Source organism: Pongo pygmaeus, chromosome 8 (assembly GCF_028885625.2).
Source record: "Pongo pygmaeus isolate AG05252 chromosome 8, NHGRI_mPonPyg2-v2.0_pri, whole genome shotgun sequence".
Taxonomy (NCBI): Eukaryota; Metazoa; Chordata; class Mammalia; order Primates; family Hominidae; genus Pongo; species Pongo pygmaeus.
The window spans coordinates 119,422,690-119,483,637 of record NC_072381.2 but is presented as its reverse complement, the minus strand read 5'-3'; the positions used below and the strand labels follow the sequence as shown (position 1 = coordinate 119,483,637).

General features: G+C 42.7%; 1 protein-coding gene and 1 long non-coding RNA gene across 2 annotated transcripts; both read right to left on the bottom strand.

Annotated features, from left to right (window-relative positions):
* Window positions 1–4,917: 4,917 nt before the first annotated feature.
* LOC129045281 (uncharacterized) lies at window positions 4,918–28,267 on the bottom strand. The gene is made up of 3 exons (XR_008504925.1): window positions 28,108–28,267; window positions 9,663–9,743; window positions 4,918–6,151 (listed from the first exon to the last, which is right to left on the bottom strand). It is a non-coding gene; the product is annotated as an uncharacterized LOC129045281 (long non-coding RNA).
* A 14,475-nt stretch (window positions 28,268–42,742) lies between these two features.
* On the bottom strand, window positions 42,743–46,784 carry ADRB1 (adrenoceptor beta 1). Its single transcript, XM_054503838.2, has one exon. The coding sequence runs from the start codon at window positions 46,498–46,500 to the stop codon at window positions 45,073–45,075; it is 1,428 nt and encodes a 475-aa protein (XP_054359813.1). The 5' UTR covers window positions 46,501–46,784; the 3' UTR covers window positions 42,743–45,072.
* Between the last annotated feature and the right edge of the window lie 14,164 nt (window positions 46,785–60,948).

Here is a 60,948-nt window from a genome sequence, read left to right as displayed (position 1 = left end):
ACAACCTTTTTTTGAAAGTGTACTTCTTCCATAAATATGTGCTAATCGTGACAAAAAACACAAAACTGTAGCCTGTGCCTTCTTTTATGCCATTTTATAATAGCGTAGAGAGAAAAAAAGCATTTGCTGTCAGCTTGCTGAGTCATTAACACAGTGTTTACAGGCAAGTTACTTAGCCTTTCTGAATCTTGGTTTCTTTTCTTATTTTATTTTATTTTATTTTATTTTTGAGACGGAGTCTCGCCGCTGCGTCTCCCAGGCCGGAGTACAGTAGCACGATCTCGGCTCACTGCATCCTCCGCCTCCCAGGTTCAAGCGATTCTCCTGCCTCAGCCTCCTGAGTAGCTGTGATTACAGGTGTGCACCACCATGTCTGACTAATTTTTGCGTTTTTAGTAGAGACAGGGTTTCACCATGTTGATCAGGCTGGTCTCAAACTCCTGACTTCAAATGATCTGCCTGCCTTGGCCTCCCAAAGTGCTGGGATTACAGGTGTGAGCCACTGCACCCAGTCTTGGTTACTTAATTTTCGAAATGTTTATTTGCCTTTTTATGTAGTTTATTCAGCTACATAAATCTTATTCTTTTTCATAATAATTTATTCTATTGATGTGACACCTAGAAAATGCTCAATTTCAACATTTTCTTCCACTTTTAAAAGGCTTTGTGTTTTACTTTTATGCTAATCTTCCTGTAATTTTTTTTTTTTTTTTTTTTTTTTTTTTGAGACAGAGTCTTGCTCTGTGGCTCAGGCTGGAGTGCAGTGGCATGATCATGGCTCACTGCAGCCTCCAACTCCCTGGGTTCAAACGAGCCTCTTATCTTAGCCTCCCAAATAGCTGGGACTACAGGGATATGCTACCGTCCCTGGCTAATTTTTTGTGTTTTTTTTTGTAGAGACGAGGTCTCCCTGTGTCACCCAGGCTGGTCTCAAATTCCTAGGCTCAAACACTTCTCCCTCCTTGGCCTCCCAAAGGGCTGGGATTTCAGGTGTGAGCTACTGCACCCAAACTATAATGTGTTTTAATATATCAAGTGAAACTGTAATTTTATTCTTTTATAAATAACCAGTTTTTCCCATTACTTTTTAAATAATTCAAATCTTCCCTCATTGGTTCTTTCATTGTCTATTAAGCACTTACATGCTGTTAGATTAATTCTTTTTTTTTTTTAAGATGGAGTCTCACTCTGTCACCCAGGCTGGAGTGCAGTGCCGTGATCTCGGCTCACTGCAACATCTGCCTCCCGGGTTCATGCCATTCTCCTGCCTCAGCCTCCCGAGTAGCTGGGACTACAGGTGCCCGCCACCACGCCCGGCTAATTTTTTTGTATTTTTAGTAGAGACAAGTTTTCCCTGTGTTAGCCAGGATGGTCTCGATCTCCTGATCTCGTGATCCGCCCACCTTGGCCTCCCAAAGTGCTGGGATTACAAGTGTAATCCCAGCAAGGGGAGGCAAGGGAGGGAGAAAAACCCTGAGATTCCACCAGCACTGTGCCAGGTAGAGTCGGGGAACTGGGGGGTAGCTGCTTAATTATTTAAAGTATTGGCGGGCACACAAAAGTTGCTCGAGAGACGATAGAGTCACCCACGCCCTCATCATTCCATTCTAGCCCCTCCACATGTATGTGCTGATTCGATTTCAATTAATATGGACACATGCTCCCAACACTTCAAACCATAATGGCTTTAGGAATCTGGTGGAGAGTAGAAATCTGGCAGAAAAGGAGTTAAGGAAGTGATTTTGGAAAATTCTACAAATCCTGATGCTGCTGAAAAAAAAAATAGGTGGGTGCCATGCAGAGCAAACTAGTCCCGATGTTCACGTGAGAGAACGGAGCAGAAGATGATAGGAAATGGACAGAAGGTCTGGACTCCTAGGAGTTCAGCATTGACCAACCTAGACCAAAACACAAACACAAAAATGGCCAGGCGCAGTGGCTCACACCTGTAATCCCAGCACTTTGGGAGGCTGAGGCGGGTGGATCACTTGAGGTCAGGAGTTTGAGACCAGCCTGGCCAACATGGTGAAAGCCCTTCCTACTAAAAATACAAAAATTAGCTGGGCGTGGTGGCGCATGCTTGTGGTCCCAGCTACTTGGGAGGCTGAGGCAGGAGAATCACTTGAACCCAGGAGGCAGAGGTTGCGGTGAGCTGAGATCATGCCATTGCACTCCAGCCTGCGTGACAGAGGGAGACTCCACCTCAAAACAAACAAACAAACAAACAAACAAACAAAAAAACCCCACAAAACAAAAACAAAGTAGGCAGTTGGCCCTGGAAGTTTTCAAGACTCATCTGTCTTGAAGGAGGCCACCCAAAGTATTGCTCCACTTGAACCTGAAAAGACAGTCCTGAGGTCCTGCCATGTGCCCATCTTTCCACAATAGACGCTCCTCATTTGTGTCACCATAAATGCCCACTGGTGTCTCTGCCATTGTTATTAGTAGGAGGCTCAAACTAGCATGGAGATGTTGGCTCACAGGAGAGCCACTGGGTGGGGCAACTTCTAGCTCCTTCCCAGAGTCCCACTGAAAAAGTGGGCACAGCCTATCTTACAGCTGAAAACCGGAGAAGACAGACCACCTCGTGCCAGGAACACGGAGGAGTGTCTATCGTCTATAGCACAGACCCCAGATTAAAGAAAGGGACTGACTCTGTAATGCACACATCAGACAAGCTCCCTGCCCCCAGAGACCACAGCCTGAAAAACAGCAAAGCCCTCCCCACCATATCTGTGAATTCCTGGAGCGTGTATTCTCACAATCCCTTCTGTCTCTGGCCCCTCTGTCCCTCCGGCTGCCTCTGCGTGGCCCCATATCAGTCTGGCCAGAAACACAAGCCCTTCAATGCTTTTCACAAAGAATTCCCCCATATCAGGCACTTCATGAGTTTAGTTGCCGTAACTCCATGCTTCTCCACTGGGGCAATTTTGCCTCCTAGGGGTCATTTGGCAAAGTCTGGAGATATTTTTGGACGTCAAAATGGAAGGGGAAGGCTACTGATATCTGGTGGGTAGAAACCAGAAATGCTACAATGCATAGGACAGCCCCCTGACAAGAAAGAATCACCTGACCCCAAGCATCAATAGTGTTGACATTGACAAATTTTGCCTGATCCGAAGAGGTGAAGGTCATGGGGCTGGTGACCTTGCACGGGGCATGGGTTTCTTCAACTCCGTGACTTCACTTTCTTTTTTTTCCTGCCTCTGTTACTTCTCAGGAACAAAACAAATTCCTCACCCTGTGTCACGGCCTACGGTGAAGCAGCCATCTTTAGTAACAAGAGTGTGGCTTTGATGTTTCTTCCATTCAACCAAGCAGATTATCAAATTATTTCTTCCACATACAGTGCACTCCCCAAGCTAAATTCTGGTGAATATAATATTCCCCCAATCTTACTACACACACATGTAAAGGAGCCACTTATCTGGGAAGTGGAAGAGGCTTAGATCCTTACCAATATCCACCCCATTCGAGGGTCAGGGCTGGGGAGATGCATGCATGTAGCTGGGGGAGGCAAGGGAGGGAAAGAAATCCTGAGATCCCACCAGCACTCTGCCAGGCAGAGTCAGGGAACTGGGGGGCTGCTTGCTTGGAGAACAACTGTATCAGGCAAAGAATGTTTGCTGCTGTAAACATGAACAGGGCCCCCGGTATGTAGGGAATCCTCTACCAAGGGCTTATGGTGTTGCTTTTCTCCCTTCTCTTCCCTCCTACCACCATGCTCTCTGCAGAAGCTGCCAGACCTCTGACCCAGGGGAGGGAAGCTGGTGTCAATCTCTTGACTTGTGTAAAAGAAATTCAAACAGGTGGCCCCATCATTCTGAAAGACTGTGCTTCAACTTCCAATAGTGCATGGAGGCTACTCATCCATCTCTCTCTTGAAGACTCAGCTCGGACAGAACGCAGTGGACACGGAAGGCGCCGCAGTTCGCCTATCTGAGGAATGGAGCAAATAGCTCCCTGTGAAACAGACTCCCAGCAGCAAGGTCCTAATTTGTGTTCTCAGTAAGATCCAAGAGGTCATTGCCGCTGGGAAAACGGTCCAGACAGTCTCGAGGAGTCCACATCTGTGAGCAGGAAAGACAGCATGGAGATGAAAACTGTGATTGCCAAACTGCAAGCCCCCACGGAGGCCCTGGATACCACAGAAATGTAAATCAATGGAGAAAATGCCATGGGGAAAAGGAGTAAAATGCCATGGGGAAAAGACACTCACAACCGCTAGAGGTTGAATAAAAGGTGGCAAAGCAGGGGAAGGAATGGGCCTTTTCCTGTAATAGAAAGGGTAAGTTCAGACTTTGCTTGGAAGTATGATGTGTCCGAAGAACAGGCAAACATACATCATCTTTTTTTTTTTTTTTTTTTTTGAGTTGGAGTCTCGCTCTGTTGCCCAGGATGGAGTGCAGTGGCATGATCTTGGCTCATTGCAACCTCCCTCTCTGGGGTTCAAGTGGCTCTCATGCTTCAGCCTCCTGAGTAGCTGGGATTACAGGTGTGCGCCACCACGCCTGGCTAATTTTTGTATTTTTAATAGAGATAGAGTTTCATCATGTTGGCCAGGCTGGTCTTGAACTCCTGACCTCAAGTGATCCACCCACCTCGGCCTCCCAAAGTGCTGGGATTACAGGCTTGAGCCACTGTGCTGGGCCAAGACTTCTTAATGTGAGATTCAGCCGAGTGACGATGGCTGGGCCTTGCCATTCTGGCCATCTGCATCTTGACAGCAGTATCTGGAAAGTCTCTGCCTAGCCCACACGTTTCCTTCTAACAATACTACAAAAGTCTGCAATCTGGGACTTTAGAAAGACAGTAAAAAGGATCTGATAAGAATGACTGAAAGCACCACTATTAAATGAGAATTGCAGTTTACTGCAATTAATTGAAGAATAATTTATATCATGCATGTGCATTTCATGCACCTATGTGACCTGTACTTCGGATGTAGGTGATTATGATATTGATTTCCTGAGCATTGGGAGTTGGTGAAAACCCTCTGATGGGTGTGGCTGAGGATGAGCTTGTTTGTTCCGCTGTGCTCTGGGTTTGTCTTCTGCCTGCGTCCGGGTGTGGCCACTCCCCTTCTGCAGGTGCCACGCTGGTCTGAGAAGCCAGGGTGGTCATTATTCTTCTCCACTTTGCTGGTGACCTTGTTCACAGACCATTGGAAGCGCAGTCTTCACACCAAAGCTGCTGCAGCGTCCGCCTGCATGTTCCCACTGCCTGCCACCTGTGTGTGCCCTTAGTGCCCTGCCCCTGTCTGCTTGCTCTAGGATGCGATATGCTCTTTAGAGGGTGTGTGTACTATGCCAATATAATGTGTTAATTCTACTTTATTTGATGTGGAAAAACATTTCTAATTGGAATATGAGATAAAAATGTATCCCAAGGTAGCAGAAACCTGGACTGAATAATACTCCCCATATACACCTTAAAACAGGGATCCCCAACCCCTGGACTGGTACTGATCTGTGGCCTGTTAGGAACCAGGCCGCACAGCAGGAGGTGAGTGGCTGGCGAGCATTACTGCCTGAGCTCCACCTCCTGTCAGATCATCAGTGGCATCGGATTCTCATAGGAGCCGATCCTATTGTGAACTATGCATGTAAGGGATCTAGGTTGTGTGCTCCTTATGAGAATCTAATGCCTGATGTTCTGAAGTGGAACAGTTTCATCCCCAAACCACCCCCTACCCTAGTCTTTGGAAAAATTGTCTTCTAATGAAACCGTCCCTGGTGGCAAATAGTTTGGGGACAGCTGCCTTAAAACACCCTCCTGGCTGCCACAGCTCAAGGGTTGCCCGCTAAGGAACTTCAAGCTGTGCTCGTGTGGGCACAGAAGCATCATGCAGGGCTGCACTGTCACCAGCCCCAGCAGCCACAGGGCAGTTTGTCACCAGCTCCCTGAGAATCAACTCCAGTGTGATAGAGGTGACCCCTTGCTCCAGAAGTCTGAAGTTAACAAAGATAAACTTAGTCAGTTAGAAAGGATTAAGCAGGAGACAGTGGAATAGCTACAGCAGCCGAACAACCCACTCAATTCTTGCCCACTTTTGCAGATCCAAAGAATTGCTGCAGCTTTGAAGTCCAGAGTGAGAAATGAGAAGGACCCAGAAGACCAGATAATGCTGGAAAGTCTTCAGAAGAAAAACCTAGAAGAGTAGATTATAAAGATGGAGTTAATGAACTTTCATTTTTAATTGTTTACTCTATTACCATTTAGCTTTTTTTAAAGCCAGGTAAACATTTTATTATAAATATATATGTAATATATATAATATATGTTATATATGTAATATATATAATATATGTTATATATATTATTATATTATATTATATTTATATTATATTTTATTTATATATAATATATAATATATTTGTAAATAATATATAATATATTGTAAATAATATATTTATCTAATATATAATATATATTTATATTTATATTGTATTATATATAATATATATTTATATTTATAATATAATAAATATATACTATATTATAAATATAATTTATAAATTATTATATTATATTATATTATTATATATAATATATATTACATATATATTTATAATTTATAGATTTTTTACATATATATTTTTGAGATGGAGTCTTGCTTTGTTGCCCAGGCTGGAGTGCAGTGGCGTGGTCTCAGCTCACTGCAACCTCCACCTCCCGGGTTCAAGCAATTCTCCTTTCTTAGCCTCCTGAGTAGCTGGGACTACAGGCGCACACCACCACGCCTGGCCAATTTTTGTATTTTTAGTAGAGAGGAAGTTTCACCATATTGGTCAGACTGGTCTCAAACTCCTGACCTAAGGTGATCCACCTGCCTTGGCCTCCCAAAGTGCTAGGATTACAGGCATGAGCCACCAGGCCCAGCCTTATTTTATTGTATTTTTAAACTAGTTTAAACAGAAATAAATAAACAAACAACCTAGGATTGCTGGCCAGGAACAAAGGGAGTGCTAGGCTCAGAGACAAGGGATGAAGTCTCTATGTCTCACAGATGCCTGTGTGGACCAAGGTCTGATGTGAATGGCACACTAACCAGAAAATCAGAACGGGACTGATGAGGACAGAGAGGAGGTGGGGTGGAAGAAAGAGCCCTGGCTTGGAGCCTTGAGAAGCCACATAAGCCTTGGACTGTGGCTTTGATTTTAATGCAGATAGCCTGTCTCCTTATAAGACTCTGTGTTGTAGGTTATCACAGTTATTGTTCCCAGTGAATTCAACCTCCACTGCCTTGGTGGTCTCCTCCCATGGGGACTTTGAATTTGGCCATGTGACTTGCTTTGGCCAATGGGATGTCAGAAAACTTGATATAAGACGCAGCTTGAAGAACGCTTGTGTTTTGGGGCTTGCCCTTTCAGAATGCTACCTCCAGGTGATGAAACATGACCAGCTGACAGCCAACACCAACTTCTAGACATATGTGTGAGGCCACATTAGACCCCACCCCTCCGCCCAGGCTCAGCTGAACTGCCAGATAGATGGCTTCGGCAGCATGAACCATCAGGCACAACCAGCAGAAGAACCACTAGGTAAGCCCAGCCCACACTCCTAACCCATTGCAATCCTGAGCAGATCTGTTGTCGTTCTAAGCCACTACATTTTGGTATGGTTCAAGAATGAAAAATAGTACAGAGTAGCTAAATGTAGATCTCACGCTATGATTCAGGTTAGGCATTTAATCTCCCTTTGAATCTAGTTTCATCTGTAGATTGGAGATCTTGTCCAGGTAAAAATGGAAGCTGTTGATGAGTTCCTTTTCCCTCTAATTGCATCAGGAAGCCAGATACGTGTTTTGCAACATTCACAGGAGAGAAGTTTACTAATTATCCACCAGTATTCTCTCCAGTGAGAAAGTTTGAGGGCTTTAGGGAGAAACCTGGGTACCAGCTGAACCACTAAAGGGTTCACGTCACTGTAGCCCCCGCCAGCTACTGGAGTGAGCTCTTTCCTCAGGAATCATTCCAGCCGAGCAGCCCAACCCCCGAGGCAGTGCCGGTATAAGGCCCATGACAAAGCACATTTCGAGATGCCACCAATGACCTTGCACACGTTTTCTTTTCTTCTCATAGAGAGTAAAGGGGGACAATCAGCCTTAATGTATGGAACCGCATCCGCATTTCTTTGTAATTTCAAGGTATTGTGTTTGGTAACTCAAAAGCTAGTTTGCCTTTTGGCCCTGGGTTTGCATTTTACAACCAATTATGTAAATAATCTGTTAATGATTATATTTGTAATGACTGATAAATGTAATTTAAAAGTAAATAGACTCTGTATTCACTAGGGTCCTTTTACTCAGAGTTATTTGTTTAATGAGTCATATCTTTTTTATTTCTTCTCCACTGAGAGGCCAACCTGGCTGCAGTTTTGTTGCCAGGTTTCTCAAAAATAGGTGCCCTATTTGCACCCAAGAAATGCAGTGTATACACAGATACATCTTAACTTCTAAGGAAGGTTAACCTTTTCTTCTTTTCTGTCGCCTTGCCCACAGCAGAAGGAGCAGCAGTCATTTCAGACATTTATTGTGCGGGTGCTGCTTCTAAAAATCTTTCAACAGCTACTACTCCATCAAGGACAAAGCCCCAGGACAGATTTCTCCAGGGTACCATTGAATGGCATCCCAGATGGAGGACCTTTCCTTTGGGGGATACTAGGGCTGCCATCTGGGTACACACCCTTGAATAGCTTGAGGCTCTTTGGACACATCAGACTTTTTCATGATTGGACATCAAAGGCATGAGCTTATAGGACCTTGATGTAAGATCCTCTCAATAACAGGCATCTCTGTTACATACAATTTTCAACTGTCTATTCAATAATCAGTCAATCAAAAAATAACTGCCATAACATATTATGAATGCTCCAGATGGTAGTAAGCTACCAAAGATGCACAAAATAAAGCCTCTGGTCAAGCACATGAATGTTCTACATATTCAAAAAAATAAAGTTAAATCAAGAAAGATGAAGGAGGAAAATGCAAACAAAATGCAAATAGAAACAAATGAACCCAACTGTATTTCAAGTGAATAATAGGCTGAATAAAGGTGCAGGAGGGAGAGAACTAATCCATGTAATTAATTTTTTTTTTTTTTTTTAAGAAATTGGATCTGGCTCTGTTACCGGGGCTGGAGTGTGGTGGTATGATCATAGCTCACTGCAGCCTTGAACTTCTGGGCTCAGGTGATCCTCCCACCTCAGCCTCCCAACTAGCTGGGACTACAGGCATAAGCCATCGTACTCAGCTCCCCAGGTAATTTTTGAACAAAGTACTTTAACCATTAGACTCCAGTCTAGGAAAAATAAGGAAGTGCAAACCAATCTTGCACTCTTTTTAGTAGGTTTGTTTTGTGCAGTGATGTGAAGGTGGCAATGGGTGTTGCAGAATTGAGCACATGAGTAAATATGTCAATGTTTTGGAAATAAGTCCTCACCATGGAAGAAGGGATGTACAAATTTGGAAGGGAGGAAAGTAAGGAAGAACCCGGTGAGACTGGCCTGGAATCAGAGACAGCAGTGAAACTTGTGCTTTCCCTCCTCACCTCTCTGAACTTTAGCTCCTATTCTTTGATTTCTGACCTCTGTAGCTCTGCTCATCCTGTTCTAGTCACAGAGAATTTCTTTCCCGTAACTTTTGTATATTAAAATCTTACCTCTTCTCCATGAGGCCTTCTATTCTCCCTCTCTCCTGATCACAGCAATCTCATTTCCTCTGAATTTCCATGGTACTGTAACTAAAATTCATTAAAAACACATTAATGTTTATGTTAGAATAAAATTCTTTATGGAAGTCTTACCTTACCTATAATGAGCACGTTTTAATAAAAACCAGCATCTGATTCTTACTTGTTTTTTTACCAGGTTCCAATGCATTCGATAATGCCTCATTGAATGAAAGAAAGCAGAGATTATTTGAAGAGAATAAATAAGCATCCTGAAAAAAAAATCTGAAAATATAACCACACACATCCTAAAAAGGGAAGATGTACCCTGAGGATAAATTTTGGTTGAATAAGCCTACTGTAAATCCTCAGTGTGATATGCCCTCCAGAGATCTAGTGAGTTTGCAGGATACATTAGTAGAGATACAGTACTTAGAACAAGGGAGGTGAATGAGCCACTCTCTTCAGCCTTCAGGGGACTATTGTCCTATGTTCAAATTTTTGGTATTTGGCCAACATCTTTTGGCCATAGTTTTGGAGTACCGTGTGCAGCATGCAAAACCATGTCGTGGGCAAAATGGGAGGACCAGGATTATTTGGACTGGAAGAGAGACTCCTGGGAAAGAGAAAGGGCTAAGAGAATGGAGGACACACACAAATTGTCTTTAAATGTGTGCAGAGGGATTTAAATATGGAAGAGGGATTTGATTTATTCTATATCCATCTGGAGAGCAGAAACAGGGTCAGTCTGGGTGAAGATGGGTGGGAAGGAGATTTTTGTCTCAACACAAGGAAGTGCTGTCTGAAAAGGAAAGTTGTCTAACTTGGAATGGGCAGTTTGGGGTCAGATCTTCATTTTCACCTTCTTGGTATCAGCAAGGTGGTACAGGACAATTGTGTATGTAAGAGGTATGGGGTGAAACTGGATGACTTCTAGATACCTTCCACTCTAATGTCCCATAAATCTATGATGTTAAGAAGAAAAGACCCAAAAACACTTAGCGAACTAACCAGCGTGTGAGTGAATGCCGGCAGTGAAGTACAGACAATGAGTACAAAAAGTGCCAGGAAGAGGTCACTGGAGTTCTTGGGCTGGGCCTCATGGAGGAGTGGTTGGAATAGAAACAAATGAACCCAGCTGTATTTCAGGTCACAGGGCAGTAGGGCGGGGAACCTTTGGGTTGAAGCTCCAGCAGAAACCCAGGGCTGGAGGAAGGGCTGGGGAAGGTCCGTGCATAGCAGAGATGGGGAGCTGGGAGTTCAGGTAGAGAAACAATGTTCTGTAGAAATGTGGGGGTCAAATTGTGCTTTGAAAGCTTATTAGAGGAATTAAGGCAGAAAAAATAATCATGCCCTGAATTTGAAGTTCTAGGCCAGGCACAGTGACTCATGCCTGTAATCCCAGCACTTTGGGAGGCCGAGGCGGGCGGATCACTTGAGATCAGGAGTTCGAGACCAGCCTAGCCAACATAGTGAAACCCCTTCTCTACAAAAAATACAGAAATTAGCAGAGCATGTGGTGAGCCCCTGTAGTCCCAGCTACTCAGGAGGCTGAGGCAGGAGAATCGCTCAAACCTGGGAGGCGGAGGTTGCAGTGAGCTGAGATTGTGCCACTGCACTCCAGCCTGGGCGACAAAGCGACAAAGCAAGACTCCGTCTCAAAAAAAAAAAAAGAAAAAAGGGAAAAAAGAGATAAAAAATTGAAGTTCTAGTTCTTATTTCTGTCAATTACTAGCTCAATGACAGTGAGGAAACCACTTTTTCTGGGTCTTCACTTCCCCAATTTGCAAGTAAGGAGCCTGGAGAGCATGGCTAAGTTTCCTTCTGCTCTACAAGATGCTGACTCTATTGGCTGTCATTGTAGATTCAGGAGCAAGAGAGGGACAGAGAGGAGTATTTTAGGAAGATTAATTTAATATGCAGGGTAGATGGAAGTCAGAAGAGAGCAGAAGTAGGAAGAACAGCTGAGAGGCAATTCCAGTAACTGTTTCTCAAAATAATGTCATTCAACTTTAATATTGTTTAGTCAGAGTTTATGTCAAAGTGTTAAGAAGTACGAAGTTTGGTGCCTCTATATGACAACTTTCTTTCTAGGTCAAATTAATTTCCTGTTTCCTTGAGTAATGAAGAAAACGCAATGCTGATACTATCACTAAAAGCACTACACCCATGACCTAAGTCTGGTGAATATTTGTTTGTCATATTCTTTCATGAGAACAGTTTAAATAATGGCTCACTTAGCAGAGGATTTCTCTGTTACCATGTCCTGCAAAAAATTCAGCACCATCTGCAAAAAGATTTTGAGACATACAGAGGAACTTTCACGTGTCGATTTTTCTCAGCGCATCTGGCTTGATCATGGAGTTGACAATGCTGACCTCTTCTTCCTGTCCTCTTTCAGCAGGCACTTTGTTTTGTGACGAACTTTCATCCCAAGTTGTAGAAGAGGTCTTACAATGACAGTTTGCTCTGTTTCTTAAAATAAAATGCTTTCCGCAAAAAGCTGAGTGCCAGAGCTGTTCGTGGGAGGCGGTGACACCTCTCTAGGTCACTGGTTTGCAGCTGGCTACAGACTGAGAGGGAAAGAAAGTCATGGCCACCTTGTGGTGACTGGGGCTGGCAGGGGCAGGAGGTAAGATGGAAGGGGAGTGGGGGAATCTTTGATTGCCGAGCACTGGCTGCTTCAGTGAGCTAGAAACACAAATTAGAGAACCACGAGGCTGTAGGTCAGTGTCTGGAATCCCTTCCGAGAGTGGCCTGACTGTGATGTGATGTGACAGGTACTGCCCCATGACTAAGCAGGGAGGCGTGAGAACTGCAGCCTAAAACTCTCAGCTCCTAGAGGTGTGATCTGCGTCCATGGATACATAAGTGCAAGGTGCTCTGAAGGAACTGGAGTGAGGGAGAGCCACCGTGGGTCACTGGCAACACCCCTTTGACATCTCTCTGCATGGGGATCGGCCACCCCAGGGTCCCACACCTGCCTTTCTTCTTTCTTCCTTTTCTGCCTTTATTTCTACCTCATCCAATGCCTGAACAGAAAACAGATCTGAGAGGAAGAGCATTTGGGAGAAGCAAAATTACATCTGGATGGCGTTTGAGGCCTGGGAGTCGTTCTGATTGTTTCAGTTCCTTACTTGCATAAGACCTCAGACTTAGTGGGTGCAGGACATGTGAATTGTGAGTTCACACATCCTTGATTACTTCAGGCAGAATGTGCCCTCTTTTCTCTTACTGCTGAAGCCTCGTCTGTGACCAGTACTGGGCTGTGAGATTTTTTTTTTAAGTCTACAATGAAATAACCACAGAAACTGAGAAAGCACTGAAAACCTTGCATAACAATTTGGCATTGCTGGGACATCCAAGCACATTTTTACTGTGTTTTACCTAGGCACTAGTCTCCATGGATTAGAAATACTGAAAATGATCCTCTGCCACAGGTAGTTTGAGAAGCACTGCTTGGCATCTGATATGGTTTGGCTGTGTCCCCACCCAAATCTCATCTTGAATTCCCACATGCTGTGGGAGGGACCCAGAGGGAGGTAATTGAATGATGGGGGCAGCTCTTTCCCATGCTGTTCTCGTGATAGTGAATAAGTCTCATGAGATCCTATGGTTTTAAACAGGGGAGTTTCCCTGCACAAGCTCTCTTCTGTCCGCTGCCATGTGAGACATGCCTTTTACTTTCCACCATGATGGTGAGGCCTCCCCAGCCATGTGGAACTGTACATCTATTAAACCTCTTTCTTTTGTAAACTGCCCAGTCTCAGGTATGTCTTTATGGGCAGTGTGAAAACGAATTAATACAGCATCCATCATTTCATCAATGAAACATTTACCCAGGGCCTCCTGTGTGTAGACGTCTGCTCTAGGGACACAAACCTCTGAAGAGCAGGCTTTGTAAATCATTAGCTAATGGTCTAAGGATTCAGGGTGATGGTGTTTCCCTATGTCAAGACAGACTCTGGAAGGCCATAGTTGGTCTTCTTTGGCATCTACCAAAGTCTCTGCCACAACACTGAGAACAGAGTAGATACATGGTAAGTATTTGTTGAATGAAGTTATTACTTTGCATTAACGGCAAGTAGAATAAGACATATATTGTAAAGCAGTATTTAGCTAGAGGAAGTAGGTGGTTACTTGTCTTTCTGCTTTGCTGCTCTTTCTATACCCATTTGGGGCTCCCCAGCATGGCCTGGAAATGGCTCTATTTCTGAACTTAAGCAAAAACTGAAATCTAAAAATTACTGGAATCTATAAGGAGTGTTAGAAGCAAACCAAATTTGTCCTAGGCAAATCATGCCTTCTTGTTTACCTCGTAAAATTTATTTTTTGGGTGTTTGGAGGCAAGGGTTTTCAAATCAATGTAGACCTTTGGTGCCAACAAATGGCACATGAACCATTTCATCATGTTGTTGGATGGCGGAGTGGCACTCAATGATCTTGGTAGAATCAAAGCACGTGAGAGTGAGTTCCACGTGGCCTCAAAGATCAGCTGCCCTTCTGAGACCCACTTCACAAGTAGAGGAACTGAGATGCAGAGAGAGAAAGTGAGTTGCCTTTTTGGTAGTAAATTGTAACCATTTTCAAGGATTTATGATGCAAACATAACTTACTTTGGGCCAAAGTTTGATAACATAAAATCTCACCATTAAAATGAACTCTGTCGCAAAGGAAAACCTCAACCCGCAATGATGTGACATGTCTTCACATCAGGGGAGGACCAAATACCTAAGTTAGCAAGCGCATGTGTCTAAACTTGGTAGAGAGATTGTGGCGGCAAGGAACAAGCCAAGGGCTATGAATCTATCAACCTGTGAGAGTCCCTGGCAGTTAAAAAGAAGGCTTAAGATCGGCTGGGCATGGTGGCTCATGCTTGTAATCCCTGCACTTTGGGAGGCCGAGGCGGGCTGATCACTTGAGACCAGGGGTTCGAGACCAGCCTGGCCAACATGGTGAAACCCTGTCTCTACTAAAAATACAAAAATTAGCCAGGTGTGGTGGCGGTTGCCTGTAATCCCAGTTATTCAGGAGGCTGAGGCAGGAAAATCACTTGAACCCAGGAGACAGAGATTGCAGTGAGCTGAGATTATGTCGCTGCACTTCAGCCTTGGCAATAGAGCGAGACTCCATCTCAGAAAAAAAAAAAAAAAGGCCTGAGATCAATTGGAAAATTGTTTTCTAAGTCAGTTTTTATTTAGTATAAATGACTATAACATGAGGAGCTCCCACAGTTTTCAGGGTGGCCCATGTCTGAATCTTTCTGACAACACTCTAGTGCAGGACTTCTCAGTCTGGGCACTACTGACATTTTGGGATGGGTGACACTTTGTTGTTGAGGCTGTCTTGGGCATTGTAGGATGGCTAGCAGCACCCCTGGCCTCTACCCGCTCGATGCCAATAGCCTGCCCCCGATGGTGGCAGCTAAAAATGCCTCCAGACATTGCTAAATGTCCGGGAAGGGGAGCAGAACTGGTGCCAGTGAGAACCACTGCTGTAGTGGAATGCTTAATTACATTTGTGGTGGAATTATTATTACGTGGTAGAATTACTAAGAAAAACTTACCAGTTTGATGAAAAGATGCTCACCATCATGCAAACTAAAATGTAAACTAAAGCAACACTTATTAGAATAGCTAAAAGGTATTTAAATGACCAAGTGCTAGCAAGGACGCAGAGAAACTAGAGGTCTTCTACACTGCTGGGGGAATGAATAACAGCACGGTCACTTTAGAAAACAGTTGGGCAGTTTCTTGTCTTCTTTTTTTGAGACAGACTCTCCCTCTGTTGCCCAGGCTGGAGTGCAGTGGTGTCCATATGGCTCGCTGAAGCCTCAGCCTCCTGAGTAGCTGGGACTCCAGGCATGTGCCACCATGGCTGGCTAATTTTTAAATTTTTTGTAGAAACAACATCTTGCCATGTTTCTTGGCTGGTTTTGAACTCTTAGGCACAAGAAATCCTGCTTCAGCTTCCCAAAGTGCAGGGATTCTAGGCATGGGCAGTTTCTTATAAAACTAAACATATACTTAGATGACCCGGAAGCCACACACTTAATTCACTCCCTAAGTATGTACACGAGTGAAATGAAAACTTAGGTTCACATAAAAACCTGCCTGTGGCCGGGCGTGGTGGCTCATGCCTGTAATCCCAGCACTTTGGGAGGCTGAGGCAGGCAGATCACCTGAGGTCAGGAGTTCAAGACTAGCCTGGCCAACATGGAGAAACCCTGTCTCTACTAAAAATACAAAAATTAGCTGGCCGTGGTGGCTCATGCCTGTAATCCCAGCTACTTGGGAGGCCGAGGCAGGAGAATCACTTGAACCCGAAAGGTGGAGGTTGCAGTGAGCCAAGGTCACGCCGTTACACTCCAGTCTGAGCAACAGAGGGAGACTCTGTCTCAAAAACAAACAAACAAATAAACAGACAAACAAAAAACCTGCATGTGAATGCTTTCAGCAGCTTTATTTGTAAATGCAAAAAATGTAGAGACAAACTTAATGTCCTTCAACTTGTGTATAGATAAACACACTTTGGTACATCTGTACAATGGAACACTACTCAGCAACAAAAAGTAATGAGCTACTGAGACATGCAACGATGTGGACGAATCTCAAGTGCATTATGCTAAGTGAAGAAAGCCAGACTCAAGGGCTGTGAGCAGCAGCAGTTGCTGGTGCCTTGTGGGAATGTGGGGCGGGGAGGAGGACGCCTGCCACTTCTGCCCCCAGTCACTTCCTGCTCAACCTGACTCTTCATGTGTGGCTGCTTAATTCCTGCCTTTCTCTCCCCAGCTGCTTCTCCTTTACTAACACATCTGCTACATTTTACACATGTGTTGGTAAGTGAGAAACAAAAACGAAAAATAAATTAAAATGAAGAAATACAAAAAAAGAAAAAAAGAAAGGGAAAAAAAAAAGCGAGACTCAAAAGTCACAGGGTGTGTGATTTCATTTATATGACATCTTGGGAAAGGCAAAATTGTAGGGACAGAAAATAGATCCATCGCTGCCCGAGCCTGGAGGTGAGGAAAAGGGTTGCCTGCAAAGGACACAGGGGAATTTTTTGCATGATGGAACTGCTCGATATTTTGATTGTGGTCATGGTTACGTGACTGTATGCATTTGTCAAAACTCGCAAGAAGGCATATGCTAAAAAGAGTGAATTTTCCTGTGTGTAATACACGCATACCACTGAATGTATTAATTTTAAAACATGAAAAAATGCATCAGTGTTACCAGGATAAGTGAGAATAAGTAAGCTAAAAGAAACACAGTTCTCAATCTTTTCCAAGCTAAAAACATACTGCTCTTTGCAACTCAGGCAGAAGACAAAGGTAACTTTTGTTTCTTTGTCAAAGCCCCAGACACTGTTATTTAACACTCCCAGGTACACCAAATAGCCTGGACATTATACAGCATCTAGAGAAAGGAGGCGGTCCTTGCCCTTCGGGAAAAACACACCTGCAGTGTCAAACTCTGGCCCGTTAACCAGCCTCAGGTGCACCAGTGCCCCTCTGCCTCTATGCCTTTTTTCACACAATACTCTTTGGAAGAACAGATACTCTGTCGCCCAGGCTGGAGTGCAGTGGTGCGATCTCGGCTCACTGCAGCCTCTGCCTCCTGGGTTCAAGTGATTCTCCTGCCTCAGCCTCCCAAGTAGCTGGGACTACAGGTGTGTGCCACCACACTCAGCTAATTTTTGTATTTTTAGTAGATACGGGGTTTTGTCATGTTGGCCAGGCCAACGAACTCCTGACCTCAAGTGATCCATCAGCCTTGGCCTCCCAAAGTGCTGCAATGACAGGCCTTAGTCTCAAGCCTGCCATTTCCCAAAACCCATCTCACTGATGAGATCACTTTTGTCTATCCCCAGCTGCAGTCTTTTCTCCCTTCCCTGAACTCCTGCAATATTTATTGCCCACATAATTCTCCTTAAAGCTATTTTTTCATTTTATGCTAATAGATGCGTGTCCTGTGGTCACATGTCGTTAGAGACACCTTTGGGGCAGGAATTGCCCCTCGTACTTCTTTGTATTGTAGGAGTCCAGGTGCTTAATAAAGGTTTCATGATGAGGATGACGATGGTATCAAGGGGCTGGATGTTTAAGGATATACTTTTGCCTACCTTGAGCTTTCCAAAGGCCAGATTTGAATGGAAGGAGAAGAGGGGAAAGTGGATCTGGAGGGATAGAGGGACACTATCCAGAATTCCCCACAGTCACCTCAGTGTGAGAAACTTATGCATATGAGAAATCAAGAATTTTAATTCGCAAGCTTAATCATCTGAAGATAAGAGTGTTATAGGCCCCACTAAGCCATCTTTGGGGCTGGGGTTGCAGCTCCCCAGGGGGAATATTTCAGCCTCTTTCCCCACCGAACTGCCAAGAATAATAATTTTAGGTGTAAGACTAAGAGCTTTTCCCAGAGGGCTGTCTTCAAGGTCAAGGGGACCATCTGAAACTGAAATGAGAGATCCCCTGACAGGCAGGGAAGAACTCAGTGGGGCAGAGCTCACTGCGGGGAAAATGGCCTTGGGCCTCCCTTGTTTGAAATTCTTCCCCTTATTCTTACTCTTCTCTATTTAATTCTTTTAAAGATGAAAATGCAGAGAAAACACTAGTCAGATGCATTCCAATAAGAGAAGCTATAATAAAAGGTAATGTACAAAAGAAATTCAATATGGTAAAAAATGAAAATGCTCTGAGGGTCAAGAGAAGACCCTTCTGTTGAATTGGAGAGCCTAGGAGATACCAGCAATTGACCTAGATTGTTGAAGCAAAAAATAAAAAAGGATTTTCATTAGGAGAAACTAAGAGAGGGCCAAGTAAAATGTCCTGTGAAGGCGTCACAGAGGACTTGACCAAAGGGTCTCTGGTACCCTTGTTCTTTGGTTTCAGCCACAGATGGGAATCTGGAAATACCCAGAGAGGTCTCCTTTGGGTGCCCTGCCTTCCAACCAGCCAAAGTTAAGCAAAATTCAAACTGTTGGCAGCCCTGTCCCCGCCTCTAAACTCCTCCCATCCTCTCTAAGCTCCTCAGCCTCAAGCAGGGGTGGAAGAAGCCCACTGAAAACCACTCAAATTTAGAAAATACCCTCCATTTTTCCAATGACCTATGTGCCACCTTTATTGACTTCCACTAACATACCCACAGCCTTCATCAGAAGTTAGGGGACAAAATAAAAAGTGCATCATAGAAAGAATTGCAAATGTTACCTTAGAAGGACAAGCTTAAATTAGTTCAGTGCCTACAGACACCCATTCCCTCTGCTCAGTTTGAGCAGTTCCCTCTCTAGTATAATCCCACAAAGGTCAAGTTTATCAAAACTGGGGTGTCTTGTTCCCTCCAAAGTGGATGACACCCTTCAGATGTTTTCTTGAAGCGAGATGGGGAAGTCTGCCCACTAAGTTCCAGCGCTCACAAAATTTGAAAATGACAAAGTGACGTGTTGGAATTCAAGCTTGCAAATCCACATCTACATGTGACTCCTTATTAATAGATAACGCTGGAAGGACTGCGGCTGCAAAGTACATGTTTTGAAAATTATGTAAATATGTGTATTTATACAATGGAGTATGAAAACCTTTGAAAAACAAATTAGGGTATTTACATCACAGACCTTGAGACTCCAAAAAAGTTGTTATGTTCTTGCATGTCAACTTCTATTCACCAGCATGAGGTCTTTTAAAAAATATTGCCTAGGCAATGAAATAATGAGAGGAAACCACAAGAAAAAAATAAAAAAGGTTAATGAGCCCTCCCTTCCGACCATTACTTTGCATGCTTTAAGGGGTGGAAAAAGAGTATCTTTCAGTGCAGGGAAGTTACAAATTGTGGTCAGAAATGAAAAGAGAAAGCAAGCAAGCCTTAATATAAGTCAGCTGAAACTCCATAAGAAAAGAACTACCAAGGCTGGAGGATCACTTGAGGTCAGGAGTTTGAGACTAGCCTGGCCATCATGGTGAAACTCTGTCTCTACTAAAAATGCAAAAATTGCATCGTGGCAGGCGCCTGTAATCCCAACTACTCAGGAGGCAGTGGCAGGCACCTGTAATCCCAACTACTCGGGAGGCTGAGGCAGGAGAATCGCTTGAACTGGGAAGGTGGAGGTTGCAGTGAGCCAAGATCGTGCCACTGCACTCCAGCCTGGGTGACAGAGTGAGACTCCATCTCAAAAGAAAAAAAAGAAAAAGAAAAGAACTGGAGCATTTACTTTTCTCTACTTGAATGAACTTTGTAGCCTGAGGGAGGGATGAAATGATTTAATTCTGGGAAAGAAAAAAAAAATGTGCTTTTCATCTTCAAAGCACTTTTATTTCAATAAAATAGCTCCATAGCAAACGTATCAAGGCTGATTAGTACTCACTGCAATTTTTAAAAATGTCGTGCTTCTTAATTTGATTTTTTAATTTGATCAATCAGAGATCCTCATGATACTCTGTGAGGTGCAGTTAATGTCTTCCTTTTGTCCATAATACTCATCACCTGAATCTTTTATTACCTAATAGGAACATTTGCCCTGTGGGAATCATCTTTTTTAAAGTTCTCAAAACTAGTGGTCTCCATATGATGTAGAAAAATGGATTTCAAAATGGATTGGCTGAAAAATAGCAAGTTGTAGATTCATGCCTATACTATGATGTGGCTATGGATTAATATCTATAATATGCTAAAAGTAATAATTAATTTTAAAAGTAATAAGACAAAGCCAGGTGCAGCGCCTCACACCGGTAATCCTAAAGCTTTGAGAGGCTAAGGTGGGTAGATGGTTTGAGCTCAGAAGTTTGAGATCAGCCTGGGCAACATAGTGAGACCCTGTCTCTACAAAAAAATACAAAAAATTAGCCAGTCGGAGGTGTGTGCCTGTAGTCCCAGCGACTTGGGAAGCTGGGGTGGGAGGATCACTTGAGCTGGGGAGGTGGAGGCTGGAGTGAGTGATGATCCAGCCACTGCACTCCAGCCCGGGGGACACAGCAAGACCCTGTCTCAAAAAAAAAAAAAACAAATTAGTAACAAGACAGTATTCTACGATGTATCCATGTGTATGTGTGTATAGTTCATATATACACATATATATATTTTAACAGGTATGACAACTTGGTAAAGGAAACCTACTGAATTCATGATAGAGACTGGCTCTGGGGAGGAAAAAAAGGAGACTAGTACAGGGTAAGAAACCAAGGAGCTTCAACTTGTCTTTATTTTTTAAAATACATTTAGGGCTGGGCGCAGTGGCTCATGCCTGTAATCCCAGCACTTTGGGAGGCTAAGGCGGGTACATCATGAGGTCAGAAATTCGAGACCAGCCTGGCCAACATGGTGAAACCCCATCTCTACTAAAAATACAAAAATTAGCCGGGCGTGGTGGCACACGCCTGTAGTCCCAGCTACTCGGGAGGCTGAGGTAGGAGAATTGCTTGAACCCGGGAGGCAGAGGTTGCAGTGAGCTGAGATCATGCCACTGGTTCCAGCCTGGGTGACAGAGACAGACTCCATCTCAACAAACAAAAATAACAACAACAACAACAAAAAACATAAACAACAACAACAACCAAAAAAAAAATTTCAAAGCTCTGAAGTGAATATGGCCAAATGTCAATATTAATCAACTCCAGTAGGTGGCAGGTATATAGATATCTGTTTCTTATTATGGTTACTTTTCTATTCTCTTCACTTTTCTGTTTAACAAAATGTAAAACGTTGAGGAAAAGGAAAACCCAGTTGAGCTCAACAGAACCAAATGATGGATGGGTGGAACCATGAATGAAGTAGCTGTTACTGGAAGGAAACAATCATAAACTCCAATGTTCAAAAATAAAATCTGACGTTCCTTTGTTTAATTCTTGGATGAAAATGAATCATCCGTCGAACAGAAACCTCCTGATGCTGCTATTGGTAACGTCTGGTTGCCACCAGCCACGGACCTGGTTTTCTTTTCATCACTGTCATGTTTCTTCTCCCTCTTTGGGATCTGTCTTCCATGTGTTTTCTCTAAAATCAGCATAACAGTTCCTAGTGAAAAAATATTTTACTACACATGTGTAAGATTTGGGAGTATAGACTAAAGGTAGGTAAATTACAAGTAAGTTTCTGCCATACTGTCATTTCACCTTGATTCAGCTTAATTTGCCAATGAGGCCTTTATTCTGACATCAGATTTCTCTCTCTTGTTCCTGTTGGCAGCCTAAGCCAGGACTGTCTTAATTTGCTTGGTCACCGGGCATGTGGGAGCTTGCATTCTGTCAAGACCTGACACCAAACAGTTATTGGGCACTTCAAGATTTAATTCCTCCCTAGCCTCCCACTCACAGCAGTCTACCTGATTCAACTTCCTCTGTTTTCCAAGCGCTTGTGGCTAGGACAGATTCTCTTAGCCTCTCAGCTACTGCTCCTCGTTTTTGAGATCTGTCTTTTGCGGCTGCCAGCTCATGTCTTTATTCTGTGCTGGTCATTTTTCCAGCCCTGCAATTTGAAATTACTCATCTGATTTCATGGGTGGCTGGCAAAGGGATCTGTCAAATCTGCATATATTTAGGGGAGACTGAAAATAAAACTACATTCTGGAGTTTTTTGGAAGTATAGACTTTTCTATAGAGAAAAGAAAAATGTAGAAATACAGGGCAGGGGAGGTAGATATCTGTAGCTACTGGGTGACCCCCCCCGCAAAAATCAGTTTCTAGTTCTCCATGCTAACAATACATTTTAATCTATTTTTTAAAAAGTCATTTTGCCTTAGCTCACACCTGTAATCCCAGCACTTTTTGGGGCAGCGGTGGGCTGATCGCTTGAGTCCGGGAGTTTGAGACCCGCCTGGGCAACATGGCGAAACTCCATCTCTACAAAAATACAAACATTAGCTGGGCATGGTGGCGCACACTTGTAGTCCCAGCTACTCGGTGGGGCTGAAGTGGGAGGATTGCTTGATCCCAGGAGGTTGAGGCTGCAGTAAGCTGAGATCCTCCCACTGCACTACAGCCTAGATGACAGAGTGAGAGAGACCCTGCCTCAAAAAAAAAAAAAAAAAAAAAAAAAAAAAGGCCGGGCATGGTGGCTTATGCCCGTAATCCCAGCACTTTGGGAGGCCAAGGTGGGCAGATCACCTGAGGTCAGGAGTTCGAGACCAGCCTGGCTAACACGGTGAAACCCTATTTCTACAAAAATTACAAAAAAATTAGCCGAGTGTGGTGGCAGGTGCCTGTAATCCCAGCTACTTGGGGGACTGAGGCAGGAGAATCGCTTGAACCCGGGAGGCGGAGGTTGCAGAGAGCCGAGATTGTGCCATTGCACTCCAGCCTGGGCAACAAGGGCGAAACTCTGTCTCAAAAAAAAAAAAGTTATTTTCCCTCATTCTTTCTCGGGTTTGTTAAAATATCCCAGCAGTGTGGTTTGGCAGAAAGAGCATCAGAGCGTAGGCTTTGGAGCCTCCCTGGCCTGGATTCAAGCTCTGCCCATTTGGTGTTTCTAGGCCTCGGACTCCTCACACAGAGATGAAAATAATAACATTGGCATCTCTCTTTATAAATAGCATTTTTCAAAATCTCTAATCCTCACAAACTACCAACCTATCACTCAGAATCTGTCCATACAACCCAGCAAAAATAATCACCAACGAGGGATGTTCATCCTGAACAGCCCCAACAGGACAGAGGACATGCAAAATACCAGCCTCTGGGGCCTGAGCGCAGCTGCTCTGGAACACAGACTGCTTTTGAAATGAACAATGCGAGCACGAGATTGATGTTTGGACAGGCTGACTGCGAAGGCCCTTCCCTCTCTGGGATTCCATGATTCTATGAATATAAATTGTTTTCTAGAAAGAAATTAACGTGTCAAGTTGAATCTGCACCCATTTATACAGAGCCACAAGACTTGACAGAAGTTCCAGTTAGTTTACTGACTTGTTTAAAAAAAAAAAACAGGTCTTGCAGCAACTGAGGTTGGACTGCTCCATGGAAAAACTTATCTGTAGCACTACAAACTGCAGAAGAATTTAGACGGCCTTTGTGCACTGTCCTCATCCAGTTGCACTTGTCTTCCCTTCTTCAAAATCTCATGTTGGCCGTCAAGTTGATGAAGTATTTTCTCTAGGAGACCTTGAGAATTCTTTCTGTGTCATCAGGGCTCTGAACAGATGCATTTCACGGGGAGAAAGGGATCGTTATTGTTATTTGGATTCCAAAAGTGAAATCCTAAGAAAGTATCATCACACAGAATGCATTTTTGAAATAACATTTAAGGAGCTAGTGGGTTCTGGGAAAATAACTTTTATTTACAATGAGAAGTACTATCTGTGGCTAATAACTGCATATTTAATAGTAACTGCATTTCTTATTAAATATTCCAAAGACATTAAAAGAGCTTCAAATAAAAGAAAATCTAAATGCCAGAAAGAAAAATATCCTGATCAGTGTCTTTATTGTGATGTCATAGCTTCTCACAGAAAATTATGGACTTTGAATTTTAACTGAGAAAATAGTAGCTCACTTGATATTGTAGGTGTGTGACCAAAACATGATTATACAACAAACTTCCATCAATTGAATCACATTGTGCACATTTTCACACTTGATTACATATAATATCATATTTGCCTCTATTCTTTGGAGTACAGTCAGACTGTAAGTTCTTTGGAAATGTTTTGGTACTTTAGTATTCAGCACAGGCATATGATGGGCCTCAATAAACACTTAACAATGAGCATTTCAGAGATGTTTTATATTCATTTCTGACTGACTGTCAATTAATGGGGTTCTCTTCCTCTGTCCTCCAGGTGATTATTAATGATGCAGAATCCAACTTACCAGGGGCTACTATTTAAAGATCTTCTGCTCTAGTGAAATTAATAGTCTCCCATGTCCTAGGGCTCTGTAGATTTGAAAATTTGAATTTCTCTAAATCAAAGGAAATAGTGGAAAAATACTATGAAGCTAAGACCAAGGAAATGGGTAGGGTATAGCTCAGGAAGAAAAGCACATATTCTATCACGCATGAGAAAAGAAAAGGAGTCACGGGCCTGGGTAAAAACAGAAGCTATTAAGGTTAAAAATGTGACCTTTGGTGGACGTATATACAGATATATCCTTGGATCTTGCATCTTTGTGCATCTTGAGCATTTACAGTTACTCAGGGCATCGTGGCAGAGTGTTGAATAAGACAGAATGAGGCCATGGAACAAATTGCAACCTTCACTCCCCAACTGGAGGATGATTTAGAGAGTTCTCTCTTGACCAGAGCCCAGGCTGCCACCACCCTCCTGGCCAAGTGTGGCTTGAATCAGAGAGTTCAGCAATGGGGTGGAGAGGTGGTGCTTCTGCTTCAGTTTTCATAAAAGGGCATTTTGTGTCATAGGTAGGAGAAAGAATGGAGTGGTTAAGAGGGTGGGCTCTATGGAAAGTGCCTGGGTTCCTGAAGTCCTATACAGCAATTTCCCAGCTCTGTCTTCTTGGGCAAGTTATTTGACCTTCTCTAAGCCTCAGTTTCCTCATCAGCAAAATGTGACAACACGGTACTTTCCTCACAGTGTTCTCTTAGGTCAAGTGGTGTAATGCATAAAAGCAGTTAGTGTGGTGCTAAGTAAAAGAGGAAAAATTAGCTATGGTTTCAAAGCACTCTCCTGAGTTATGCGTCATTCTTTAGACATTATCTCATTTTTCCAATTCCTACTCTAGGACAGGTCCTCCCTCCACCAAAAGAGCATTGCTCTCATTTATTAATGTGAGCAGGATGTCCATAGGACATAATTTCCTGAAGGTCAGTAGAACTGCTTCTGTTAAGAGCAATCACCCTCCAAGTCTGCCTGATTTGCCACTGACTATGGCCCTTCCAAAGTGGAGGTTTAGTAATGAATCCAGATGTGATTAACGTCTCCTGCTGTTGCTTGCTCTTCCCATTGTTTTTGGCTTTCTGTTGCCTAATGGCTACATGTCTGGGACTCCTATTTTTAACAAACATTTAAAACCTGACAGATGACAGCTCTTAGGTTATAATTGTTTGTCAAAAATAGGATTCTCAACAGGTAGCTGTTAAATACAGAAGAACTGAGTTATTAGGGAAGGTCACTGACAATAGTGATTGTTTTGACATGGGCTGGAAAGTGATATACCAGAGAGGAACAGAAAATGTCGGGTCAACACCAGCGCTTTCAATCAAGAGAACTAAGGACCATCCATTATGCAACAGGCAGACATGGCAGAGGCAGTGCCAAGAATTTGTTTCAATCTGCCTGCACCCTGTTCTGAGACTGAGTGACCTTCTTGGAAGTGGGTGAATTTGCCCTGCTATTTCTGGCAGCAGTTCCGGTTCTCAGGCTCTTTATTCTACCACTTGCACTTCTAAAGTAAGAAATATGTTGTCTGCTTGATACCGAGGCCCTGGTGCCAAACACATTCTTTCGATGATGTAGGGGAAAGTCCTGCATAAATTGGGCATATGAGGACAACAGCCTGAAACTCTGAAGAAGGAGAGCATGACCTTTTCCTAGCTATTTCTGGGCAACTCACCTGAGCTAATGCATCATCTTTTCCTAGGAGGAGAAAGAATGTGAACACACACACATACACCACTCACACGCACACACCACATATATGGATACACATGCATACATATTTAATAATACTGGAATCTGTATTTTTCTCACCTGTTATTAAGCTATTAAGGTTTAAAATGTGATCTTCAGTGGACGTATGCAGATGTATCCTTGGATCTTGCATCTTTGTGCAACTTGAGCATTTACAATTACTCAGGGCATCATGGCAGAGTGTTGAGTTAGAGACAATGAGGCCATTATTATATGCATATGATGTCTAAATTGGCTATCCAAAAGAGATATTTATCCTTCAACATGTAAAAAAGACTTGTCATTTTGAAAACCAGCCCAAGGAAGACTGTAGAAATGACTGTTCTCTTCCCCATCATTTGTCTTCTCCTCATCATTATTTTCCTACTTATTTTGGGGTGTTTTTGGTGTATTAGATCACTTTTGCATTTAACTTCTAACCTGAAGTTAAAAGTGAAAAGTCCCTCCAATAACTCCCTTGTTCTCTAACCCTTCCCTGAGGCACAAATCTATTTTCCTAGGTGCTTGGTGGCCATCTCTCCCTGTATCCCCACAGATGCAAGAGTCTTAAACCACACATCTGTTTACTGTGAACTTCCCCAAACTGCTCCTCCACCTGTCTCCCATTTTGAAATTGACGGCCTTCTCTTGCCATCTTCTTTAGTTCTTTTTCCACCCATCCATCTCCCCTGTGACCGGGGATTGCTTGTGAAAAAACTCAAATCTGACCCAGTTATTCTTGTACTTAAAATCTTCAGTGACTCTCTTCCCTACAGAATGAAGTCCAAAATTCTTATTAAGATATATAAACTCCTTCCCAATCCAGCTTTTGCCTGTTATCAGGAATCCTTTCCCACTGGGCCAGCCTGGCAGCCTCTGCTCCGGCCATGCAAATGTTCCTGCTGTCTTTGGAACACAGAACACGACCTTTGCTCTTTTTTGCCTGCATGCCTTTGAGAGTTTCTTCCTTCTGCTTGGAATGTCCTTTCCATCTGGGCAAAAACAATTCACCACTCAAGATTCAGCCCATTGGTACCTTGTGGGTGATGCTGTCCCTGACTGTCCCAGCCAGTGTTAGAATCTGCTCCCTCCTTGGGGGTCTCACAGTAAACCTTGCCAAGTTAGAGACTTATGTTGGTCACGCTCTCCTCCAGGTCTCCAGCGCCCTGGGTTTCCATGACCCCATGACCTAACATAGTACCTGGCTTCTCGTTGGAGCTCAATAAATGTTTCTTGATATAAAGATATAAATTAATTAATTAACTTGGATTTCTTTTAAAACCCCTGAGAAAGTGATGGGATTTGCCTTTAAGGAAAGCTTGAACTTTCAAGAATACATCAATGGTTAAAAGTAGGGTAATTACAATTAATCAGAGCTAAGAAAATACCTTAGTGGTTACCTGGTTCAACCAGCAGCCTTTGCACATTCAACACTGGGATTACCAGATATAAAATTGCTCCCACAAACTTACTGGGGGCAGAGAGAATTAGAGCCCATGCAGGTCCCAATCCCCAGTTCAGGGGCCTTTTCTGAAAGCTTCCATTCGAAGTGTTCAAAATTAGAATTATCCACAATTCTCTGATAGCACGGATTTGACCTGCCATATGGATGTGGATGTTCCTGTAGTCAGAAAACTACTAGTTTATACAAATAAATACTGCAAAAACAAAAACAAAAACAAACAAGCAAAAAAACTGTTATATTTAACCCCTAGGCAGCAAAGCAGGTTGAATGGGAACGGCTACAAATTTCAACCACACGAGGGGTGTTGAAAGTAATAGGAAAAGAGAGCGGAGTAGCTAAGAATGAATATTTTTAGATTTGATCATGTTTATCTAACCTTTGGTTTGAAAAATCTGTCTGTGGGTCCCTTGCACCCACCTTGTCCCATGAGATTCCGCATTCTCCCTCTGAACAGGTCAGGCCCAGGATCCCACAGGAAAGGCTGATTCCTTCATGTCCAGGGAGCCGTAACCCAGGTCCTCCCAGAAGATAAGGGACAACCGGAAATAAATGGAAACAAAACAAAAAAGCTTCATCTTTTTGCAACCTTAGAAAAAAAATTTAAATAAAATTTGAGAGAACAATTTATTTACCTAATTTAAAAAGTTAGCCAAATATGTATTGTGTGCTAAGCGCGATTGTCCTCATCTTCAGCATGAGGAAGTGAGGCTGGAAAAGGGAAATAACTGGCCTAGGGTCACAAATCAAGCGACAGGGAACCTAGGGCCTCGGTCTGTCAGCATCATAACCCTGCACTCTGCTGCTGCCTCATTCAGGGTGGTGAAAAGACTTGGGACTTTTTATTGTAGCTGAATTAATTTGCCTTTGACCAAAGAAGTGGAGCCCAGGCCGGGCGCGGTGGCTCACGCCTGTAATCCCAGCACTTTGGGAGGCCGAGGCGGGTGGATCACGAGGTCAGGAGATCGAGACCATCCTGGCTAACACGGTGAAACCCCGTCTCTACTAAAAAAATACAAAAAATTAGCCGGGCGTCGTGGCGGGCGCCTGTAGTCCCAGCTACTCGGGAGGCTGAGGCAGGAGAATGGCGTGAATCCGGGAGGCGGAGCTTGCAGTGAGCCGAGATCGCGCCACTGCACTCCAGCCTGGGCAACAGAGCGAGACTCCGTCTCAAAAAAAAAAAAAAAAAAGAAGTGGAGCCCAGTCCCACTGTGGATGGCAGGAAGGGTTCCGGTCTGTACAGCACAAACCTTGCTTCTAGTTCTGACAGAGATTCACTATCAAGGAGCAAGTTTTGAGTGGAAATGGTGGTGATGCTTTGGGAAAAAATGAAGGATGTGTTGAGTGCCCAGGCTATGCACTTGACACGTGACCATAGCCTCTCTGGGAACTCCAACCTGTGTCAGATGTGACAGACTCAGGACTGAAACTGAGACCACCTGTGTTATCACAATTTAGTTGTTTGTTCCAGGAACACTTCCCTCAACAGGAGTAAGACTGTAAATCAATAAATAACTGCACAATTTGCTTCAGAAAATTCCTGTAGGAATTTATCTGAGACAACAGGCAAGCAGCTTGCTATTCAAACAACAGTTTACCTGTCAAGACTTGCTTCAAGACCTTTGCGCTGCTAAGCCTGCCAATCTTACACTATTATGTTGCAAAGCCTATCCAATCTCAACCGGTTGCACCTTGAAAGTCCTGCCGTGAATCATATGTGCCCCAGGTGCTAAAACCCTATAAATATCCATTTTGACTTCCTTTTTATGAGGCACTGCTAAGATTTTGTCATGGTGGTATTCTCTCTTCTCGAAGTAACTTCTAATTGATTTGGCTTTGGTGAATCGTGAGGTCTGATGATATTTTCAAAAGATCAGCCCTAGATATTTTCAGTTTACTGATGTGGAAACAGGTTCGGAGAGCCCAAGTAACTGCACTTAAATTGCATAGCCCATAAATCTGGCAGAGAAAGACTCAAATCTAGATGTCTGTTCCTCAAGACTGGGTTACCACAAAAGCCTTAACTTCTCTATCTGTAAAAGAAGAAATCGCATTGGCTTGTGAAGAGTAAGATTCCTCCCTGCATGCGTTAAACTCTGATAAAAATATATTTCACCATTGTTCAAGTGACGGTAATTTTCTTCCTTTCTCTTTTATTAAAATAGCTTCCCCAGTTTTGGTTTTACACGATTTTGTTTAGCTAAACAAATTGCAAGCCTAATAGAAAAGAACCCTATAGGATTTTTCTTTTTATCATGGTAAAAGACACATAACATAAAATTCAGCATCTTAGTCATTTTAAAGCTCACAATTCAGCGGCATTTCGTACAATCAAAAGGTTGTGCAACCTTTGCCACTATCTAGTTCCACAAAGTTTTCATCGCCCCAAAAGGAAGCCACAGACCCATTAAGCGATTACTCTTCCCTCCCCCTCCTCCGAGCCCCTGGCAACCACTAGTCTACATTCTGTCTCTATGAATTTGCCTTTTTTGGATATTTCATATAAATGGACTCATGCAAGATGTGCCTTTTATGTCTGGTTCTTTGACTCAGCATACTGTTCTCAAGGTTGTTTCAGATTCTGTTTTCTGTAATCTTCATAGTATTTTTTTGACACCAAATAACTCCAAAGCACATTAATTATTATGACTGAGTGTTTTTCTCCTACTGGGAGGGGAGAAGAAATGGTCCTCAATGGTAACAATGTGAGAGGAAAACCTCCACACCCCTTGGCCACTTGATCTAAGGAGGAGCTCTCCATTCTCCCCAAACTCTGGGCTGAGGCCCAGCCAAAGCCCAGTTGCAGAGCCTGATAAGAAATATTGCATGATGGGACAGAAACCAATCACCTAGGCTTATGTTTCTAGCCTACCTGGTGTTTCCCTGGCTTGGCCTTGTGTGCATGTGAAGACAATGAGGCAAGCTGTTGGATGGAGCCAAGTTAACAGGTGAGACTTCAGGTGGGATCCGACTTGTACTTGGGACCATTTATGTTCCATTTTGCTAGACTGAATGGAAAGAAGCTCAAGGAAAGTTTTCTTGTCCATGCGTGGAGGAAGCCATTGCTCACTTAGAAATCAGTGTGGCTGGGGGTTCATGCACTCCTTCTGCAGATCTGCAACAGCACTGCCTCATGGCAGGTTGGTGAGCCTCTTTCAGACACTTAGGCTGAAAAGGATGCTCTTCATGAACAATTCAGATGAGAGTGCAGAAGGAAGTGTACACTGCAACATGCCCAGAACCCTCTCCCCTCAGTCTCCTACAAATGTCAAAGAAAATAAATTGAGTGCCTAATACTGACAAATCTAAATCATGATTTCATGCCAGAGACTAATATAAATCCTTTTTCCCGTGACAGCTCAACACTTAGAAAATTTACTTCATCATTTCCTTTCTCAGTTAATGTCAAACTGAAAATTGATGCTTGATACATTTACTAGTAGGACATTTTAGGCCTTTTCCTTAGAGGATTTCTTTTTCTTTTTTCACCCCTCTGAGTTATGAATGATATAGAATGTAAAAATACAAAGAGAAAAGCTAAAATGTCATTACTTTTCCTCTTTCCAACCTTTAAAATAAAAACAAAAGGTCACAATGAGTTCAAAAATATTTATCTTATAAATACTGCATAGAAAATCATAAGTTGAGATAAATGTCAGAGACGACACCAAGACATATGACCACAGGCAATTTATGAAGCAGCTTAAAATAAAGAAGCTCTCTGTGGTACTAAGATTGCTGTGAAATTTTACCTTAGCTTTCTTTTCAAATACGGCAAGAATCTAAGGCAGGATTTCTTAATGGACCCCTTGAAAATAATTGTGATGATTTTCATATGTAGATTATGTGTATCTTTCTGGGATGAAGATCATAGCCTTTTTTCTCTTTCTTTCCTTTTCTTTTTTCTTTTGTGATCTTAAAGGGGTTGATGTCTCAAGAATAAGAAGAATCTTTGCTCTGAGAGATGGTTGGGCTACAGTGATTTTTTTAAGTTCACTTCCAATTCTGAGATTCTTTGAAATCAGCATCGTATTCACTAAAGATATTTTCTTAGCTGATAGGTTGGTCTCTGCTAAACAGAAGGTTGGCTATATAATATATTGACTACTGTGGATTGTTTCCAAAAAAAGTTGTCCCCACATCACAATCATGCCTTTGGCTATTAATATCTGCTAACAGGATGTAACCTTAGCTGGTTCAAAATCTCCTGGGAATTGCCACTATTAAGTAAGTGTTTATTCCTCAAATTAATTGATTGCTGAATAATATTACTACTAAATCAATTAATGTAATATAACTGGTAGGTTTAAATATATTTTATTGCCTTTCCTAAACAGTAGATGGTTTTCTATGAAGGAACATTCCATAATACAGGTCCACAACTTCTTATTCCAAATTCCCAAATCCAGAAAGCTCTGAAGATAAGAGTCTTTTTCCATAACTCATTTGGCAGCAAACGTGACCTTACTTGAACTCATTTGGCAGCAAGATCTGACTTGAAGTGGTGTGAGGCTATTTATAGTCATTATTTACCCACTTACTGTGAATAATCATACATTTCACAGTAGAGACACCAATGTTGGATTATAAGATGCTGATCTGGACCCTGCTTAGGTGTTATGTAATATCTGATATCTGCTCAGGTGTTATGTAATATCTAGTATATGAACCATATTACCTTCCTAAAACCTCCAGATTCTGAATCCCAAAACACATCTTGCCCCACGGGGCCTCAGAGAAGAGCTTGTGGGACTATCCCATATATTTTACCTAAAAAGATATATACATATATACATATATATGCATGTGTATATGTAATATTAACTTTGACATTTCCAATATATGGGTTTTGTGGACACCCTTAAAAAGGAATAAAACGCTTTTCTCACCTTTCCCAACTGGACTGACATCCTGCAAGTTAGTTCTGATTTCTGAGAAATGAACTCTAAAAAGCACTTGTTTACTTTGTCTCTATTAATTCTTCAAAAGTGCAAGTGGAGCAAACATTAGCTACAGTAGCTTCCTGATTTTGAAGACAGTGTCTGCCTTGCCCTATACTCTATTGGGCCCAGCATGTAGTAGGTAAAACAAATGAATAAATGATTATAAATTGTATTTGTATTATTGTATTATAATTGCATTTGTAATACAGGAAGGTGACAATATATTATTATATTGGTTGGAAACAAAAAGCCTAAGAATGCAAACATCTTTTTTGCCACAGATTTCAAACTTTGCCCTACAACCGCAATCTAACATGTGTTAGATTGAACCCAGTTCCTCAGTGCCATCACAAAACCATCATTTTTATCCCCTGCATAAACATGATTCACCTCTTAGGCATCTGTCCAGAGTCTAAGACATCTGTCCAGAGTCCAGACCTAAGAGTGTGGCATTTTCAGAGGCACAGTTAGCTACGATGTTTCTCCAATATAGATCAGGAAAATGTAATTAGAGTTCAAATTCATCTGACATACAGATCAGAGAAAGAAAGATTTGAATGCTGGTTAGACATATATTTAATGTGTTTCAGGAAAAGAGCTATATCGTTAAATAAAATGGAAACAATGCTATTTCCATTAGCAAGATTAACAGAACCAAGTATCTGGGTTCCTATAATGTAGAAAAGGGACCAGTAGCTTTTCTATGGGAGATGTGCTTTAATCTCAAGAGTTGTAGGGAAAGCAGCAAAACCTCCTCCTGACTACCTGCCCTCCTAAGTCAAATAATGGATGAGAGCAAAGACATGTGTTGTCCTTGTAAAGAGACAGTCAGGTCAACACGACTTGACCGACCTGCTTAGGTGTCTCGACTTCTATAAAGGAAGAATCTGTCTACTGGGGAATGGGACAGAGAGGGGAGCGGCACCTGGCTATTGGTGACAGAAAAAGGAGAGGCACAGAGTCCACTGCTGGCAGTGCCCATCCGATCCCTATCTAGGGAAGAGTCGGTCTCAAAGCCAGCAGACTTCCAGTGTTCCGGGCCACAGTAAAAATGGATGCAGTAGTAAGTCCTTGCAACCAGGCTTCTCAGTTCTGACCCCAGGGTTACTGTGAACCTTTTGGCTATACTGTCTTCCCTGGGTATACAGAGAGAATATCTGGTTATGCCCACAGCATGTAAAATAGGCCTTGTGACCGCTACCTTGTGAATTATTAAAGTGGCTTTCTGATTTCATATATCAATCTGAGGAGCTGACACAGAGAAATGCATCCTTACCAAATAGGTTTCTTGAGTGTTTGAAGCAGGGGGCCTGCAAATGTCCCAAGGCCATGGCCCATGGAGGTTTCCTCATGTCAGCTTCTGCCTGGCTCCCACCTTCCCAGTGTGAAGCCTCAACACTGAGTTTCTTGCAAACAATAATCCCGGTAAGGGAATAAAAATATAATGTTATTTAAAATGAATTCTGCACGACTGAGAACACACCTACAATTTAAAAATCTCAAGTAAAGTCTTAATGCTTTGTCAAAAGGCAAAAATCCATATAACTTGGACCAGCTAAAGATCCCATATAAACTCTAGCTTTTGTGCTAAGATGAGAAGATAATGATTATGAATCTGTTTTGAAACCTTGAGAGGGCTGTGATGTTTGTTTGCCCCAAATATATTTTTATGGATATATTATTTCTTACAGTATTAACAGGCCGAAGTAACATTTAAAATAGAAATTTGTACATTAATGAAATGAAATCTGCTCTCTTAGCTACGATGACTGGGTCCACAGAACGCACTGGGGCTTGGGATGGGGCTTTTTTTTTCCCCGTAGAGTCCAGTGAGAACAATGTCTCTGGATCTCTCAATTAGAAAGGAAAGAATCCCATTTAAGATATAATACAATAAGTGACAAATAAATCAAGTATTTTTCCCATTGACAATTGACCTAGAACTTAGAACACGTAGTTCTCATTTAGCAATTTTGGTGGAATGCCTATTTTTAAATAATGATGTACACTTTCATACAGTATATACCACCTTTATGGTTATAGAATTTATGTTGGTTAGGTACAGAATTCCAACAATCGATGTGCCATTTCTAGAAATAAGTGCATTTCTTAGAAATATTTGGAAAACCTCATTGTTTCCTGTGATACCAGCAGAGGTTGTCCCATATATTATACATTGCAATTTGAGGCTTAGCACTTTTCCTAGAGAAATTATTCTTTGTGTCTAATAGTGAAAATCTGGATGTACAAAAGAAATAGAGGGTTATATCACATCTTCTTGCAGTGCTCAGCTCCAGTCAGGCCTGTTACCACTATGTGCCTGGACTGTTGCGGGAGCTAGAGAGCTTGTTTCTCTGACTCTAGTAGAGTGCAGTCAATGAATATTCAGAGTGCATACCATGTATGTGGTAATGCATCAGGCACTGCAGAGTTAAAGATAAAAAGACAAGTTCTAAAGAAACCTCTAGTCTGGTAGGGAATGGACAAGTAGTTTGGAGACATGAAAAAGAGACTAACTTAGGAGTCAGGCACCAAGACTAGATCTCTGCTCACCTGTTGCCTTGAACGAACTGCCTGAGGTCATATGCATTACCTCCGTAGGGGCATGACCTTGGGCAATTAACAGGCCCTCATACTTATGCGCTCAGAAACCTGCTTGGTAGGAGTGTGTTTCTCTGAGTCAGCTCCTGAAGTTGATACATAAAAATCAAAAAGGTCAGCTGGGCGCAGTGGCTCACGTCTGTAATCCCAGCACTTTGGGAGGCTGAGGCAGGCTGAAGGCTTGAGTCCAGGAGTTTGAGACCAACCTGAGCAACACGGCAAAACCCTGTCTCTACAAAAAATACAACAACTAGCCAGATGTGGTGGTACGTGCCTGTAGTCCCAGCTACTTGGGAGGCTAAGGTGGGAGGATCACTTGAGCCTGGGAGGCAGAGGTTGCAGTGAGCCAAGATCACACCACTGCACTCCAGCCTGGGTGACAGAGTGAGACGCTGTCTCCAAAAAAAAAAAGCAATTTAATAATGAGCTCACATATATGAAATTACATAAATCTTAGTTTTCTGATTTGTACAATGAGATTTTTAAATTTACTAACTTAGAATTACTTTGAAGATTAACTGAGATGTTAATATCTACCCATCATGCCTTCTGATGCCAGGTGAATCTTTCTAAAACACTGTTTTAATCCTGACACTCTTGCTTATAAATCTCCATGCTTTTAGGAAGATTAGATTTCAACACTTTTGCATAAACTTTTTGATCTGTTCCCAAACCACTTTCCAGGTTTATCTCCAATTACTCTATCAAAATGAAGTACCCACAACTGCCTATTCATTGTCTGATCATTCTTCTTGACTCCCCATACCTCTAGGTTTTTGTTTATGCAGTTTTCTTCTATATAACTTCCCCTGGAATGGCCATTCATGCCATTTTCTCTCCTCATCTAAGGTCCATGTGGTTATCCAGCCTCTAGGTTATGCCACCCTACCATCCACTCTCTCCTGCTATTGAGCCCTTGAAATGTGCCTAGTTCCAATTAAGATGGGCTAGAAATGGAAGATACACATCAGATTTCAAAGACTTACTATTTTTAAAAGTGAAATATCTCATAAAAATGTTTTAGATCAATTACATATTGAAAGACTAATTTTATCTATTTTTACTTTAATTTTTAATTGTACTAGAAAATATAAAATTAAATATATAGCTTGCATTGTGTTTCTATGAGATAGCACTGGTCTAGAACCCTACTTTTGGCCCAAGCATCTGGCACTCAACCACACCTGCCTCATATTTTGTCATTTTTCAACACATGGATGTCTAATCTCCCCAACCAGAGTGTGACTGCCTTGGGGACAGGCTCTGTCTTAGGCTGGGTGCATCCCATACAGCACACTCACTCAGTACATGATACCCTTAATTAAGAACAGATGAACATATGAATCACAAAAGACTAATCACAGAAATCCTCTATAAAGTTACGCTCCCCAAGTGTTTTCCCAGCACACATAATGTGAAAAACTTTGTCTCTGCCAGGCACAATGGCTCACACCTGCAATCCCAGCACTTTAGGAGGCCAAGGCTGGAGGATCAATTGAGCCCAGGAGTTTGAGACCAGCTCTGACAACATAGGGAGACCCAGTCTCCACAAAAACAAACAAAAAATCTGGGTGTGGTGGCATGTGCCTGTAGTCCCAGCTACTCAGGGGGCTGAGGATCACTTGAGCCTTGGTGAATTGCTTGAGCTCAGGAGTTCAAGACCAGCCTGGGCAACATGGCAAAACTACATGTCTACAAAAAATACAAAAATTAGCCAGGCGTGGTGGCGCATGCTTGTAGTCCCAGCTACTCAGGGGAGGGTGAGATGGGAGGATCGCTTGAGCCTGGGGGATTGAGACTACAGTGACCTGTGGTTATGCCATTGCACTCCAGCCGGGGTGACAGAGCAAGACCCCATCTCAAAGAAACAAACATAAGATTTGTTTGTCCCTTTAGGTATATTAACACTCAAAAGGTTTGAAGAGAGTTGTAAACATGTGCCCTTTCGGGAGGCGGTTTTAATTGGTTGCCTGGTCCGGGAAAAATTTTACGTTTTTAAAAAATATTATATATTTTATAATTTATAAAACATAAATTATCTATAATAGAATTTACATTTTTAAAATGTATATGTCTGTTTTGTCCCATGCTTACAGGATGCTTTTTACAGTACTGTAAAGGTTTACTAATCTTCATGTTATACTTCTTCACTTTGCACAATATTTTCTTCTGATCTTCAGAGCTTTGTGACTCTGGTGACTGAAAAAAGTTACTAGCATGATTCCAGGAATGAGGACATGTTGAGGACATCAGACCAGGTCAGAACTTAATATTTTGTATCATGTTGTGCTCTTTCTTGTCTCTAGCTAGAAGGAATCCCTGTTACTGGAAATGATTCCCGAGTGAACAACAGAAAGAATGAATGGATTTGAAGTTGTTTATAAAACAAATGGAATTATTGAGTGCATAGAAAGCTGAGGAGAGGGTGTCACAGTTTTACATGTATATCATCAAGAGGGTTTTTTGTTTGTTTGTTTGTTTGTTTTTGAGACCGGGTCTCACTCTGTCACCGAGGCTGGAGTACAGATCAGGGCTCACTGCAGCCTTGACCTCCTGGGCTCAAGTGATCCTCCCACCTCAGCCTCCTGAGTAGCTGGGATTACAGGCACATGCCACCATGCCCAGCTAACTTGTATTTTTGGTGGAGATGAGGTTTCGCTATGTTGCCCAGGCTGGCTCAAACTCCCGGGCTCAAGCGATCCACCTGCTTCGGCCTCCCAAAGTGCTGGGATTACAGGTGTGAGCCACTGTGCCTGGCCATCAAAAGGATTTTTATAAAGAACAGTGGCTCAGTCCTCAGTTTTTCAGATTTCCCTGAGATCAATCATGAGTTAAAACAGGATGAGGGATCTGGGTTTGCTATAAAAGAAACATTTGCTGATAGGAGGGGCTATTCAGTAGACCAGGTCTTTAAATCTCAAAATGATCTCACTGGATCATCTCTCTAGATCTGCACTGATCTAGGTATAACCTTGCACGGGGCTGGGGTAGTGTTTACTAGACACATCAAGATCTTTCCCATGCTGAAGAGTCTGGAATTCTTCTGAGTGACTCAGTTTTACTTAAGTATGCCTATTTTAAGAAAAGAAAAAAAAACATACTATCTCTGAATTGATCACAAAATCAGTTAAGTGCAACGAGTTCCTTAAAAAGAGCATCTTACTAAAATGTTACTTATAATGGTTTAAAAAAAATCCCTTGAGTGAAGAAAATGTTATTGGAATGTCTATTAATGTTTACTCTTTAAGAGTATTTTTTACAAGGACTTCAAGTTTGCAGGTGCGTTCCTGTAGTTAACATAACAGAAATTGTAAGCCAGTAAAGTTCCTGTAGATTTGTCCCTGTTTATTAGGTTGGGAACAGAGAAACTCAATACCCAGCAACCCATAAAGGAGGGGTGTGCAAAAATATAAACTCCTGTTGCTCTCAGTGCTTTTCATCTCCGAATTGCTATTCCAAGAAAAAGGAGAATAATCTAGATAGTTGCTTTTAGTATTTATAACTCAATGCAAAATTGTAGAGTTGAGTAGTTTTCCAAATTGGCTTTCTTTTCTCAAAGTGGCTGTGGGTTAAGAATCATTAAACAATAATTTTTGCTCAGCACAGAGCAAACAGGTTTTTTTAATCCGAAGTTTGGGAAGATTATTTTATTCAGTTGTGGTTTCTGTAGAATTTTAATTGCAGCAAAAAATGAAGGACCATTTGTTTGAATGCATGGGCTATTATATATATTTTTGCTATTTTTAGTTGTTCTTTTCACTTAAAAAAAAAAGAAGAAGACGGAGGGATTTCTGTGGGTGGAGTTGCTAGGAAAGGGAAAAGGAGGCCAGGAGAACGCATTCAAAAAGATAGACTTTGCAAAGCAAAGAACTTCTGTCATAGCATCTCAAAGAGATTTACAAACAAAGGCTACTGATCAGGCTTTGTAGGAAGTGAACCTGAATGGCAAGGAAACTGATTGACTTCCCCAAGGTCATTGGGCACAGTGGGAACTACAGTTAGACAGCCATTGTGGCCATAGTGGGCCATCTGCTTGAAAGAGTTTTCTACACCCCTAAAATTTTATCCACAATTCCCACAAATCAGCTAGCCTAATAATAATTAGCAAAACTAATTTGCAAATAGTTGAAGGTGGAACAACTAATGTCACCTTTTGAAACCAAGATAATGAGACTGACAAGGTCACATGGTTACGAAGTGACAATATCAGAAAAAAGAAAGCCTAAGATAGTCCCACACCCCAAATATTAAACTCATCCTGAACACCTTTGATAGGAAAATACAAACAAGTATTTAAATTTTTATCTGCTTGGAGTTGCCACCTAATTGTGAGCAATACTGAAATTCTCAGGAAGAAACCCAAACTTGACATTTAAAATGCATCATAGGTAAGTTTTGTGTCATAAGTGGGAAGAAAACAGAGTGGTCTTGCTACTCCTAATTAACAGCTATGAGCAAGGGAATACGGAGAGACAGGAAAAATGGAACTGTAAATGTTACAGATGTTGAAAATCAGAGCTTTAGGAAATGATTTGTGAGAAATTAATGCTCCTAGGAAAAGAAATGTATCAAGAACTAGATATTCTAGATATTTCTAGCTTATTCAAGAATTGCAGGCTGGGCATGGTGGCTCGAGCTCATATTTTCAACACTTTGGGAAGCCACGGCAGGCGGACTGCTTGAGCCCTGGAGTTCAAGAGCAGCCTGGGCAACATAGGGAGACTCTGTCTCCACAAAAAATACAAAAAAAAAAAAAAAAAAAAAAAAGGGGTCAGGCTTGGTGGCACGTGGTTGTAGTCCCAACTACTCACTCAGGAGGCTGAGGTGGGAGGACCACTTGAACCTGGGAGGTCGAGGCTGCAGCAAGCCATGATTGTGCCACTGCACTACCAGCCTGGGCAACAGAGTGAGACCCTGTCTCAGAAAGAATTGAAGAAGTGCTCCAACGCTGGGCGCGGTGGCTCACGCCTGTAATCCCAGCACTTTCGGAGGCTGAGGCGGGAGGATCACGAGGTCAGAAGATGTAGACCATCCTGGCTAACACGGTGAAACCCCATCTCTACTAAAAATACAAAAAATTAGCCGGGCGTGGTGGCGGGCGCCTGTAGTCCCAGCTACTTGCGGGGGCTGAGGCAGGAGAATGGCGTGAACCCGGGAGGCGGAGCTTGCAGTGAGCCGAGATCGCGCCACTGCACTCCAGCCTGGGCGACAGAGAGAGACTCCGTCTCAAAAAAAAAAAAAGAATCGAAGAAGTGCTCCAAAAAGGGCTAGTGTGTATGGTGTTTCTAAGACAAGAATGATCTTCAGGTATAGAAGCTGGGGACGTGATCATTGCCAAACATCCAAGAGAAGGCAAAGGTTTAAAAGCAGTTGCTTACAAAGCCTTCTTGGGTGCTGCTAACATTACTGCAAAGATCATGCTCTGATAGTGCCAGCAGTGTGGCAGCTTCTTGGAGCTACCATTTTTGCAGTCTGTCATTAGAGCTATCGGATTTGAAGCCGCTTATCTGTTCTATGACCAAATGATCGAATCTGATTGATTCAGGCACTATCGCCCTCCACCTACAAAAGGGTAAAAAGACTATTGATGAGGTAAATTAGCCTACAAAGTATCTATTTCTAGTATTCCTACCTCTTTGATTACATCATAACAGCTATCTAGTAGAGGCTCCTTAAATGACAGCCGACTAAACATAGCATTTTCAGGAGAGTGTTATCCTGCCGGAAGAGTAGTTCAATAGAGTTTGCTTAAAAATCATTGCAATGTAGCAATGTTATTTGGGAAGCACTGAATAAAAAATTATGAGATTCAGGAGCAATATTCTAGATGGAAATTTAAATGGTGCAGAGGGTGTATGTGAAGAGGAAGAAAGAGAAATTAATTTAATTCCATTTGCTGATGTGACTGTAGCACAACTATTTTTAGGTATAATCCAAACAGTGCATATCTTCTCCATTTTGATTAGTAGAAAATTGGCAGGGAGTCAAAAGAATTAGTATTTCTCAGCACATTATGCTAGAAATGTACAAATAAAATGACATTATCTGTGCCAATGTGTTTAATTTACTTCTAAGGTTTTAATTTTTTTCCTTCAAATAAACAAATGAGTCCAGCTTGGTTAAAAACATTTTTAAAAAAGTCTTTCATAACTGGCAGCAAAAGTTATAGAATAATTTTTCTTTAGATCCTTGCTGAGAACCTCTTACAAAAAACTTAAATGTTAATATTACCCTGATACTTTGGGTGCAGAATTTCTGTCTGGCAATTTTATATACTGCCAGAGGAACGGGCACATTCAACAAAATGTGAAATTAACATAAGCTAGGAAAATGTGCTTAACGAGGAAAGATTTCACAATAGCCACTTAGGAGTTATTAATAATTCCAATTCCAAAGAAAGCATAGACTAAGAAACAAATAAATAAACTCTATTTGCAAAGTTTTATATAGGCAAGTTCACCAAAGTATGAAGCCATATGCTATACCAATTACACATTTCTACATCAGAGAGAGAATTTATAAATCCTGGAAAATCTCCATTGAGTTATTGTTAGTGTTTAACCTGAATGTAACATCCAATGTAGCAAATCTATGAATCTTGATCACATTTTCCTGCTTTGATTTTAAGGTTTATGCTTTTGGTACTTTGATACACACAAGCCCATGGGTAAGGCTGCCTTTTTGCACACCCAATGTCTTCTTCCTATTTCTGCAGTGCACAGTCTCACCAGATTAAGCAGGACTGGCTGCTTTCTCCTCCCACTGCCATCGCTACTGGGACTGACAGCCCAGCTCCCCACATTTCCTATTATAAATCAATGGCTGCCTTCTTCAAAAGTGACAAAAAGTAGTCTTCATGGGGATTTGGAATCACTGACATGGTCTGTTTCTGAATCCATGTAATTTTCAGTTGGAGAGCTTGGGAGATCACACAAAAATCTTTTCTATTTCCTGCCAATACATAGAAACTGGCCCCAAGATTACAGTGGTTTCCTCTAACTCACTAAAGTGACTAAACCTGTGTACTAAGTAGTCAAATTATACACATTTGTTCTTAAAGCTTAAAGGACTTTCATGATTTTAAGACCTGAGTGATTTTAAGACCTGAGATTTGAAGGGCCTGCGTATACGTTTCGGGCTGGGAAGATTTCTTTTTATTTAAATGTGAAGACTTACCTAGACAAAATAAGTAAATAAACAGGAAACCAAGAAAGTGAAGCATTTACCTGGTACTTCAGTGTCTAGTAATTTCAAACAAAGAAGGACAAAACCCCTAAGAAAATGCATCTTACATACTCATGGTCGGGGGTGGATAGAAATTAACCATATTTGGTTCCTAGGGAAATTATAGTGACATTTCATCCTGAGACTGATTTTACATTCTTCAAAATATGTTTATTTAAGTATTTATCTTTGTATTCTTAAAGAAGCTCTCCTTTTCCCTTTTTTTTTTTTTTGCTGGAAAGGGGTTAAACTTCATAGCAGCTTTTGTTGAGGCTGTTACTGTTCATGCAACCTTCTGCTGGTCTCTAAAACATCTACGTCATTAACTTTCTCAGAAGACGGTTGCCTTGTCTTTAGAATATGCCATTGCAAAAAAGAATATTCAGTCTCAACTTTTCCCTGTTAAACAATACTCTGCTCATTTAAAGTGTAGCATAAGCCAGAAGTTAATATTCTTTACTTTGGTTTCTTTACTGTATGGTCATGAAATAAAAAGCTTATTTAAAAATATAGTAAGTACTTTAAGTGTATTTTGGAGAATGTAAAATTAATCTCAGGACAGAATTGCACTATCCCTTCCTTTAGGAAATAACTTTATGAAAAATACCCCATCCTTTGGGTGCTGTAATTTTGTTAGAAACTTAAATCCTTTCACACTTGCTTTTGCCTATGATCTGTCCACCCAGAACTTCTGGCAAAATGATCTATTTAACTACATAAGAGAAAAAAATTTACTTCAGAAGCCCTTTTATACATTCTTGCTTAACCATGAAAGCATTTTTCATTCTAAACAGCCTCTGGAGAAATCTGCACAAACTGATCATCTGCAGGCTGTGATTTTCTATTGGAAAACAAAAATAAGCTGTGGAAGCCACTTATTGCATTCCAAGTAGGCAACTGATCATTCAATGAGTTAGTCTTTCCTGCATTTCCATGAAAAGTTGCAGCTGAGTTAAATGACCGCATCACTTTTTTTTTTTTTTTTTTTTTTTTTAGGAGATATGCAATCACAAAGGTCACTTCTTAAGTCAAGTGCAGCAGATGGGATCTGCCTACAAGTAGTCTAGAACACCTTGAATCCGGCTGTGAAAATTTAGGGCAAATCTGTAGCTCTCAGTAGGTAAACACCTTATTTAGGTCTGGAGGCATTTTGCTATGTTATTGAGTCATGGAAACCTATTAAAAGAGCTCTATGGGAAATCCAGTCTATATTTTGAACAAAACAAGCTGTCTTTTTCATTATCACTGACCCTTTACAGACACACAGCACATAATCTTGATTGTGCTTCATTGGTATTTATTGCACATGGACCAATTCCTCACACAGTAGTTAGTTGCACCAGAGTATAAATACTTGGTAAAACACACAAGAGGAAGTAGGATTTACACACAAGTGCTAACTTTCACCAGCAAATTCACGTGGGCACTTGGACATAAAAAAAAATAAAAAATCCTTAAGATAATTATATTTATAATATGGATACAGTTACAGTACCATGATAAAGGAGTATAAAAAGGTATTTTCCCAATAAATCATTAGCTCAATAACATACTAGACAACAGAAGTAGAGTTTGAATTTTATTTAAGATCTGCCCAGCCCCTCTCCCTTTAAAAAATATTTAATTTCTTTTTGTGCAAGTAACATCTTCTGTGGATTTTGTAATTCCTAACACTGCAAAAATGGCATTTTGAACCACTCCTTTTTTTTGTTTTTGTTTCTATCCACATGTGCAGTAATCTGAACTATTTCTCTCTCTCTCTTTTAATGTCCTGTCTTCAATTGACAGAGTCACATGTCACAGAGAGAGGCTCTGCGCCTGGTCCTTCCAACTAATATTGATACATAAATAAGCTGTTTAATATAAACAAGTCTTTCTATCTGCTGTGCAAATGCACAGTGTGAGGTAGAAATCCCTCAGCCTGACCACCCAGGCGCGCGGGGGACAGCGGGTTTGCCCTACACAAGGAAAGCAAGGTGGAGCTTGTTCCAAGAAGAGCTTAACATTTCTTGAAACGTGATTTTTTTTTTTATTTTGCCTCCATCCTTTCTCTTTGCTTTCATAACAGCAGAAATCATTACTTAGAAATGAAAATGAAATTTCTCTGGAAAGCAAAAGGAAATATGTCTTGACAAATTGTCATTCTCCTCTCTCTGGCTGGTAGAGTGTTCCTGTTCCCGGGAAAGGGATGGGAGCCACGTTGATCGATTTTAATCCCCTCCTAATGCTTCTCCCTTCCCCTAACCCACCCGTCTTCCACTCCGGTCCTCGCTGAGAGTGTCAAAAACCACATGGTGGGGGGAAAAAATCTAAAGATGCATCAGACGCACACACAAAAGAAGGCCGGACCACAAACAGAAAAATAAAAATAAAAAAAAAAAAGAAAAAGAAAGAAAGAAGAAAGAAAAGAAAAAAAACAAGGAACATCAGCAAGCCACTCTCCCATCCCTCCCCAAACTTTCCTTTTTGTGCAACGGTCCGTGGCTTTTCTGTTTGCCTCGGATGATTCAGACGAGGATTGTGGGCTTCGAGTTCACCTGCTTTCGGTCTTGAGTAAACACAGATCTCCTCGTTCCCCTGGGAAGCCGTGCCCGGCGTCCGCGCCCCGCGCCGGGCCCTACACCTTGGATTCCGAGGCGAAGCCGGGGCGGCACGGCTCGTCCAGGCTCGAGTCGCTGTCCGCCGCCGCCCCGCCGTTGCAGCCGGCCCAGGGCTCCAGCAGGCGCGCGGGCGGCGTGGCCCCGACGACATCGTCGTCGTCGTCGTCCGAGGCGGCCCCAGGCGACGGCGGGGGTCCGGGCCGGGCCAGACAGCCCGAGGCGCGCGGCCGGTCTCCGTGGGTCGCGTGGCGCCGGCGGGCAGCCCTGCGCGCCCAGCAGAGCAGTCGCTGGAAGGCCTTGCGGAAGTCCGGGCTGCGGCAGTAGATGATGGGGTTGAAGGCCGAGTTGGCGTAGCCCAGCCAGTTGAAGAAGACGAAGAGGCGGTCCGGCACCAGCTCGCGGTGGAAGGCCTTCACCACGTTGGCCAGGAAGAAGGGCAGCCAGCAGAGCGTGAAGACGCCCATGATGATGCCCAGCGTCTTGAGCGCCTTCTGCTCGCGCAGGGCCACGAGGCGCGAGGGCCGCCGCTTACCCGCACGCCCGTTGGCCAGCGGGGCTGTGGCGGCGGCGGCGGTGGGGCGCTGGGGTCCGGGTGGCGGCGCGGGCGCGGGGACCGGCGAGGGCGAGGGCGGCCGCGCGGGGCCGCCGAGGAAACGGCGCTCGCAGCTGTCGATCTTCTTCACCTGCTTCTGGGCCTCGCGGAACACCCGCAGGTACACGAAGGCCATGATGCACAGGGGCACGTAGAAGGAGACCACGGACGAGGCGATGGCGTAGGCCCGGTTGGTGACGAAGTCGCAGCACTTGGGGTCGTTGTAGCAGCGGCGCGCCTCGTCGCTCTCCGCCCGCCACCAGTGCATGAGAATGGGCAGGAACGACACCAGGGCCGAGATGGCCCACACGGTGCACACGAGGCCCCGCGCCCGCGCGCGCGTCAGCAGGCTCTGGTAGCGGAAGGGCGAGGTGATGGCGAGGTAGCGGTCCAGGGCAATGACACACAGGGTCTCGATGCTGGCCGTCACGCACAGCACGTCCACCGAGGTCCACAGCTCGCAGAAGAAGGAGCCGTACTCCCAGCGGCCCCATACCACGATGGTGGCCCCGAACGGCACCACCAGCAGCCCCATGACCAGGTCGGCGCTGGCCAGGGACATGATGAAGAGGTTGGTGAGCGTCTGCAGCCGCGGCGTCTTGGCGATGGCCACGATCACCAGCACGTTGCCCGCCACGATGAGCAGCACGATGAGCGCCATCAGCAGACCCATGCCCGCTGTCCACTGCTGCGACAGCGGCTCGGGGCCTTCGCCGGCGGGAGGCAGCAACGAGGCGGGCGGCGACGCGGGCACCAGCAGCCGCGCCGCGGTGGCCGCGCCGTCGGGGAGCGGTGCGGCCGACGACAGGTTACCGGGCTCGGAGGCGCCCAGGACGAGCGCCCCCGCGCCCATGCCGAGCTGCGGAGGCCGGGGGCGGGGGGTGTGGCAGGGCTGGGCCGTGGTTGGGGAACACCCCAGAAGCCCGGGCGGCGGGGTGCGCAGAGGGAGGTCGCGGCCGGGTCAGGGCAGCCGCGGCGCGGGGCCGGAGGCATGGGCGCCGGGCGCCTTTCCCGCCGGAGCCGAGCGCTGTCGCTGCCGCCGCCGCCGCCGCCGCCGCTGCTGCTGGAGCCGCTGTCGCTGCTGGAAGAGCCGCCGGGACTTCAGCATGTTTCTGAGAGCGCCGGGCCCGCAGCTCCGGTACCCAGCACCCACCCCACCCCGCTCCCACTCCCCAAGCCAACCCCCGGGGCCTCGCGTCAGGCTCCTGCAGCCAATCCGGGCAAAGGCACGCCCCCGTCTGGTCTGCCCCCCCCACCTCCAACTCCCCGCACCCCCCTCCCGTTGGCAATTGAGCGGCTCCTGAGAGTCCCGGGCTGATCGCGTAGCTAGTGCCTCCAGTGCGCCCGCGGGTTCCTGCGGACGCGCCCCTTCCTGCGCCCGCTGGTTCCAGGTCCCTGTTCCCCCGCGCCCCCTTCCGCGCCTGGCTCCCCCCCGGGGCCCCTTCCCCTCCCTCAGCCCCCACTCGCTCCCGCACCCGCTCCTGCGCCCCGTTTGCCTCCCGCACTCTGCTCCCTCCTGCGCCCCCGCTGCCCCCGCATCCCCTCGACCTGCAGTGCCGGGGTTCCCCGCGGAACAGAGCGCTAGCTCCCTTGAGCGCGGAGGGGAGCTTGGTGTTCAGGAAGCGCCAGAGCGCTTGGGACAGCTTGTCCGCCAGGCTTGGAGGAGTTTGCCCTGCGAGCTTGGTTGTGATGTGGGGTAGCCTAGCAGGGTGTGTGTAAAACCCTTCCCCCGTCAACACGGGACCCAGCCAGCATGCGTCGTGACAGCTTGGGGGATTGGAGGTGGGTGTTAGTGGTTAGAAGAAATTTCCCAGCAGAGCGGGTTGCTGGAGCCAAGCGCGCATCTGTCAAGAATGCTCTCTGGACGCTGTTCTTGCAAGGATCCTCTGTTGAACCTCAAGTGCAGTAGATGTGGAAAGGAAGCGAAGGTTTGTGCATCTAACAGCTGACGCTGAGGGCCCGTTGGAATCGTACACACTCCTCAGTCCTAGCTAATGAATGTGTGAGCATGATGCAAAAATGTATGCTCATGATATAAATGGAGAGGCTTAGGGAGACAGAAACGTTGAGATACAGAGTAAACGATACCACCGCGAGGGGGGAAAAACGCGTTTAATTACATTTTAGACTTTTTAATGATAACACCTGTATTTTGTGTTTTATTACTCATGTGATTTTATAATTTGAGCTGGGTCAATACAAACAAAAAGGTACTGTCAGTTTATGCTGACGTAATGAACTGCGATTTCAGATTCCTTGGTCTGCGTGCTTGTTTTCTCCTTTGCCCAAGTTCCCAGATTCTCACCTGAGATTAGTTTTGGAGGGATGAGACAAGAAAACATATAAATACTCCAGAGGATTAAAATCCAAAAGCATTTAAAGTTGTATCTGTGTTTTTTTTGAGTTGGCAAATGAATCGCTTTGAAATTAGTGAGTTGTTAACCTGGCAAAAAGGATTATATTGGGGGTGGGGGGACAAGAAAGCCATGAATATGCAATATGGCAGGACTGCGAGCCCCTTCTCTAATTTGGCTCCTGTAGTGTCCTCAGCTCAGGCCTGAAATAAAAAATAAAATAAAATAAAATAAAATAAATCTCTAATTGAGTCCTTGAGGAGTAAACAGCTTCTAATTGTTTATGTAAGGGTGCATGAAAATGTTATATAATGCTCACAGGTCCTTCTAGCATTGGAATAAGAACAGCGCCTGCAACAAACATCAACATGTTCGTTGATGTTGGTCATCAATATGACCAAGCTCATATCCTTACCTTGCAAGGAAAGACCTACTTCCACAGCTGTCCAGGTCAAAAGCAAAAAGTAATGTTTTTCAAGTTTATATAAAATCAAGCAGTTTTAACCACTTTCTCTTACATAAATGCAAACATATGAATTTGCTTTAGGCCCAAACCTCATCATCAGTGTGTTAAAACTGGGGAGTGATTTGTTTATTCACTCCCTGCCCATGATTTATCAGCTGATTTTCCAACTTGGGGAGGTTGAGGAGGGGTGGCTAGGAAACAAGAGGAGTTAGAAAGAGGGGAGGAAGGAGACTACACCCCAAGTTATCCAAGTCACTGCAAGCCTGAGACTCCTGGCTTCTTTCTTTTTATTTTTTTTGAGACGGAGTTTCACTCTTGTTGCCCAGGCTGGAGTTCAGTGGCGTGATCTTGGCTCACTGCAACCTCTGCCTCCCGGGTTCAAGTGATTCGCCTGCCTCAGCCTGTCAAGTAGCTGGGATTACAGGCGTGTGCTGCCACACACGGCTAATTTTGTATTTTTGGTGGAGATGGGATTTTACCATGTTGGTCAGGCTGGTCTCAAACTCCTGACCTCAGGTGATCCACCCACCTTGGCCTCCCAAAGTGCTGGGATTAGAGGTGTGAGCCACCGTGTCTGGCCTCCTGGCTTCTTTCTGGACCCACAAGGGGCAGTCTCAAAATAGCCAAGGGATTGGAAGAAGTTGAAATTGACGCTGCCCAGGAAAGGAGTTCCGAGTGCTGAGCTGCAGGGTGAGGCATAGGGAATGTGGGGAAGAGGCTTTTCCTTGCCATCTTTCTGTCAAGTGGTGTTACCGGAATAGAGTGTGTCAACCTTAAATGCCCCCAAAGGGTGGAAGGCATTGCTTTTCTGTGTGCGATAAGGCCAGAACTTGGTCGTAGAGGTTCAGGGCAGAAGCCAGATTGCCAGTAACTTTGCCGTATCATCATTATATATATAAACACACCGTGACATTGGAATTGTTGGAAAACTTTCCTGAAACTTTTTTTCTCTGCTCATTTAGAGATACATCAAGTTTCTCCAAATTTCTGTATAATACATTAAATTATAAACCCTCGAAACCAGAAGGTTATTCTAGCAGGAGTACCAATACAGGGATCTCAGGAATTCTGGGGGATTTCCTTCCGTTTTACTGACAGAAGAGTTTGGAATAGTTCATGTTCAACTAGAGTTGGTTGTCTAATAAAAATAAAATGTTCTCAGAACTCCTTTAATTCCTACATTTTATGGTTGGTGTTTTTTTTTTTTTTTTAACTTTTTTTTTAGCCTAACAATTTTTGTTCTTAGGTAAGGATACAAGATCAAGAAGAAAAGGTTCAACGTATCAACTTTTACAGGTATCGGATATTGTAAGTTGAATAAAACTCCTTCATTTCTTCATTCTTCACTTGGCAACTGTTAAAGAGAGTCAGTTCTAAAAACCCATATATTTCACAATGCTTTGGAAAATGACAGAAAGCTCCAACAATGAAGGCTGATCAGCACACTTGAGAGGTCGTGCACTTCTTCCACAGAGTTCCTGCCTCGACTTCTTCCTTTCCCATCCCACCACCTTCACCCCACACCAGGACTTGCCATGGGTTCTATTTGATCTCCCTGCCTCTGGTCCTCCCTGCTTCATTTAATCTGGCATATCATAGCCAAAGGAATATTTCCAAAATGCTGTTTTGACCAAGATGCTTTTCTGTTCAGCAACCTTACCTCTTCAATTTAACATTCATAGCTCTCCCCAGTCCAATTCTAAATGGTCTTTCCAGCCCTATTTCATGTTAGAACTCTCCTTATCACCATAACTTGCATTTCTGTATTCTTTTTCCTTTTGGGGATCCATACTCCTTCCTTTTGTACATCTATACTTTCTCACTGGGTTCCCTCCACCAAAACCTCCTCCTCCTTCCCAGTGAATTCAGCCTTGGAGATCTGGCTGGACTCTTTATTTTCCCTGTCCACTGCTTCTGAAAGTGATCTCTCCTTCCTCTGACCTATAGTAGTGACTCTGCCAATTTCATTTCAGGTGGCAATTTACAGTAGGTTGCCTTTTGATACTTCTTACGTTGTTATCTTATTTAATTTTTATATTTTCCCCTTTTCTTCTCTTATAGATTGTAAGCTCACTGAGAGCCAGAACTGTCTCATACATTTTTATATCTCCCATGTTTACTGATATTTACTTGATATTAATGAACATTTAGCTTTGATTCATAAATATATGATATTTAATTTATTAAAAATTCTCATTTTTATACAAGAGACATAATTGAGTGTTTTAGGAGTTACAATCTTCACTCTTGCTTATAATTTACAGCAATAATCCATATTCTTACCACCTAGTCAACATTTTCACATAAACATTTCAAAATACTTTACAAAAGCAAGGTAGGCTCATGAGATAAATGTATATCATACCTATTCATAGTAAATAAAGCGAGACATAGGTAAGAGATTTTCCAAAGGAGCCATGCAAGTCCACGTCCATAAAAAATACTACCTGACCAGGCTCAGTGGCTCCTGCCTGTAATCCCAACACTTTGGGAGGTTGAGTCAGGAGGATCACTTTAGCCCAGGAGTTGAGGCTGCAGTGAAATGTGGTTGTGCCACTGCACTCCAGTCTGGGTGACAGAGTGAGACCCTAACTCAAAAAAAAAAAAAAAGAAGGAAAAGAAAAGAAAAAAGTACTACCTATTCTTCGTAAATGACCCAGGTGAAGTCTTTTTCCTTAGCCATTATTTATGATACCGTATCTATATATCCAGCCATTTCTGCCCCAGGAGAATTGCTGATGACTTGAATGTGGTTTCAAGCTGTATATCAAATTAGTCTGCAGAGCAGTAATGAATAGGCATCTAACCCATCCAAGGTTGCAAGCCATGAGCCTGGCAAAGACATTTACATTCTTGAGTTGACTTTACTAGAAAATGAGTTAAAAATAAAAGTGAGTAGCCTAACTGGACAACTGCTGGAAGATACACCAAGAGATATGTGGGGGAATTCCCTAATAAAACCCCAAGAAGTGTATGAAATCTGTTAGCAAAATGTGCCTTGTGGCTGATAATAGCCTGAAGCTATTTGAAATCAGGCTATAACAAACCAAAAGATTTGTTAGTCAGAGCTTAGGTGGCTGTTTCTCAGGAAAGGTATATGACCTTTCACATAAAGCAACACGACTGCTGAAGCAATCACTCAGTGCTAACTACCCAAAGAACAGGCCTGGCACTTAGGGTCAGATACTGGTTTTGTAGCCACAATTTACACAGGGATGACCAACTCCAGCCATCTTGAAAACAAGCACAGAGAACAGTAGCATAATCATAGCAAAGTGTGGACTATTAGGAAAATTCAAAAGCTTTCCTCTCTCCCCATCCTCGTCCTTCTCCCACACTTAGCTCCTCCTCCTCCCTTTTCTCCTCTTCTTCCTTGTGTTTCTAACAAGTACATTGAACAATGCTAGAGCCAATAATAATATTTTTCAAAATGTGGATGTTTTGCAAAGTGTTCAGACCTGGGAGGTAAAAGGTCCGGGTTTATGTCCCGGCTTCGTTGCTTTTCTGTTTGACCTTTGATATTCACCTTTAAAGTGGACTCACCATTTGCTCCCTTACAGGGTTGTGTGGGAATTAAATGAGATAATGTATGTGAAAGCTTCTTGAAATCACGTACAGCTCCATATATTTATAAAGCAACAAACGCTGTCTTTTCCGATCATCATGGCATTGTAAACCATGAAAGGGGTCAGGATTTGCTTGTATGAGAAGAATCAGTTCACTTAGATAAGCTTCTGTTTATCCGCTTGACTCCTTTCTTTTTCACTCTAGATATTAATAGGGTTTAGAGCCTGGATAACCGTGAACTATTTTTAAATGCTTTTAGCAAATTACCTTTACAAAAGTTTTTCCCCTTTTTTCTGTTCTTCCTTAGTATGTACCCTCTTCTTTTTTAAAAAAAAAAATTTATGTGATTCTCTTAAATCAATTCCTTTTCAGTATTTCAGTAGCAGAATATTCACAGCAGAGAATGTTTTTTTCCCTCAAGTTAACTATTTAGTGCCATGACTAGTAACTTAAAGAAGAAAGAAAGGACTTAAATACAAGTCTTAATTTTAATACAAGACTTAAACCAACATAAACCAAAAATTCTGTTCTAGTTCAGTTATATAGTGAATAAAAATTGATTGCTTATCAAGTGAAATCTTACCTTAAAGTATTGATGGTAATAGGAATATGAGCATTATACACGATAAGCTATTGGCTGAGTTGTCCTTTAAGTTTGTCCCAGTCCAGAGCTTGTGATGACAACAAGCTGGGATGATTATTGAAAACTCTAGGTTTTATTTTAACAGTAACACAGAACTTTATTGTGTTCCAGACAAAATAATTGTGTTGTAAGAAACTAAGAAGTTAATAGCAACAAGAACCCCAAAACCCTTGTTGTAAGTTTCTGAAGAGTAGGAATGATACCTTTAAACATTTTAGCCCCCTTTTATTCTGGCCTTATAGTAGATACAATACTTACTAAATTCCTGTGTAATAGAAGAACCACTTAAAAGCTTATTTCCAGTGGATTTTCCACAATAAAATAAGACATTGTATTTTCCATTTGGCCATGGAAGATGGCATCTGGGCCATCCAACTGAACGGAATTGCCAAAAGGGATGAGTGGAAGACACTGGTCTGCTTTGCCAGATCAAATCATTTACATTTCTTTCTTTTCACTCTTTTCATTCACTACTTTGAGTAAACGAAAGAGGTATCTTCTTTCATATGTTTTTCCACTTCTTTGTATTGTATAGATATTTTTGTAGTTAACTTACTCATTATTTATGTACTGTAAAAATGCCCACCGGCTGGGTGCGGTGACTCACGCCTGTAATCCCAGCACTTGGGGAGGCCCAGGCAGGCAGATCACGAGGTCAGGAGATCGAGACCATCCTGGCTAACGCGGCAAAACCCCGCCTCTACTAAAAATACAAAAAAAAAAAAATTAGCCGGGCGTGGTGGTGGGCGCCTGTAGTCCCAGCTGCTCTGGAGGCTGAGGCAGGAGAATTGCGTGAACCCGGGAGGTGGAGCTTGCAGTGAGCCGAGATTGCGTCACTGCACTCCAGGCTGGGCAACAGAGCGAGATTCCGTCTCAAAAAAAAAAAAAAAAAAAAAAAATGCCCACCTAGACCCACTCAATAAGTGGAGGCATGCCAAGTCCTTTGTCTCAGAAAGGAAGATGCTAGTGAGACAGTATTGCTGCTGCTTTGGTTTTGGTAACCACTACGGTCAGGCTTCTTGCTTTAAAAATAAATATCCAGGCCAGGTGCGGTGGCTCACGCCTGTAATCCCAGCACTCTGGGAGGCCAGGAGGTCAGGAGATCGAGACCATCCTGGCTAACACAGTGAAACCCTGTCTCTACTAAAAATACAAAAAATTAGCCAGGCGTGGTGTCGGGTGCCTGCAGTCCCAGCTACTCAGGAGGCTGAGGCAGGAGAATGGCGTGAACCCGGGAGTCGGAGCTTGCAGTGAGTGGAGACCACGCCACTGCACTCCAGCCAGGGCAACAGAGGGAGACTCCATCTCAAAAAAAATAAATAAATAAAAATAAAAATAAATAAATATCAAACCATTGACATGACATTTATTTTCCACAGTATCTCAGTTTTGTCACTCCTTAAGTAAGACCTGTTGGAGACCTTTATCCTATGATAGCTTTTTATTTCCAGGGCATTATCTCCTAATTAGATATTAAGGGGGCAATAACCTTCTTTGTAAACTTCTCCTAAATATAAATTGCTTTCATACTAGTGGAGAAATATTGTCCTTTTCTCCCTGTTTTAAGATGGAGAAACTGAAACATAAGGACAGAGACGTGTGTGAGAGTTCACGGAAAGTGAAAGAGAGTTCTTGACTTTCTTGCCTCCTTAGCTAGTCTTTAATTGCTAGAACATCTGCATCCTTAACAGATATGGGCCCACCTATTACTACTTTCAGCATAATTTAATTGCGTGATATATTTGGGACTTGGAGCTGGTCATGGAGTACTTCTTAAAATAAACAACTTTGAACAAATGAAGCAATTCTATCATGCAATGTTTATTTGTATTTTTCAGTTGGCTTAAATATAAAAGATCTGACATGACAATCACATTTATCTGCACAAATGAAATTCTCATTGTTGATATATTTTAGTGTGAATGTCTAAAGTGCCACATGGATACTAGCTCTGAAGACAAAGGAATCCCAAAGAAAAGCCAAGCAATTAAGTCATTTAGTTCTTTGTTTTGTTTTGTTTTCGTCTGTAACTGGAAAAAGACTTCACAGAAGACTCTTACTGAGAATCACAGGCTCAAACGTTGTGACAACCTTGGGGGACTTTATTTAAGAGCTGAAATAGAGCTATTGGGAAGTTCAGAACAAAAAATTAAAAAGCAAACTCTACCTACTTTGTCATTTCCACATCCTAATAAGTATCATTCCAAACCAGCTAGTTAAGTAATATGCACGTTGAGCTTTGAGATTCTCTGAAAAGCCTAATAAGCCTTGAAAATGAGCTAAAACGGTATTGGCATAGTCCTGAACATTTTTTTTACTGATTCTGAAAACCTCTAAAGTGATTATTGTATTATGACTTGTCACCGTTCCCACGCACTGCCTACCTTTCCTTCTCTCCTACTGCCAACCACTCCGCAGCAAGCATTTTTGATGTTTTCCCCCCTTACTAATTAATGGAGATTATATATCCTTTCATGGCTCTAGCTTAAGGAGAATGATCTTGGTTTAAAAAATGCCCACACATATATTCTCTACATATTGTAGAGTTTTAGTAAGTACTCATCTGAGAAACAACTTAGCATAAAAGTTTATTAAGCAAGTTCAAAACTCATAATTCATCTTGCAAAAAAAGTCATCAGTAAAGTACTCAGTCTTGGTGGAAGAGTTAAAAAACATCCCTGGCCTACACATTTTTGTTTTTGGTTTTCTTTTTTTCTTTTTTTTTTTTGAGACAGTCTCACTCTGTCGCCCAGGCTGGAGTGGAGTGGTGCAATCTGGGGTCACTGCAACCTCTACCTCCTGGGTTCAAGCGATTCTCATGCCTCAGCCTCCTGAGTAGCTGGGATACAGGCAAGCACCACCACGGCTAGCTAATTTTTGTATTTTTGGTAGAGACAGGGTTTCACCGTGTTGGCCAAGCTGGTCTCCAACTCCTGACCTCAAGTGATCTGCCTGCCCCAGCCTTCCAAAGTGCTGGGATTACAGGAGCGAGTCATTGTGTCTGGCCTGGAGGTTTTTTATTACATAATTCCAAATTATGATATTTTAGCAAGATCACACTAATTTTAGTAATTAGTGTTAAAATTTACCTCTCTTCATATACCATAATGATTAAGAACACAGGCTCTGGAGTCAGACTGCCTGGGTTAAAATCCAGGTGCTGCCAACTGAATGACTCAGACAAGTTACTCAAACACATTAGGCCTCCATTTTGTTATCTGTTAAATGGGAACAGTAAAAATCATATGTACCTCTGAGGCATTTGGGAGACTTAATAAGGCATGTCAGGCATTTGGCACAGTGCCTGGCTCATCGTAAGCACAGTACTTACTAAACATTAGCTTTTATCTTACCATTGTTTTTTAAACAACAGCAATAAGAAGATTATAGCATAAAGCCAAAAAATGTTCTGTACCAAACTAAGCATGGCAAAAGAGGCAGCTTCCAATCAGTACAAATAGAATAATTGAGTAAATTCGTTATCTTTAAAAGTGAAAGGATGTAGTAAAGAATCTAATTTGGTAAGTACACTTTTGATTTCAACAGCAAGTTTATTCCTTTGTAGTCATTTAATCTGATTATCATTCCGTTTGGGGAATTAGAATTTCCCAAACTAATTTGGTATCATGGAGAGACCATTCCAGAGAGTTCTATCCTATGGTATAACCATATTCCAAATATGTGAAATAACAACCACCACAGAACAAAGCACCACTGGGCTCCTAATAGAGGTGCATATTTCCCAAGCTATTGATCCCAGCTGCTTCTTTTTATGGCATAAATTTATAAGCCGAAGGAGGCCAGAAGAGTTTCTTGTGACCTGCTTTGTGTCAATGTAGCACAACACTTGAGGTATCCTTAATATAAGGGATCTGACATCCTCACCCCCTGAGAACAGGGAGTAAAGAAGTAGACAACAAGAGAAGTTTTTCAAGTTCACATGGTTTAAACTTTAGGAGTGTCTTTCAGCCTCTCACTTGGGACTACTAATTTTATTTAAGAACCAGTTTTAATGTCTTGTTTGTCCGGTTTCTGTTCTTTCACAACAGATTAGGACAAGCAAGGAAATGAGGATGATGCAGAAGGCAGAGGGGGCTGTCTGGGAACTTCATATTAGAGGAGAAAACAGGGAAACCAGTGATACCACTTACTGCAGAAACAAAGGGTCTTCTGTCCGTCTGCAGTCACTGATAAACCTGCATCAATAGGAAAGGTTTAGATTGGGTTCAACTGCCTTTGGTTTGAGAATGTGGAGGGTGTGTTTTAGAAATATTTTTGTTAAAAAAGAGTAGAACGAAAATTTTGCAACTGCTTATTTGTCAGAACACTTGAGTTATCTAGAAAGTGAATTTATATGGACTTTTCATTCTGCAATGGTGCTGGATCAGTGAGGTGTGAGTTCGTTCACTAGAAGTCCATCCTCAAGCTGTAGGCAGAATTGTATCCTTCTGAGGGCTGTGAGGGAAGGATCTGTTCCATTCCTCTCTCCTTGGCTTGTACATGGCTGTCTTTTCCCCATGCTTGTCTGTGTGCCTGTCCAAATTTCTTCTTTGGATAAGGACATCAGTCATATTGGGTCATGGCCCATGCTAGTCACCTCATTTTAACTTGATTACCTCTGTAAAGACCCAATCTCCAACTGAGGTCACATTTTGAAATACTAGGGGTTAGGACTCCAACATATCTTTTTTGGGGGCGGGGGAAGTAGGGATGCATTTTAACCTATAACCAAGTGTTACTATATGTAAGAAAGCTGCCTCTTTCTGCACAATCTTGAGTCATCTGTAATCTCACGCATGCTATGATTGTTATAAGCCTTCCAGCACAGACAGCAAACAGAATGACTTCTTGTCTCTCACACTAAAGGTGGCTCTCCAAATAAATGGTATCCAGGCCCTGGTGGAAACAGTCCACTTTGTTACTGGGTTTCAGTCTGTTACAAAGTCACGAATACCTCGAGCTGATTGTTGGCAGATCAAGTTCCCATATGTTCTGGGTAGATCTTAGCAACGAGGAGGGCAGGGGTAGTGTAAGGCATATTCCTACTAGGTATGTATTTAAGACGGTGGTGAATGTACTGTTCTGTTATAGCTTTCATTACAAATCAGGAAACTCAATTGTGTTTTCCTACAAATGGAATAGAAAAATCCAGGTTTGCCCTAATAATTTGGATTTGAGGAGAAAAATAAGCCAATCCAGTTGGTTGAGTGTGTAGACCACTTTTCAGCAGGATATTTTGATATCGTGTAGTCACACTCAGAATCTGTTTCTACAGCTGCAACATGCCTGTTGTTTTGCCCAAGCTGGAATCAGTGTAAAAGACAGCAGATAACTGGGTAGGAGAGATACAGCAAACCTTTATAACCACAGAACAAAGCTGGCCTTTGAGGCAAGATAAAACCAGGTCCTCAAAGAATCTGTTGAAAAACAGGATTTTTGTGACCTTCAAGTGGTGATTTTGATTGGAATAGTGCTTCAGATCCTAAAATACTGGCTATCAGAGGTTTGACTAAGAAATAGCTCTGTTCAGAATATTGATTTTGATCGATTATGGAATGTGAAGGTTGTGGACATCCAAATTTTATACTAAATTGTATACTAATTATACATTTGTCTATTGTCCTAATTGTCCTAAATTGTATACTAATTATCCTTTATGATACTGATGACACAGCTAACAATATTTTATGGACATCCAAATTTTATGTGTCCTAAGTTGTATGCTAATTATCGTTTATGATACTGAGAACAGAGCTAATAATATTTTAACTCATGCATGGGCTGTGGACCAAATGCACCTGTTTTGTGCCAGTAAACGAAACCCAAAGCTCTTTACCTGGTTAAGGTTCAAGAACTCACACTGATGCCTTTTCTTGCCATTTAATATTAATATGGCTCAAGTCTTCCCTGGGTACCTCTGCTGTAGGAGCTGAATTTGGAATCAGAAGTCCAGGCTTAACACATAGGAAAAATCCAAGAATCACTGTAACATAGTATGTCATTCTCTGTGATGCCAACACCTCCTTACAGATATATCTGCTATCTTCGTGTTATATAAACAGCATAGATTTAGATGTGCGTATGTGAGTCTCTATTTTAAAAATGCCATATCTAAGTTTTTTTAATGGCTAGGCTAGTTCAGTTGAACAATCTTATATAAGATGGCACTTAAAAGCTGAAATCTGTGGGTCTGAGTATTATTTAGTCATCTGTTTGTGCAACTATATTTTTAACTTAACGTATGATGAGCAAATAGTTTTTCTGAACTCCCAAGCTGTGTTTCCATACTTCAGTTTGCTTTATTTTCCTCTCAATTTTCTTTAGAATACATGACAGAGAATTTGCTCTGGAAACTTCATAATGATTTGATGAAGGTAGGTAGCATTCACCAGAAAGCAACAAACCAAATGACCAAAATTAAAAACCTGAATGGACTCATAGGACAATATGTGTTCTTTCCTACACCATTTAATGGAGACACAGATCAATGTCACATTCTCTTTTACAAGCAATGAGTAAGCACCAGACCCTGTGCAAAGGGCGTTGTTCACAATATCTCATGTAATTCTTGTAATAGTCTTGTCAGATATTATTTTTACTTTCTAAAGGAGGAAATTGAGGCTACGGAAGTTGAGCAATTTATCCAATGTGTCACAACCTAGCAAGTGGCAGAGCAGGACTCCCAGCCCAGGTCTGTGTGATTCCAAAGTCAGAGCTTGTCATCGAAAAGAAGGCCTCATTTTATTTTCTCCTTATTTGAAACAGCTTACTTATTTGAAACTAAGATCCAAATTCAACTGATATTAAAAATCTTCAGTGAATCGTGTCCCATGGCACCACATGCATTTTTGTCTATGCCTATCTTTTGGAAAAACTTCATTTATAAGGATGTTGTCCATGAACACTTAAAGGCTGGCTCTTCAAGAGTTACCAGAGTCTGTCTCTTTGGCATCTCCTCACTTCTGCTGTTGCCATGTCAAGGAGTCTGCTCTCAGCTTCCTGCAAAATCACCAATTATGTCCTTTTAGTACCTTCAAGATTTTTTGTTCCAAATTTTTGTGACCAAGAGGTTTTGTTTGTTTGTTTGCTTTTTGTTTTTTGTTTTTTTTGAGACGGGGTCTCCCTCTGGTGCTCAGGCTGGAGTGCAGTGGTGCGATCTTGGCCCATTGCAGCCTCAACCACAATTCTCCCATCTTAGCCTCCAGAGTAGCTGGAACTACAGTCACACAGCACCACGCCTAACTAATTTTTGTATTATTATTATTATTATTATCATTATTATTATTGTTTTGTAGAGACAGGTTGTTGCTATGTCACGCAGGCTGGTCTCAAACTCCTGGCCTCAAGTTTCCTCCAGCCTCAGCCTCCTGAGTTGCTAGGATCACAAGAGTGACCCACCGTGCCCAGCTCAGAAAGTGATCATTCACTGGATGACACACCTCCAGGAACAGCATAGTTGGGAGCTGTGCTCATTCCCCTTGGGCTCTTTCTCACCCCTGTGCTGCCCAGGAAGCAAACCCAGCTTCTCACCTTTACAGGTTTTAAAGCAAGAGTCAGGTACGAAACTCTCTGTCCCCTCAACATCATAAGACACAGGCCAGGCTCGCCAAAGATTCTTTTCAAGCCCCCTGCTTGGTGTGGGGGTGGCTGGGAGGAGCCATTGCACCCCTGCAACTCTACTCTGCAGGAACTCCAGGATTAATACCCAAGCCTCTTTTAAGACTCTAAGGATGAGGCTATAGGGTCCTTGGGCAGGGTTTTGTTTTTTTTTTTTTTGGGTCACTCTCTGCTGTGTCTGCGTGGATGGTCTAGCACCTCTCTTTAGAATGTGTGGGCACCTAACACTCCTTTTCTCAGCTTTGGGGTCTCAGCTCAGACTGAGACGTCAGAAAGTCTTATTTTAACATTCTGTTCCATATAGGTTTGGTAGTTGAGCACACAGTTGTAATTAGAATTGCGGTGGAGGAAGAAGTGGGAGGGGAAGGATGCTGAAGAGTGTGTAGAGAAGAAAGACAGTCAAAGACAGGGGACACCAGCCTTAAAAGGTACAAAGGAGAAGAGCAATCCACACGCCCAAAAAAAAAAAAATCCAAAATATGGAGGTGAGATACTGGGAGGTGAGAGAAGACCTAGGAGAGAGTGCTCTTGTGGAAACAAAGAGAAGAGTTTCAAGAAGCAGATGCCGGGGGACAGAGAACCAATTCCCTGATATTTAAAGTGTTCCTAGAAATAAAAAATAAACAGATGAATAGCCCAACAGAAAATGGGCAA

What these genes read in the sequence shown, in the direction of transcription:
- ADRB1 (XM_054503838.2), bottom strand. Translation starts at nt 46,500, where the DNA reads ATGGGCGCGGGGGCGCTCGTCCTGGGCGCCTCCGAGCCCGGTAACCTG.